Genomic DNA, 57,249 nt, shown 5'->3' on the forward strand with positions numbered 1-57,249 from the left:
CGAGAGACCTAAAACGAACACATAACGAAGGTCAAGGTCATGTTCCTAATTTAGATTTTTCCTATCGTTACTTCTTTTAAGAAATAGTTCATCTACATAATAGTTTTAATGAGTGAAACTAGTTATGGTTTTTTCAAGTAAAAAGGGAAGGTTGACATTGAATGGGAGGTCTTAAAAATGATAAACATTTACTGATTGTTATACGTAGAATGTCTAAATTATTTCAATGTATAGAAGTGATGTTGCTACCTTTTATTTTAATTTTAAGATTTGTTTTTTGTAGGTTTGATTACAACTTCACAGAAATGCCATAACATTGATGATTCTATATCGCTTCATGAATGTTCAAAATATTATCTACAACTTAATGACACATCTTTAGTATTTGATCCACAATTTGATAACTGTTCGACCGTATACCAAGATGTACAAACATCGGTTACAACTTCATGTAACGATATGAACAATTCAGACATTTGCACCTTCGATCTTCCGGAACTAATTATGGAACACAAAAGATGTTTTCAATCAAACTGGCTTTCGGTCGAGTACAGATGTGAAGGTAAATTTTCAGAGACAATAACATTATATTTATAATTATGAAGAGATTAATCAAAGTTATAGGAGTAAAGAATATCTTGTTATACACTATTTTATTGAAATCAATGAACACTTATAAATTTCAAATCTTCTGTACCAAGTCAAATTAAATTAAAGAAGTAATAAGTTACTTTCTATGTTTTTCCCGTATGGCTTGTTTATGTTGTGCTGGTGTTCATTTTTATGGTAAAAGCCTCGGTGGCAAAATAACCTACGTAGTCTAACTACTATATCACTAATCTATCAATACTGACGTTGCGAGTGTCAACCCCGACCTTAACAGTTTGAATCAATATCAAATCACTGGATTCACAAGGATCGTTAGCTATCCTTCTGAACGTGTGTGCCTCTCTCTTGACCCTCTGGCCAACACCGAATATAGCCAATTGTGTTAAATACCCGATCATTTAATTGTTCAGCAATTGTTTAAAACATTGGATGTCTTTATATTTATTATATGTTTTCATTCCGTTATTAGGACATCTGTGTTTGGTATGTAAAATAAAACGTGTTTGCCTGACAAGATTCATTGAACTCTGACTTAGTTTAAAAATAAGGAAACAACGTTAAGTTTCATGGCTAGATCATGACATAGATACTATGTGCAATAGATCAATAATATTTTGTGTATGAAGGAATATGTTTTCGACTGATATGATTCATTTGTTATTGATCTCATTTTTAATGATTCTTTTGTCCACATTAACTGTCGGGGTTAAGAACATCTATTAGAGCCAAATACAAAAAGTCAATTAACTTTCGATGCATAGAATGACTGAAAAATCCAAACTGAAGGTCTCATACGACATTGACTCTTTTGCATTGTTCATTGGTCAACATAAGTGTTCGTGACTTAGTGCGTTTCTCAGAAATTAGTAGTAATAGGATAACAACAGATTACTTGTGAATGTGTATAAAAAGAATATAGATGTCCGTGTAGAGTTCATCTGACCTTATTCTTATTAGCCTGGTTTACTGGTCAATTGCAGTGTTTTGTGACAATAATGTGTTTACTATCAATCAAATGAAAACCAGATGATACTAAGGAGACATTTGACATCTATAAGTGAGTTATTCCTTATATTATAAGTGAAGAGAAATGTTTTACATGTTAAATGTCTCGCAATTTGACAATGCAGTGTCCTCATTTTGATGATTTATCGAACAACGTAATGTTCGTGATTAAACATAATTCTCATTTACTATAACATGTATACCGTCCCGCAGAATTTGTACACCTTGAATTCCGTCAATGGATCGATGATCATCCTTCTGTGTGTTGAATATGTCCAATCTCAGATTATCATTGTAATAAGTAATCTACATTTGTGTAGATTGCTTGGAAGGTAAACACAGCCAACTTACGTTGGCTTTTTTCCATGATACATTAATAATGTAAAGCTTATGTAGTATGTGTAATAAAACACTGATATTAACTTATTTCAATATAAATATTTACCAGTAGAAAATTGAGGCATGTTATTGTGTGCTCTATTTTTTTTTTCTTACAATTGTTGGTAATTACCATGTATTTAAAGATTTACTGTACTGAAATAATCGTAAACTTTCAAAGTTTTTGTTTTACAGCTGAGGTAAATAATAAATTGTCGTCAGTTGATACCTCAAGCAAAGGTAAGACTTAACGGAAAGCACAGTTTTAAGTTCTGTAGTTGTTATAATCTCGTTAATTATTTCCGAAGTACATAGAATATGTTGAACACTTTATACCAACGAATAGAAAGAAGGATAATACAGATATAGTTGTTTAGTCTAGTTAATATCTTGACTCACATAACACATGTCAGCAGTTTTCCAGTAAATTGTGTTGAATACCCTTTGGTTATGTTGGTGGCCTTTTGTTGTAAATGCCATTAGTTGGATTGTTGTTTTTTTTTTACCACATTCCCCATTTACATTCTCAATTGAGATTATAGTTACCAGAATAAAATTGTGTACGCCAAGCGTGCGTTTCTTCTAAAAAAAATACCACATCAGTGATGTTTGAATCACAAAAGGTAAAACAAATATTTAAAGTAAGAAGTTAAACGCTGTACCAAAAACAAAATGAAATCTTTTTTTCAAAATAAAGTTCAGGTCATATATTTTTGGGGTGGAAAATCTTTTTTTTTTCTAATAAACTTACATTATTGTAAACAGTTTGTTTATAATGTTGATCATATCAATGATATTTGATGTCAGCAAAGAAGTACTACTGGCCTGAAGAAACGCGTACCGATGGTATGTCTATGAAAAGCAGTATAACTTTATTCATTTCTTTTTTTTTCGACAATTGTAATGTTCAGTTTTGTAAAGAAAGAAAGTAAAACATAATGCGACTGGAGCATTAATAACATATGAATATTATCCATCAATAGCATCTATTATCAAAATTTAGATAGTACCATATTGTGTAGCATTTTGCATTATCTTACAAACAGCAAACAAATGGAATCAGGAAAGGCTTTTTATTTTAACATTAAGTTAAGATAAAAATGTCGTGTTAACATTTCTTTCTTTGTAATACTATAGCGATACAATTAGTGAGGATATCATTTAACAATGTATAATATTTGTTTTCAGCTGCTGAAACTCCTATTGTTACAGCTGAAACGTTCTCAAGTTTCGCTTCAAGTGCAGGTTAGTCGTAACTTGATCCCCCTTTCATTAAAAGGCTCATATAATTTGAGGTTTTACAGTATTATGGAAACTAACATGGTTTGGGTCCTGATAAACCACAAAATATTTGAGCGTTTGGTTTTTCATTTGACTAATTATAGAAGACATCAATTTTTACCCTGAAAACCAAAATATAAAAAACAATTACTGAACTCCAAGGAGTTTTGTTAGTACAATTATGTACGTTGTTAAGTTATAGTACCAAGATAACAAAATACGACACTGTTGTGTGAAAAGTAAATGTTAAACTGACTATACTTACAGTTTTCATCAGTGTCTGTGTGTATTGATTTTATTAATTTCAATAAAAAAAATGCAGTTCTATAATCGATTGACCAAACATCGATATTTTTTAAGAAGAATTATTAATTAGTAAATAACGTATGTAATGAAATAACTGTTAATGAAGTCACAGTGAATTCAAGGTATTTGGATTATCTCTTTATTAAAATGAGTTTTTAAAAATTGAACGAGATTGTATTAACAATTAAACGTTGCACAATCTACTACTTAATCGGTTTGAGTCTAAAAATGAATTATATGATAATGAATTATTTAATTGTTTTCAAATCGACCCTTTATGTTAGTATTTGCACGTTTTGTACTAATGCACAAGTGACATATAGTTTTAACATGGTAAAATAGGAGCGAAAAATACCAGAAGGAAATGCAAACTTATAAATCGAAAAATACATGTTTTATGCGAAGGTCACTGATGCGTCTTTTATAGACAAACCTCTCACAAGTTTAATTCTTGACAGTTTTTTTTATAAAACTAATACTAAAATTGAGAATGGAAATGGGGAATGTGCCAAAGAGACAACAACCCGACCATAGAAAAAAAACAACAGCAGAAGTCACCAACAGGTCTTCAATGTAGCGAGAAATTCCCGCACCCGGAGGTGTCCTTCAGCTGGCCCGGAAACAAATATATACTAGTTCAGTGATAATGAACGCCATACTAATTTCCAAATTGTACACAAGAAACTAAAATTAAAATAATACAAGACTAACAAAGGCCAGAGGCTCGATTTGGGACAGTCGCAAAAATGCTGTAGGTTAACATCAGCTGTTACTCTGTCAAGTTTTAAAATGATGTACTATCGACTTTGTTCAAAAGAATTATGTCCCTTAGAAACATCAATGTTTATGATAAATGGCCTCGTAAGCCCCCTCAAGGGTACCATTGTTGCCAGATTTTGAAACTCTTATAATTAAAGTTAATATGAGCAATATCTCATTCAAGTTCTTTAATGGTGAGCGTTCGGCTCTTTTTATAGAATTATGGCCTTTGGAAATCTTAGTTAACTGCAGTGGATTTTGAACTAACTCATTTCTTTTATAATATTTGCTTTTAATATACTTGATATTCGATGTGGTACGAGTGCCAACGAGAGAACTATCCAACCAAGTCACAATTTGTACAAAGTCAATTTATTACGGACCCTTGTCTCAAACTGAACAACAATCTAGAAGGACTCCGAAATGTAAAGAAAAGAAAAAGTGTTAAACAATTCCAAAGGAAAACCACTGGCTTCGGACAGGTGTATACAAACGCCGAATGAAAATTAAAATTATTACACAGTATTGACTGCTGCTCCCTTATTTTGACACTTTTACCTTTTATATGTTTGTTTTCTTTACAAATAGTTGTCACTATACTGGAATTGGATGCGACTGTCATGTAGCTAGCTATAAAACCCGGGTTTATCCACCATATTCTACATACGAAAATGTATGTCCCAAGTCAGGAATACGGCAGTTGTTATCCATTCGTTTGATGTGTTTGAGCATTTGATTTATTATTTAGCGACACCTCAAATGAACTGCTTAACATATGTTATATCTATTATAGGCGATGATACTACAGTAACCACAATTTCTTCAGTTATTAACGTAAGAGAAGATAATAGTTCAGGTAGGGCAGAATAAAATCAAAACAAAAGATAGTGAACACTATTTCAGAGTACTACATGATTTCTTTTCTGGCTTGTCGGAGTCAAAGAACTTTTTATATATCAAAATAAGAAGAAAAATTACAAAATGAGGTGATTTAATGCTTAAAATAACTTTACCAGCCAAGATTTAATTTAGCAATCATTACAATTATAGACACGACGTAATGATTTTACTATGAAATCTATTGACCCCTACGGATCCATAGGTATTAACCTGTAACAGAGTTTAAAAATTTTAAAAAATGTATTACACTAGTTTACCCGGAATACGAGTGTGTGGTATATTATTTGAATTATACATTTTGTACTTGCAGAGTGTTTTATACTTTCAAATCTGTTTACTGTAGGTATGATGATTAAATATTTGTTTGTTTTCACAAACACGCTCCAATTATTGTTATATGACGCTATACTTAAAGTGTGCCATATAACATTTAGTTTGACTGTCCCTCTGGTATCTTTCGTCTCTCTTTTAATGAGCAAATATTTCATTTATTTAAATTTCAAAGTCCAAATAAATGAAAAAAGAGCGATATTTGATATAGATTTAGGCATTCAAATATTTAAGAGCAGATAAATGTTTGGTTTCGGGAGAATTTTAGGGTTTTTATTATTTATAAGAATGCATTATCATGTAAAAAGTGAACAATAAATATCACTGTATACGAATTCATTCTAGATTTCCTTCCGATTGTATGACCATCAATTGTTTTGTCTGCTTTATGCTTGTGCGTTATTTTGCAGATGACACAACAGTGTACGCTGTGGTTGTACCTACATTAGTGATCATTATAGCTGTCGCTTTAATATTTACCGTAATTGTTTGCCATTTGAAAAAGAGAACCAAATCTTCAAAACTATGTGATGTTAGTCCGATTACAACGGTTACAGAGACGATCGATTCTTCTGGCTATAACATTATAAACTACAATAACATGACAGGTATTAGTATTCATGAGAAAGAAAAGAATAGACATGAAATGAATGCAAACAATTGTCAACCAGAGGATATTAGAACTGCAATTAAACAGGAAGATACCATTGGCAACAAATACGAATCATTATCAACAAATCGAAACCCTTCTGAACACGCTTATGAATCAGACCCAATCCACACCAATCAATATCAGACATTAACAAAACAACAGGAATCGGATAAACATTTCTATGAATCTACCGAACCTGCACAAGCGCAAGCAAAAGACAATGAAACTTTAACTGGTCGGGAAGATGATATATTCCACAAATACGAATTTGTATCAGCCAATCGAAACTCCGTTGAACACGCTTATGAGTTAGACGTACTCCACACCAATCAATATGAATCATTAACAAAACAACGGGAATATGATAAACACACATATGAATCTACAGAAACTGCACAAAAACAAGACATTAAAACTTTAACTGGTCAGGAAGATGGTAACTGCCACAAATACGAATCATTATCAACCAATCGAAACTCTGCAGAACATATTTATGAATCAGACTCAATCCACAACATTCAATATGAACCATTAACTAATCAACAAGAATCGAATGAACATACCAATCAATCTAACGGATATGAGTTACCGGTATCGATGAAACAGGAGCTATCTCAATAGCAATCGCTTACTGCTCCTCAAAGAGATGATAGACATTTGTATGCATCAACTGGTTCACTACAGTAACGTATCAAAGCAAAAGACAGCATCGGTTATTGAAAAATTATACATTTACACTCTTTATATATGTATTTATAACTTTATGCTGTCATTTAATATTCGTTTTTGCTTTGCATGCTGAAAAATCGATATAAATTATGTATTGACCATCAATTTGAAAACATTTCAGTGTGATATAGATAGATACTTATAGATGCTTATTTATTTAAAGTCTATAAGCAACAGCTTATTATCTAAAACATATCGATAGTCAAGCGTCTACTGTATGACTAAGTTTCACACATAAAATAAATCAAAAGAGACTAACACGGATGAACACTATGGTGTGTTCTGTTGCACTGATTTTTCTCATTTTGTTTTACAATAACAAAAGGATTTGTTGGAGTATATTCTAGTTAAATTCATATAATATATTATATATGTTTGCTAATATTTTTTTAAGTTTTGCATAAAGATTCATTTTAACATGTTTAATAATCTAAGAAAATTGAGTATTTTAAAACATGTAAAAATAAAAAAAAGATTAAAAACCTGGTAAACTTGTATTTTATAATATTCTGCTTGATTTCACTGCTTATAAACCAATACGACATAACATATTTTTGTTGTAACCCTCTTGTTATGTTCCGTTACATATATTTATCCATATTTGTTTTAATCATGTTAATGGTTGTTATCCTACATACGAATAAAACAATTGATGTCAAAACAAGTAAAACCAATCAATTATTTGATAATTCATTCACTTTGCAATGCTGATACAGGAAAGTATATTTTGTCAACCAAAATGTTGGTGTAAGCTTTGATTTTTGGGATGTCCAAAAACTTTTAACTTAAACTATTTTGTAGAAAGTTGAAATTAAGATTTTGTAACATTTATCTTACTGTTTCCATGAATAAAATTTATGTATTATCATATATAATGTTGATGAATTTTATAAATTGTATTGAACCTATATATGCATTCCTAATATGGTGTTCGATATTGTTGCGGTGAATTGCATTTGACATTTACATTTTAGAATACAAATCTTTATACTTATCAATTGTGTCATAAGGAAAAAAATAGTTGCTATGACCTCGGGGTTCAAAATAAGGTTTTGCTTTTTTGGCACATAAAAGACCTTCGTTCATTTATCATGAATACATAAGGTATGACATAACACAGAACATTTATTCTATAAGTAATTTTAATGTCATATTTTTCAATGTTCTTTACAGTGTATAAAGGGGTAGGAGTTTTGTTGTAAACTAGATAAAACAGTATGATAATTACTAGTACATGTTGTAAACTTATAATACGAAGTTCACGTCACTACGATCTTCAATAAGCATAATTATCCTCTGTTTCCCGTGTCAAGAAGACAAAATAATCCAGCAGTGTAATTATGGAAAACAACTTTTCTATAGATCTTGTGAATGTTAAGACTTGATTTTTCTTCAAGTATATTTAGTGTAAAGTGCATTTCTTATTTAAGCGACACTAATGGGTCTTATGTAGATGTAACGCACGTCTGACGCAAATAAAACCATTCAACCCTGGAATCTATAATGAGTTTATTTACAGTACATTGTTTGATTTTTCAAATCATAAAACACATTACATTACATTACTTTAACATTACAGTTTAATGACAAAGATTGAAACATACACATGACCGTCATAAGGGGAAAACATTGCCAGAAGATTTAATTATTTCAATTTAAGAGTTTTATAAAAAAAAAAAAAAGAAGATGTGGTAGGATTACCAATGAGACAACTGTCAACAAGAGACCAACATGACACAGATATTAAACACTATAGGTCACCGTTCGGCCTTCAACAATGAGAAGCCCATGCCGCATATTCAGCTATAAAAGTCCCCGATATGACAATTCAAACGAGAAAACTAACGGCCTTATTTATATAAAAAAAATGATCGAAAAACAAATATGTAACACATAAACAAACGACAACCACTGAATTACAGGCTCCTGATTTAGCTTGGGACAGGCACATGCATAAATAATGTGGCGGGGTTAAACATACAAAAGTACAATTTTTCTTTTCATGTGCAATTGTTTTTATGAGGTAAGTTGTGTTTAAACTTTCAAATTCAATCATTAACTTTTAAAAATTCCGGATAGTTGTATTCCGTCCATTGTTTTCCTGAAATATTTTGGACCTGATATTACTTGATTATGTTGATGTATTATTGTTTCTTAGAATTTTTTGGGTGTCCGTAATTATTTTTCAGGTTGTTTTAACATCATTTTATTAATATAAGAGGTAAAATAAGTTTTTCAGTTGTTTCTTTAAAAATAGGAATCCGACAAAATCCAAAAAGATAACAAAACTAGAAAGTCCATTGAAACTTGGCTTTAACAATTCAAAGAAGCAAACATTCGGCTGTTGTCTACTCTATGGTCGGGTTGTTGTCGCTTTGACACATTCCCCATTTCCTTACCCAATTTTAGTTTAATTCCTTAATTAAATTGTATGATTTTCTTAAAGGTGGAAGTGAAAAAATTGATTTTTTTCCACTTACACTTACAATCTGCGAATCAAAAAACAAAGACAAATACATATGATGGACTTTTATCCACATAACATGCTAGACTAAGTTAAACATAAAAAAAGAATACTCTAAATAATTTCTTCTGAACGATCTGTGAACCTTGATCAATGTGGTAATTATCAATTTTTAAAAAGTCAAAACTTTATCCATTGGGAATCACAACATCTCCTTTTGTACAATATCATTATGGTTGATTTTGCACACTATATGTAAGTTTTATGTATATGTTCAAAATATAATGTAAAATAGAGAAAAATATATTTAAGGTGGTACCCAAGACTTTCACTAAAATAAATTTGGCCGTTTAATTTTCATAAAATTTTGTTAAAGTATTTACTTTGACCTTTAAACAAAAATATAAAAAATAAAAAAAATTGAACCAACCGTTTTGTCAGAAAAATTACACTAGTTATATAGCAGTTTGACTAACACCAATTTTGATCATTGAGAAGCTTAATATTCCTTTAACAACACAACGTAATTAAATCTTTTAGCTGACTTTACTGAGTTATCTCCCTGTAGTGTTAGATACCACCTTAACAATGTTTTACAGTATAGATGTATTCAGCGTATTAAAGACGTTATAATCTTTCATCTATTCTTATATTTCATTAATAAATTACTCTCAATATTCCGAATACAAAATTTTTAAATACATAAGACATAGTTGTCTATCATTGTGACTTAAGAGTTTGAATATGCCTTTTGCAATTTCTGTTTTTCTTTTCTAATAACAAATGAGCTGTCCTTGGTTATGTTCTTCAGTTTAGTTCGTCTTTTGTTTTGCTTGTTTCGTTTGAGAGTCCGATGTTTTCAATAACACCTTTCATTCAAATAGTATTTATATTTCTGTCAATGTAATGTATCACTTCAATATGGATATAAAGATAAAACATAACAGCAATTTAAAAAAAAAATTAAAATCGTAAATCTTTTTAAATTATACCAATAAAGAGGTACTTTTATGAAATCAAAAATGTAATTTAATTATGATTTTTTTTTAAATCGGAACACGTCCGGGTTCAACGAATAGGTAATTATTTCCTTCTTATTATCACGAATCTAAAAAAAGTATTGTCGCGATAAGAATAAGACATAAAGGTAATATTAACATGATTAAGAGTGGAGGCCTATTATGATATCGAATGAACTTATATAAATGAAATAAACGAAAAACCGAACTTAGTGGAAAATTATAAACGGAAAGTTCTTATCAAAAGCTCAAACACACCAAACGAATGGATAACAACTGCAATATTCCTGACTTGGTAGAGGCATTTATATATAGAAAATGGTTGATTAAACCTGGGTTTATAGCTAGCTTAACCTTTCACTTGAATGACAGTCAGTTAAAATTCCATCATAAAGACAACGTTGTGCAAATAAAACTTACATACACAAAAGCTAAAATTGTGCAGCAACTATTTAGTATTATTCCGTCTGTAAGAAATGTGTTTAAGAATAAAAAAGCAATTTACAAGTTGCACAGGATAATATGTTGTCAAAAATTGTCTTCTGACAACGGGAAGTTTTCTAAAACGTGTAATTCCTTGAAATGCTATATTCAATCATTCAGTGATTTTTTTTGTTTTAACAAACAAGAGAACATTGGAATAGTTATTTTATACTGTGTCGAAATAACTCTAAAAATTGTTTTACTCGAATTTGGAGTTGTGAACTAGCATTTCCCATATTGTGTATACGGAGTTATCTCCCCTTGATATCCATTTTTCAATGTCTATACATAAGAGAAGCCATTAAAATGTTTGCCTCTCAAGTGGAACTCAAGAATTCGACTCCATTCGAACACGTTTAATGAATGTTTAGTGTCACTTTCAGTGAAGATTTGTTGATATTAAAAAGAAGATCTGGTATGATTGCCAATAAAACAACTCTCTAAAAGAGACTAATTAAATGACACAGAAATTACCAACTATAGGTCACCGTACGGCCATGTACAACGAGCAAAGACCATACCGCATTGTCAGTTATGTAAAGCCCCAAAATTAGAAATGTAAATCAATTCAAACGAAAACCAAACGACCTAAATAATGCTCAAAGAAAATATAAAAAAAAAACATATATAGGTTACAAAGCAACAAACGACAAGTACTAAGTTACAGGCTACTGACTTAGATCAGGCAGATATAAACAGAATAGGGCAGCAAATGGAACTGTTGTGTACAAACATGTAACAGTACAACATAAGAACAAACTATAACAATCAGTTAAAAGGGGCTGAAATCTTCTGATGAATACAAATAGAAGTACATATAACAAAAGCACAAAAGGGGCGTGGCAGTGTACTTGTATATCCCAACAACAGAAAGACACTGAGTACTGATCTGAGAGTACTCAAAGTTAATGGCAGCTTGTTTAAAGCCAACTACGACTAATTTAAAAAAAAACATACATCTTATATCAATGACTATTATAATCATGTTGTTTGCACATTCATTATTTCAAATGAAAAAGAAATGTCAAAATCGAATATTCACTAAAGAGGGACAGGAGGAAAAAAAAGAAAAACGATGATATAAGAATATTTGGATTATTTCAAAATGACAAGTAAACGATCTCGAAAAGTAGTCGTTAACAAATTGTACTTGTTTGTCTGTCTTTTCATTTTTATGTCCATATCGAAATATATGAGACCGTCTTCAGTTTATGTTTGTCACCTCGATGGACAGTCATATGGCGTCTAGTCTAATATACGAACGAAACGTTGATGTTTTTAGACAGGTACATGCACTGTAAAATGTTTCTTTTATGACTATTTGTGAATTTAATATATAACGTTAATTATAAATTGTTATCGATTAGAATAAGATTGTGAACATGAATTGTTGCACTAAAATGACTACTTTTGCTTAGTAATAATCAAGAATTTAAAAAAAAATTAAAAACGGTACATGATCTGCTTATAATCAAATCGCAAAATTCTGTAGTGGGCTTTTCTGTAATTAAACGATTTGTCAACATGTTTGGCTATTATCTTAAAAGTATGATAGATGGAGAGAAACAGAAAATAAATTGATAAAAGAGACCAGAAATAATGCCAATCAAATGTGATGAAATAAATCATGAATTGACTCTTTTTATAGTGTGTTAACTTAAGATGGGGTCACACATTCACGATTTATACTTCCGTTCTTCATAGGACCATTCCCGATTAAAATTTGTCAACAGTCTGATCAAGATCTTGTGAATCGTGGATGGAAATTCTAACTTTAATAAAAATTTGTAAAACAATTAATTTAATCACGACAACAATCAGATATTGATCAGGAAGCGGCAATATTCAAACGTTTCAAAGCGAATTTATCCCGATAATCCCGTTCTCAATCTGCTTCTAATCCAATTTGTATCTTTCACCTGGTAAAATTCGACCGAGTCTGTCACGACTGCATCCCGATTCTTCCGAATGTAATCCGACAGAGATCAGACAGTGACCAGACAGTGAACCGACGCTCACGGAAGTTATCCGTTCAAACAATGTCGGTATACTCGGGATGATAAGGTACTGTCGGAACGTAATCCTATCATGGTCCGCTCTATCGCATTGCAAACGGCTTTGTCTGGTCTCAGTCGTATTGAATTCTGTAATTGTCGGGACTATGATGTGGGTATCATTGACGAATTTCGTATTAATAACGGGACTGTTCCGGAACGGTTTCGGCAAAAACGCTTCGCCATCGACAAGATCTGGATGCAATCTGGACTCAATCGGCAGAAAAACAGCAATGACAAATTTCTCCATATCATTCCCGTTCCATATGACACCGTCCAGAATACAAAGAACATTGTTAGGATTTTGATCCGATACAGCAGAATCTGTCACGACATAGGCACGATCGTAATCCGACTAGACAAACTTGGGTGAGTTTCCCGAATGTTACGGGACGAACCTAACTGTCGGGGTGCTTTGCCGAACTATTTGGACCCTTCCCGACACGTAGGAATCTGTTACGAACTTAAACGACTGCGTTCAGACAATGATAGGACATTCCAGATAATTGAGGATAGTAATCCGACTGTTTCACTTTTCGTATCGTATCGCTGTCTGATCGCAAACGGGAACAATAATTGGCAATGTGGTCATGTGAACTCCGCTTAACTAACAATACGCATGGTGTCCTCTCAATAAATAATTCAAAGTCAAGTGATTCTGTTGGCACATCTTTCTCGAAATTAACAAAAAATGATATATCATATACAGCTAGTTTATTTCATATAATGACTTACATTTGTTTTATCCTATGGTGTTGAAATCACAATTTTACGACAAAAGAGATGATTTCCATTTAGCCACATTAAAGAAACACCTTGATATAAAGTATGCATATCTCGATCGAAACGCGTAGGCTTCATTTTCATTCGAATAAATATACGGCTGCCTTACGATATATTTGACAGTTATTGAATATATGTTTCACACAACGGATATATTCAGTTTCATCCTTCTTTCCTCCGAATGTGACCTACTCCAGGATATGTATCTGTGTGTTTTGAACTAACATGAGCAATAAATAACGGATTCGACATGTAGAGAACATGAAATTACTACCGGTTGTTGATGGCATTTATATTGATCAGTGCCTAGTAAGGTGTTTTGTCTACTGTTGTTTGTCAAGTGATGTTGTTTGCAATAGCGTTGTCAGTTTTTTTTTACTTATTAGTTTGAATGTCCTTAAAGTTTCTATTATCTCTATTTTACATTTATCTGTGTTTATTTGGATATACTTCTTAAAACTATGATATAGTGAGAGACATCATAAATTGATCACCAAGACAACACCTATAAATAATTCAGAACTTACCTTCTGATTCTTTTTAGAATCATTTCAAAACAGCGTGGACAAGATCATTTCTTGACTGGGTCAGATTAGGTGAAAGTTAGTCTGTAACGCCCGCTTGTCATATCATATGTGTTAAAACATTTACACTGTGTGGGTATCTAGAAATTCTAAATGTCTAAATAAAATAATACGAACATCTAGCAGAGGACTAAACCTTTTGTGTTGAATTAAATGTTGACAACTTTTTTTTTAAAAATCGCTTGCACCTGCATGTACTTTACTCTTTTATTCTATTTGAATCCGTACTTAAAGGCCTCTAACAAACTGATTCACTGTCATTGATAGCCGATGACAAACAAGTTAAAGGTAAATGATTCAGTATTATTGCCAACATAAGTGGTGTGGTTGTCCACGCTGTTATGAAAATGATTCTATCAGCTAATGCACTCTAATAACGATCACTAACAATTTCACACAGAAAACACTTATAACAAATTCGGCAGTTGATTCTTTATAACAATTATTGTCATTAAAAATGAATATTCATTATAATGAAGAAAAATGTTATAAAATTTCATGTTTGAAGAACTACTTAGCCTAACTAGAGTTATACTAGTTGATTGCTAACCAACGTCGACTTACACCAGTGAGGTTAAAAAGTAGCAAATCAATTAGGACAAGAACAAATAATCAGAAACAACCTGAGTGTTTAATATTAGAAAAAAAACATCAATTAAAACAAGCTAGCTGGGTGCATTGACACAGTAAGAGTTCTAAGTTATTAATTCATTATCTACATAACGTAACCATCGGTGTATTTCCCTTGTTCCGTTGATTGATACCGTATGATGATGTCAGTTTTTCTGAACTTCGCCTTCTTGAATTATCTGTGATTCAAAATTTTGCATCGCTAAATTTTACAATAATATTTATATAAATTGCATGCCGATTTAATCAAATCTTAATATAATGCCAGCGTTAGATGATATATTAAAAATTCAGGTAAACTGGTTATACACTAATGTGATGTGTTATTTGACGATATTCTTGTTTGAACCGTTTAATAGTCTATATTTTGAGATGAACGGACGATGGCATTGTTCATTAATTCGTAAGTTAGATTGGCACTCTGACGTCATCGTTAGTTAAACATCAGCAAATGACTATCACATTAAATTGTTTCACGCATCAAACTGGTATTAAGGAAGAGGAGGAGGAGATGGAGGAGAAGGGGAGATGATCTTTTTTTTTATCTGAGAGTTGGAATGAGTTCAAGACATAAAAATCAATGTAACTGATTTTATTGAATTTCATTTTAAATAATGATCATAACTTGATAAAACGTCACATCAACAGCAAATGATTCAAAGAGCATCATCTTATGACAATGCTAAATGTTTATTTACTACTTTATGTATGTGAAGGTTACCTATTTTTTTCCATTATTTAACATATCATCTTCCTTGTTTTTGTCTTGATAAATGTATATTTAAAACATACACGTATTCTTTAATTGAATTTTTGGTACACCTTTGATATTTAGATAAAGCGTATTTGTATGACTGTGAATATTGATTTGAAACACGGAAATATACCTTGAATATTGTCCCATTGACCGTAAAACTTCCTTTAAAAAGATGGATTCAAATTTGAATGTTATATTATCATTTCTACATTTATTTGTGTATGTTTGTTCAATGGAGCAAAATCATACGGGTAAGTTCTTCTAAAACTTTTTAAATGTTTTGTATATGTAAAACTATTTAATTATTCCTTTATACGATATTTGAAGCTGTGTAGCTATATTTTAATATCAAACTCAATTTATACAATTATACATTAATTTTGTAAAATCTGTACGTGTTGTGCTAATTTAGTTTATATACATGTATTATTGTCAAATTATGGAACATCATTTATTATACGTTTTCTTAATTTTTTGTATGAAAATTATATTTCATTATCAATCTTAAAATTTCTGGTAATGGTATATGTTTCCGTTTTTTGTAGTCGATCACACATTTGAGATACCACAAAATTGATTTCAACATTGTTCAATTGCATATTGATAAAATGATGTACTTCTTTTAACTGTATACTCTCTTCATGATTTTATTGAATATTTCTTTTTTTTTTAAGTTTTTTTTTCATTTTTAAATTTTATCATGTGTTATTGGTTTTTTTTTCAAGGAGTTGATGTTTTATAGCTTAATTTTGTCAGATTATCGTTGCTTAATTGTGATTCTAGATGTCAATAAAAAGATATGGAATATTGAAAATATGAGATTGTACATGTCACTGGAATGTGTTTTCCCCTATATTAGAAACTAGAGACAGATGAAGCATTTTATTATAGTTGGCACTGATACCTCAGTTTATACAAATTCCAATTAATAAGCCATATAAACATGCTAAAGGAGTTCAACCGATATAGTCCAAAAGCAAATAGAAGAAAGGCAACACAAACTTTTGTAAAATGTCTTGAAATTTTTTAGAGCGATTATGCTCATTATCATAATGATAATTCAGAAATAATCCATTTGAAATCCTTAAAACCTAATCAATTTTCACCTCTAGCTGTATCATATATATGGTACTAGGTAGATATCCAGTGCACGTTGATACTTAATTAAAGACAGAACCATACAGTCAGGATTCTACTTTGTCTTACGCCAGTTCATTTTCACAATCGTAGAAATGGTAGCCATTGTAGGGATGACGCGCTGCCAATTTTGCTCTCGGAAACCGATAAATTTATCTACATTGCACCATTTCGATCCTTATATGTCAGTTGTATTTTAAAAGACAAATGTATCAACTAGCTAATGAGCATCAGTTAATGATCTTGTCTGCATTGATTCAACTTAAAACTATTGTCTGATCGGTTGTCAGGTGGGATTTTCGAAAATACATAAACATTTAAAAAAATTCTAATTAAATATTTCGTGGAAGGGCAGACTAGATTTTCGTAGTGGTTGAAGACTATAAACCCTGGTTATCACACACACAAAAAATTTAATTTTTCGAAGATATGCATTTTCATCATCCAACTTGAAAGACTGTCGTCAAGAACTTTCAGTAAAAAAAAATAGCTATTCGAACACACCTAATCTGTTTTTGTGATTCGTTAGATAGGAATTCCACTTGACCCATATATTTTACCTTTTAGTACCGTGATTTTTTTTTATGTTATAAAGTCAACCTGTAGCTTTGATATATAAAAATTATAGAATCTGAAGCGAAACGATGTATGAAATATTCTTGCTTTGTACGATACCAAGACAAAATATTCAACTCAAACACGCCCTAACATAAAAAGGTGCACTCGATTCTCTCTTTTCGATACAATTGTTACCCATTTTTTGGAATTTTTTCTTGAGTCACATAATGGAAGGGCAGACACGAAAATTACTAAACTGATAGATTGATATGTTTTCCGTCCGTGGTAAAAAAAAAATTAAATCGGAGGTTATGCATTTTCTACATCCAATTTGAAAGATACCCATGTCGTCGACTTGATATCTAATTGTTTTGCTTAACTATGTACTAGATAAATTGAAAACTAATGCAAATGGTGTTTTTAAAATGAAACACTTCGTAATTGAGAAGAAAATTGTAATTTTGTTTGCTTCTATTAGCTTTTAAATTTTTTGTCACTATGGTAAACATTTCAATAAGCATTTATAGCCTTCTCTAACAAAGAGCTTCGATTCATTTGTTCTATTTCAACCGGGTTTCCGACTGCATAATGCTGGAGATTGTAATCTGTTTTTTATGTTATCTTTTATCGCATATATACTGAATATCTTTTGATAAATAGAGGCGAAATCTACCGTAGAGACGATCAACCCCAAAAGTCAAAAATAATCTAACAGTGGTTGTTAAAGTAAGTGCAGAAGTGTCTTTCAATATGTTATATAAACAAAACAAAAAACACTCAGAAGAAAAAAATCAAGGATTAAAAAACAATCAGAATAAAAACTATTGTTCTCTTAAGGGAGAAGTGAAGGAACTTTTAATCAAATCAAATGCACTTGTTTTTTCATGGAAAAGTGATAGAACTTATTTATAAGGGAAAAGTGTGTATGAAATGTGGTTGATGATTTACCTGCATTTGTCTCATTAGCAAGCTAGTTAAAGCATCAAACAAAACGCAGAGAGACAGGTTAAAATGTACTAAGTCGTTATAACTGAAACAGACTACCCAAATGAATTTATATCTATTACATTACTTTTGTAGGTTTTTCAGAAGAAACCTTTGTAAGCAACTCAAGTAAAATTAGCTGTGCAGGCAATACAAAAATTACAATAGTCGATCTAAATGTGGAACAATATCCGACAACATGCTCAGAATATAAGCACTGTAATCTGACAGAAGAAGAGACAAATGCCATTAAAAAGCGTTGTAATAAAAAACCATCTTGCACTATCTCAAAGATTATTCCAGAGTCATGCCTGTTCAATAATTATGGACACGTGTCTGTTTCTTATTCATGCACAAGTAAATATTGTAATATATTAATTAAGATTCGGCCAATAAAGAAATCAAACAAAATTAGATGCAAAGAAAACCTCAGTGTTCAATTTTGTTTAAATAAGCTTTAAAATTGAGTGATAGATATAATTTAGTCTGGTCAATTGTAAAAAGTACACTCGAATCAAAAATATAAGCATAGGTGTGCACCACATTTAGAGTGTTAATATTATACGTGTATATTTATTTGTCAGCCTTTTAACTGATTTTTCAAATGCATGTTTAATGTAAGTGCGCATTACATTGATCATGAGATCATAATTTGCAAAGTCAAGATACAAGATATGGAAAAAAAGAATGCTTAATATATGTAAATGTAGTTATTTTTTTACATGTTTAACTACATGTTATGGAATTATATTTTAAATCTCTTACAGGAACTGTTAACGGTAGTTGTACTTTCGAAGATGATCTGTGCGGTTGGTCGGTCATTTGTAATGGAACTTACCAGTGGATACGCGGACGCAGAAAATCTCCTGGAAACTCTACAGGACCAGAAAGAAATACAACTGCGTCTGGTAAATAGCAATTTAATAAAATGTACCACTACATGAATTATAATCATATTTTTTTTTTTATTTCATGAGTTTGATCAGTTTTTTAAAACTATGTTAACGTGAAAAATTCGAAGTTTTCAAGACAAATAATAGTAATCTAGGGTTGATTCGAGAATAGATATAATGACAGTGTATGTACAATTTATATTTGTTATCAATATGATACGTTTCATTTAATTTAATCCAATAAGACATTGCATCGTGTTTAAGAATTTACTTGAACAATAAAAACAGAATTACACCACCATCGATAAAGAAGTGTTAGCATTCAAAACTAATAAGTTGATATCAATTGACAACGCGTACGCCGCGGAAGAAAAAAACACTACAGAATAGTAATAACAACATAAGTTCACAATAAACTAAGATAGAAGACTAACGAGAGGCCCTGCCTGATTATTACTTTGTAGAATTGAAAAGATACCAATTTTGAAGTTTAAATCAACTCTTCTGTCCAAGTGTTTTATTCTCAACCGACCGTGATTGTCAATTTCTAGATTAAAGAGAAGATATGAATCAGACTTAACTGTTGCTTTTTTATTACAAAGCGTGAAATGCTTTTTTGTTTTGTCATTGAATTTTATCATTTGATAAGAGACTTTCTGTTGTGAACTTTCCTTGGAGTTCAGTATTTTTGTAATTTTACTTTTTTTATTCAACATAGTCACCTTGAATACATCATATATAAAGCGGAACTTAAAGTTAAGGATGATCCTACATTATTCTCTACATAATATCATGTATAGTTTACACGTACCCAAACAAAATCAATTGATGGTATTAGGTGGAAGGGTTGGTAGATTGAATGATTGGTGTTTGCTCTAAAAATGCATAAAAAGCACAAAAAGGCTATATTGCGGCGATAAGGGTTCACAGATTCTGCCCCTATAGTTGTATCCCTCGTATTACTTATGGTTGGAACAGTAATAAGTCTGATCTAGTCACAATGTAAGAAAAAAAATACGATATTATATTTCCGTAAAGGAAATCTTTGTGCCAACTGTAGCAGAAATATTCATTATAGCCATGTAACTCATGATAACGTCCGTAAAAAAAATCCCTCGACATTCAGTAAAGTATTATTTAAAATATCATATACGTATTTAGACGTTCACTTGCAATTATACACAGTTCAAATGATACAGGGGAAACTTTAAAACCTTCTTGTAGGTTGAATTTCTGTAAATATCGACAATAGAATTTTCCATATGAGCTCCTTTTACTGCTAAAACTGTACCCCTTTTACTATGAAGTTTTGAAAAATATTATATCCTAGGATATAAAGTTCATATGCACTACTTTTTTTTCAAAGATCAAATTATGCCCTGTGCGGCATATTTTCAACGTTTATATGCCCCGAACTTCCAAGAGTTTAAACTAACACTAAATGTATTACTAACCCCTACCTTGACTGAAGGGTTAACACAGATTTCAATATAAACAGTATGCACATGGATATTGACTGGTAAAATTCCCAAGTTAAGGCTCCATGAGATCAAACATAGAGTTCTTCACTGGGAACCAGTACGTAAACAAAATTAATTATCTATGAATTTTCTATATCTACCCAAAGCAGGCGTGGTTTGAGAAACAGCTGTATTTACAAAGTACAACCTGTAGTATGTTTACTTTTGCATCCCTATCATTGTATACTAACAAATATTTAGTAGGTGATGGATACTATGTATACACTATGTCCACAAATGGATCGCAACCAAATGAGGAAACTGATTTGCTGTCTGGTTTGATTATACCGAATCCAAAGCAGTGTTTGACGTTCTGGTATCACATGTATGGGGAACACATCAACACATTGAAAGTATTTATGCTGAATGATAATCGTACTGTTGAACTGTGGAGAGAATCAGCCAATCAAGGAAACAAATGGTATTTCCAGTCACTGTCGTTGAATGATACAGGGCCATATCGAATTATGTTTAAAGCCATTCGTGGAAACGGAAGTAAAAGTGAAATCTCTATTGAAGATATCTTCATCACCAACACCGATTGTAAGAAAGGTATGACACGTAATTATCTTTTAAAACAAACATAAACTTTCATTTATTTTGTCAATACGACATTCCGGCAAACTGATCACTAGTTCTTCATTTCTATTTTCATGTTTCATAGTTCAATTGTAACAAAATATGTTGATTAAATTCCCAAATGTGAAACAAACTTGCAGTGTTTGGTTCCATCTTTATGGAGTAAAGTATTGTGGATTATTTCTTTGAGACGGGTAATACTTTTTCATGTGGAAGAGGGAGGTAAAAGGTTTACATAGTCGATGGATTGGTGAAATTGATTTCAGATAATGAACAAGACTTTAAATTTATCAGAGTTTTTTTAGTTCTAAAGGAATTCACATATGGTTAATGCTATTAGGTGAGTAAACAGAGTCGCAGTTTTTTATATAACCCGTCTATGTAGACAAAATATTGACTTATTTCACGGACAATTCCATAGTAGAATATGAAGATGATCTGGCAAAGTACAGTTGATTGTACAGAATTTCGTAAAGTTAAGTTGATCTCTTGCATCACTGAAGAGACATTTGATTTGGTGTGCTAGTAATACATTTTCGAAATCATTTTAGATTTAGAAATGTTTCACTGTTATGCATACCTCTGATTCCTTTTCCCCAGAATGGCTTTACGTTTTGTTCTGTTCAAAATACCGGCTCTCAAATGTCTGTATACGTTGTTCGATTTTCATATTTGTTTACCTCTAGCTTTACTGACGAAACATAAATCTGCACCTAGAACTGTACAATTGTTACCGTTAATGTTGTAACTTCCCTATGATCATGTTGTTATAGTTTCTGCCATTGATTGCAACTTTGAAAAGGGAACTTGCAATTGGAATGTAGAGCAGAAATCTGACTATATGTGGACTGTTATTTCTGGCGAAACTCATTTCAATGATACAGGACCTGTAGTTGATCATCCATACGGAATTTGTAAGTTGCTTATAAGATTTACTTATATTATATAATAATTAAGATAACAATATGATCCTTCCGGAACTGTCTTCATTTGCCTGAACATGAACGCTAGAATACAAAAATTTAAAACCCTGACATTAATTCATCAATAGCCGACATTCAGATTTACCTGGATGGACATAAATGAATAGGTACGTCAAACTAACGTAAACATTTTAAAGTGAGTTGTGTTGTATATCTGTGGTGTATGTTTACAAGTTTGATTGCTTAGAACCAATTCATGTCATGTCAATTAATTGTGTGTTTTAGGTTACTCATCCATTTGTGTTATAAAAAGGGGCGACAGATACCAAAGAGACATTCAAATTCATTTATCGAAAATCATTTCAGTACTATAGCGCTGACATCAGAGGTACTGTACCCTCGTAGACTAAACGCTAGAAAATGGTGTAAATCATGCAGATTTAATATGTTTGAAATACTTTTCTCAGTAATTTTTAATAGATAATAAAACCAAAACCATTGTAGTCAGTTTATAAACATTACACTGTACAGTGGTGGTTACCCTTAGGATAAAGCCTCTCAGGGAACTCCTTCCTTTGTCACGCCACTGTTGTTAATAAACATACACTGAAATATCAGGTTTTTAATTGTTTCTTTTTAAATTGCTAAATCAAGTTGTTTTATCCAACAGATGATGGAAATTACATCTACCTCAACGCTTCAAACATCGAACCATGGCGGAAATCAAATTTTACAAGTGTGACTGTGTTTTCGGAAGGTGATGCCTGTTTTACTTTCTGGTTTCGTATGTATGGAAGCGAAAATGGAACGTTAAATGTTTACCTTGTATCGGAGAATTTGACAGAAAAGCTGTGGTCAAGATCAGGAAATGAACCAGACTTATGGCAGTTAGCATTCGTTGATATTTCAATGTTAGATCCTCACAACATAACGTTAGAAGGGGTTCGAGGTTCAACGAAAAGAAGTGATATAGCAGTAGATGACATTTCACTGCTGCCCGGATCGTGTAATAGAAGAGGTATTTTTACTTTATATATTTTTAAGTTTGGTTACGGTCACACTCGTGAAATTGGTTAGATTATAACTGTTAATTTCGACGTTTTTACATAATGTTGTGAATCCAGTTTTGAAACAAATTTCAAGAAAAAAGAAAAAAACAAAGTATTTAAAAAGAAAGATTTTCTCCATGTCTATATTTTGACATTAAACGGTTTTTACCGAGTGTCAAAACATTTCACAACCCAGACAAAATGGTGCTACCGTATGCGCAAAACAATGATATTTATCAAAAGATGTTTGTATATCATCTTTTTGGGGTATTGTTTGTTTAAAGTTGACCATGTGATGTGTATAAAAGTGTGAATTCCGATAAAAAGCTTGATTATTATCATCTATTTTGGTACTAAGATACATATTTTTATGGAATCGATTGTTTGCTTTTTTTTATTTTTTGTATTGTACATAATGAAATTTACAATTGAAAGAAATCTTTTACATGTTTTACTTTGTTATAACTTAGTAACTACAAATGTATATAGCTATATTTGACGCTGTTTGAGGTTTTGCATTGCCCAACTCTTCACTTTACTATCAATGCTCTATTAAACTATCGAGAACATTTAACATTTAGCTTTCTTCTTGGACTGTAACTTTGAAGTCGAATGTAGTTGGTTGGCAAGTTCTAACAATAGGACATACATTTGGAAAACAAATACAAAAGGAGACAGTACAATTGGACCGATAACTGATCACACCTTTGGAACTGGTAAGGGTTTACATTATAATTTTCAAACTACATATCATAAGTTTTCATGTTTTTGTTGTTTGCTAATTTAAATCTCTTAAAGTTTTAAGTGAAGTGAAGACTTCCAATAATCTTTAGCGTTGGCTTTAATCAACTGTATTTGAAACAAAGTTATGACGTAAATTGGTATTGATCCAATGAAACTCGTCCTGATTGGTATTTTGAATAATACATAAACCTATAAATATTTTAACAACCCTTATAAAGTCTGATTTCAAGAATATTCATAAATGATATGTATTCACAATGTATTCTCTCTAACGTCAACGTCAATGATCTGATGATGATGATAGTTTACTGTATAGTTTTTGATATATCAAATTCTAAAATTACTCTTCATACAGAGAGGAAAGAGGTCAATCCCCTTATATTTATTGTCGACAGAGCATAAATGTAAAAGTTGGGAAATTCGATAGGACTGCTATCAATACATTGAGATCACCATATGGCTTTTTCATTATCAACTCGAGACATCTTTTTGATGAATTATATTTGGGGGTAAATACGGTCTTTATCATTGAAAAACCTATATAAATTTACTTTCTCAAATACCTAAAGTAGACGTTTTCATTTAACATGATACAGTGAACATGTTTAGGGATATAATAAAGCATTTGCAACCGTAATTTACTGCGATGACTGGATATCATACTGTTAAGGGTCATATTGTTCACTTGGTCGTTAATTCATGCGAGTCATTAAATTTTATTTATCACTGCGTTAGATTTATTCAGTCCATTATCATGTTGTTCATCTTGTCAGAAGATTTAATTAGTCGTTTAAAATTGTCATGGTATCGTTATATTTAATCGACCTCGTTGAGATTGATTCAATTTTAATCAGTTGAATAACCTAATTATAAGGTGGCTGTCAATGATTTGTTTCAACCACCTGTGGTTAGAAGAGAAAAATATTTTCGCTTTGTTTTACCTCCTTCAACAACCATTGGCTACGGACGTTTATTCGTATACAAAAGTTAATCCTGTATCTATGCTGAGTTTATTTACATTTAAAATGAGATTGTTTTTACATACATCAATAGTTGTATCCGCCCCTTATATCAACTAGGGACACAGGTTCAAGCACTACTAGAACTTTATAATACATCACTTTAAAATTGCACGACTCATCAGATTGGCATTACGCACGAAAAAATTACTTACATAAAAACAATCAATATCCCTGTAAAAGAACAACTCACAATTACTGAAAACTAGTAGCCAGTAAGAATTATTAAATAAATCATGTTAGCATAGACTTGATACACCAAGCTTATAAAGTTGCAGATGCCCTCGATTCCAAAATTAATTTTCTAGGATTGGTATTTCAACTATCAAGGGTCAGTGGATCTACCTTGTGCACTCCGGCTTCTTCACCAGTAAAAACTGACCACCAAGAAATAGCAGTCTTGAATGTACCGTTAAACAGCAATCAACAAATTTATATAATATTCATATGTTTGTCCAGTGTCGAAGACATCATTTTGCCTATCTAATGCCTGCTTATATTTCCTGTCATATTGTTAATATGTCATGAAAATCTGTTCCATATTTCCACGTGATTATATATAGATATACGTTTTAGGAAGATGTGGTATTATACATCTTATCGAAACTTACAATTACGCTTATTATTGTCGCTTTGTTCTTCATTACATATATAGGTACGGAGTGAGTAAACAAAGTCAGATGATGTCAGTGAATTATTATTTTAATCTCAATTTTCATTCTATTTATTTCTTCTTTTTTATTTTTTGTTCCAAAAGTTGATGGTCATTACATTTACCTTCAAGTTAAAGGTCCAGTAAATTCGGATATGAAGTCTAAATTTACAAGTATCATTATCAAACCTGATGGTGATATTTGTTTAACTTTCTGGTATCATATGTATAAAATAGACCCAGATACATTAAGAGTTTACACTGAATCAGGAAACACAACTCAGCTGCGTTGGTCACAGAACGAAACTACATCAAACCACTGGAAATTTGCTAATTTAACCATTTCTGAATCAGAACCATACAGAATTATATTTGAAGGGGTACGAGCGAATGGTTTTTGGAGTGTTATAGCATTAGATGATATTTCACTACTTGAGCGTTCGTGTTCAGGTAAGAAAACCAATCTTAAGGATATTGTAGGATCTGCATGTGTTTTGATTGTCACAAGGAAGCCCGAAAGGTCTTGCTGAAGTTTCACGAATTGCATAACAACTTGTAGACCAATATTGCGATGTTGTTAAACATTATACACTGCACTAGGTTCGTTCCTAGGATCGGTATAGCATAACCACAATAAACATGATATTTGACTTGCCATCATGACAACACGTTACCGCTTTTGACAATATATGATAGCATATCATAAATTCAACACTGCAACATTGATCTTCCACGTCATTAAGTAGTTTCTGAAATAATGTCATCAAAAATTAATATTGGGGTACTTTCCTCAATTATAAAAATATTCATTATCTAATCACATTTACATAAAATACATGTAAATGATATCTGTCATGTGTTTTACACTGTAGCATATCTGTGTTATGTGTAATTGCAAACAAGTTCACCTTGTCCTGGCAAAATTATCTCTTCCTGTTTTGTTTCATCACACACTGCGACTATAACTAATCTATTTAACTACATATTTAATGGCCTCAACTTGTTTTACTTGAGATCGAGTAATTTTAGCGGCTATCTGTGTTAATCCTTGATTTTCATAGGACTGCAGCTTTGCAATGAATTTTTTAAATATCTTCTCGAAAAAGAAAAAAAATGTTCATGTAAGCTGAATGATGATCATGATGATATAACTTAAACTATAAGAGAGAAAGATCTAAGAAACAAGGAAAGAAGGTCAGGATCATGATCTTACGTATTACTTTTCCTTATCGCTACTTGTTTAAAGCCGTATAGGTCATCTACAAAACACAATGATGAGTGAAACGATTTATGGCTTAATAAGTAAAATGGACACAACGGCAATTCATTGGAGATTTCTCCCCTTTAATGTTTAAAAATGCAATAAAATAACTGATTGTTTATATAATGTCTTTATCATATGCAATGAACAGAAATGATTTAGTTACCTGTTATTTGAGTTCCGTTGAAATTGAAGTTCAAAGAATAATTTTAGATTAGAATCACCTCAGCTCTATCAGCATCTTTGCAATAATTACAAGTGTGGGGTTTTTTAGTGCATTTAATTGCCCAAAATTTGACCTGTATGAAGTCAACCGGAAGTGATTTTTTTTTTTTTTTGTTAAGTAAAGCACGAATTTAAAGTTAAAGTTCCTAGAAAGGAATATATTTGTAATCAATGCCGTGTAGGAGAGAAGTCCAATCAGCAATTCTACCGAGATGGGTAAATCCCGAGCTAAATCCGAATGGATGAATATTTTTTTCAGTCGTGCATTAATCTACAATAGCAGCGTTGCTAGGGTAGCACAAAAAGAGTGAAGTTACGGATCGTTTGAAAACTGAAGTACAATTTGGTAAATCGGAAGTAGCAACGTTAAAAACTTATTTGTTCAAAAGTATACAAAAAACAGACATAATTGGAACATAAGGATGTACGCAATATTTCCCGCCTTGCGTTTACCTTTGGCAACTGATGAAATCCTTTGTTTCTTCAAAAAGCACAATAAAATAGATATTTTATTAAAATTATTGTTAAAATGCAAGGTCAATTATTTAATTGTAAGGTTTGGTATTTGTAGGTTTGATTAGAACTTCCCAGGAATGTCTCAACATTGATGAATCTATATCGCTTCATGAATGTTCAAAACATTATCTACAATTTAATGACACATCTTTAGTATTTGATCCAGAAGTTGACGACTGTTCGACCATATACCAAGCTGTCCAAACATCAGTTACAACTGTATGTAATGATGTGAACAATTCAGACATTTGCACCTTTGATCTTTCAGAACAAATTATGGAAGACGAAAGATGTTTTCAATCAAACTATCTTTCGGTCGAGTACACATGTGAAGGTATTTTTTCAAAGCCAATAGAATTATAATTGTTTTGATATGTATAAGGAGAATATATCAAAGTTAAAATAAATGAACGATATCTCGTTGTTCGACTCCAACATTAGTTTACTGGAATTTTTACATTTCTATCTGAAAGTGTATGGTTCTCCCCAGAAACTCAGCCTCCCACCACCAATATAAACTGGCTAACACAAAAAAAAAACAAGTTGTAGGAAGGTAGCGTCAAATACCAACTTATCAATCGTTCACCGATTTCTTAAAAAAACATATAGTTATTATCAGTTATAGGACAACTGTTTTCAGGTATATATACAATAATACGTGTTCGTCAGACCAGATTTGTTGAACCTTGACCTGGTTCAAGAACAAAGAAACAACGTTACATTGCATGGTTTACCCCTGGTGCAGATATTGTGAGCAATAGTTCAATTATATTTTGTTAAATTATGAGGGAGTTGTTCGTCTTTTTTATGGTGAAACGTTTATCTTGCGTGATAAAGAACGTTTACGAGAACCATTTGCAAAAGGTCAATTATATTTGATGTATCAAATGAGTGAAAGTTAAATTTGGATTATGGAATGATTGGAAGGCATGCATTGTACATGATCGTGTTACGTTGTCCTAATTTCCATAGGGAATTGCATGTATTGATAATGTAAAGTTTATGTAGTGTGTGTAATAAAACTCTATTATCAACGATTTTGAACGTATATTACAAAAGGGACGCGAGGCATCTGCATGATGTGTGCGTATGCACATCTAGTTTTCATATATTTGTTATTAGTTTTGTAGGGATTTGCTTTACTTTTAGTTTTGCTCAATCTTTGGTTTTCTGTATTGTTGTTTGTCTGTTTTATTTTTTTTAACAATGGCGGTGTTTGGTTCTTTTAACTTATAAGTTTGAATGTCCTTCTTCTACCTTTCGCATTTCTTTTAATTAAATAATCATACACTTTTAGTGTTTTTGCTTTCTGTTTTCCAGCTGAGGTACCTTCTACCAGTGAAAGTTCAAGTGAAGGTAAAGAAAGTTACAAAAAAGGGCGTGATCTCTTGAATAACAAAATTCAGGGTCGGCTTGAGATAACCTTTAAGACAAAACAGATGTCATCAGTTTTCCAGTTGGGAACTTCCCATCTCTAAACTGCAAAATCAAAGCATCCCTTGCACTTTAATTTTTAAATATATATATATAGATTCTGCCACTGCAGTGTGATACGATATGTATCCAATCGGGAAAGTCAAGTGTCGAGAGTGGATAAATATCGTATTGCACGAGATTTGGTGGTGGAATCTGTTTCTCTAATGATTTGTAGAAGAGATGAACGACCTGAAAAAAGATGGGTTCTTTCTCGATCTACGTGACAACACCAGGCGTGGTCACCTTTTTTCATGATGTCACAATAGGAAAGTCAGAGGAAAGCAAGAACATTCGACGTCACAATCAGATGTTAACCAATGAAGGACTGGGATCGAATGAACCACACATTGATTAAATTTCTTTATACAATGGGTGCAGAAAGGGATAAATTAACGAAGAATTAGAGAAACATTTTTATAGACCATGAGGGTTACAATTGTGTACGCCATGCACGTTTTCGATCTACAAACGACGCGTTTAAATCAAAAAAGGAAACAAAGAACAAATGAAGAACAAAATTCCGAAAGGTTTTTCCAAAAAAAGTTCGTGTGGTCTTATCTTGCGAATGAGTTATTACTATGACCATGTCAAAATGATCAACGATATTTCATGTCACCACATACGTGCTGATTATTTGGGTGATCAAACGCGTAACGATAGTGTATCTTGAAAACAAAACCAATAGAATTTGATATAAGATGATAGTTATTCCTTCCATCTTCATTTATATTGCATGTACTACAACAATTGTTACGTTCAGTCTTCTAACGAAATTAAAACCCGATGAACCTTAAAACTGCTTTACATATGGTTAGTATCAATCAACAAGTACAATAATCAGAATTAAGATGTTTTCATATTTTATCGCAGTTTGTATTATTATACCTAACGTTAAAATGTCATATTTTGATTGACTAATGCGAGGGTGTTAATTTACTTTCCATTTCTAAGTAGCAACATTCCAGCATACGGGGTATATATATCCAATTGATCCGATATATGCTTGCATTTCCTATCATGATTTTCTTGATGGAGGATTGTTGCTCACAAGGAATCTATTAAACCAAGTGTTCTAAAAGGTGAAGTTGAAATCATCCCTTCGTAAATTTTACGGACGCCATCATGAGTTGGTTGACCGTTATGGAATAACCGTTTCACAAATGATATCGGATATGTTCCTAACGTCGTAAATACACTCTCCTTTCCTTTCATGAATGTGACCTACCGAATTAGACTATTTACCGGATTCGTTATAACATAAGCAACACGACGGGTGCCACATTTGGAGCGGATTCTGCTTACCCTTCCGGAGCACCTGAGACCCCCCCCCCCCCCTAGATTTTGGTGGGTTTCGTTTTGCTCATTCTTTAGTTTTCTATGTAATGTCATGTGTTCTATTGTTTGTCTGTTTGTCTTTTTCATTTTCAGCCAGGCGTTGTCAGTTTATTTTCGATTTATGAGTTTGAATGTCCCTCTGGTATCTATTGATTGTCACCCTCTCTTCCAGACCAATCAAAAATATTTAATTGAAAGGACAATGCATTCTACTGCAACAATGCTTAAATTTTTGGTTTGGCTCAGATTCTAGATCAAAACAATAAAATAAAAACATCTTAATTCGCTTCTGTGGATTTTTCTAATACCCGACACGTTAACGTTGCTATGTACGTGACGTCATAGAAAATACTTAGAATTATTCTGTAAGAGACAATAATGATAGGACATGCAGGATAATAGATTAAATAACACATAACATAGCTAAGACGGTGATAGAGCAGATCGGTACCCCTCGAAAAAGCATTGTCAACCTTGGCGTCGCTGCGGTTGACAATATTTTATCGGGGTAACTTTCTGCTCTATCACCCTTTCAGATATGTGTTATTTATATAATGTCCTACACACAACAAAAAAAAACCGTAACATGTACATGATGTAAGACTTCCGATTTTAATGTATTACAAATATATAGATATTCATCATTTTTTTATTCTCAGTTGTGGAAACTACTACAGTTGCATTAGATGCTACTTCAAGAGACGATTCAAGTGCAGGTAGGACTTACACGTAATACAAAAAGACTAAAATGATCCTCTTTTCATTAAAAGGTCACAAAAAGCAATCATCTATTAATAAAAAAACGTAAACATAAAGTGAAATACCTGCTAGTAAGATATGGTGTAATCAATACAAGAGAACACACAATTGAAAAGTAAAATTACAAATATACTGAACTCCCAGGAAAGGAGTAGATCCGGTAAGACCCCTTTTTTGCTCCAATATATAGCAGTTTTACAAAATGGTTAAAATGTTAACTTTTAGTTATTTATTGGAAAGTAGAGTGCTTCTGTTATATAAATATGGACTGGTTTTTTTACAATAAATTGCACATATATCGGGTACAAACATCATTCAGTCATGGTAAATTACTGAAATCTTCACAACTTTAGCATTTTAGTTAAATTTAAGACGTTTTCCGTCTTAAATGAAAGTGGCCGCATTTGTGTTCATTCTTAATATTGAAATGTAAGTTGTTTTTGATGATAATACATAACATATATAAAGGTTAAGGATGAACACGGATAGGACCACTTTCATTTTTGACAAAAAACATCTGAAAAGTGACATTGTTTGGCATATTTGATAGATTTGTCATATTTCAGCTTGAATCTGAGCGTTTTTAGTTGGTAACTCAGTTAAAATCTTTCACATAAACTAATTGAATCAACTGAAATAGACACTATAAAGTTTAAAAAGTGTCAAAAATATTTCGTCAAATGAACCTGAAATTTGAGACCGAAATCGGCCCTTACCGGACCTACTCCTTTCAAATCAGAAATTCTCTTATGAACGTATCTGACCCAGGCTATTACTTAAAAATGCGGAGTATACATACAACTTTGGATTTCACTCTTATTATTTTAACTTCTTTTTAAAATTTACCAATAAAATAGATCATACCGCTAATAATGGATATTATCAAACCTGTAATTCAAGATAATTTATCCGTTTAAAAATAAATTCAAGAAAACGATAAACATATGAAAAATTGAACGATATTCACAAACATTCAACTTAACTTGAATGCTCTCCAATCGAAGAATAGCAATGTAATGATGAATAGCATTTCAAATATAATATGTTTAACATTAAACTGTTCATTTAAATTCGCAGGTACAACCATTCCTTTGCTGTATACTTCAGAAGCTATATCGCAAGGTATGCATTTCAAAATATAATTAATTTTCAAATTGTAAAAAGCTAAAATGTATATATTCATATATTTAATTAAACATTTCATTTAAAGCACATCGGACTTTTACGTCATGCAATCATTGTCATCACTTAGTGTTCGTCGTTCACTATCTGAAATTGTTAAATCAAATTCTACCAGACTTTTGTTAAATGATTCTTTAAAGAGTTTCCGGTATCTAAGACGTGGAGTAACAATATCCAATTAAAATTCACTCCTTACACCTACTTGCATGAAATATCGTTTGATAGCCATTAGTATTTACTTTCTGCTTTTATTTTCTGTCACTATGAACAAATGTCAAGGATACACAAAGTCCTCCTATAAAAAATGTCAGAATTGTTGCATATTTTTCATATTTATTACACACTTGAAAAATAAGGCAAATCTTAAACAAAGGTATATTGATAAAGGTCCTATCTTTTGTAACGACACTTATATATATTGAACGTAGTGAGTGGTTAAACTGAATGAAAACATCCAAGCTCCCACTCTTTTAAATCTCAATCCATTGTCTTCGTATATCTAAACTTACCTTGCTGTCATATCAAAACGTATAATTCATCAGAAGAATTTAATTTTTTTTCTAAAATAAAGATATTACATATCGTTTGATGGTTACAAAAGCTTTATTAATTCAGTATAAACAAAAGTTGCTGAAAGCAAACGGAAAAATGACAGTTCCTACTAAAAGACTGCATCCCTTTATAAGCGGTGATATCGTTTGTTGCAGTTGATCGAAGATTTCACACATACATTTCAAAAACAATGCGAGAAAACAAACATTTTGCATTTTCTGCACGAGGTCCTATCCTAAAACCGTGAAGAAAAATAGTATTATTAATCAAAACTTCGATTTATATTTCCAAAAACTATATATATATATATCTGAAATTTAGTAAGAACTGTATAATTGTAACCTCTATCTAAGAAATAATTGACGCAAGCTATACTTTATGTCAGTTTTAACATAGGTACGCATTATATTTGTGATTATTTTTACCGCAGCAATAGTGAGGGCTATAAAACACGAATGTAATGCCAACCAATGTTAAAACTACAATAAAGTATAGCTTGAATAATTATTTCGATTATGATTAGGACAATTAAGATAATTTCTATTTCCAATGTGTAAAGTTGAAGGGCGTTTGTGTAGGCTCTTCCATGAACCTCCCTTTTTGTTTGTAAACGAGCAAACGACTGACAACGGTATTTTTCAGAGGGAGGAGTTTTGAACAGCCGGCATGAAAGGTTTTCGTATCTAGGTCAAATATGTCAATTTCGAATTCCAACACATTATTGTCATAATACATGAATAAGTAACGACATGGACATCATTTAAGACTTTGGAAGTGTTTTAGGTTCAAGACATAAATTAAATTACCTTTCCGGAGCACCTGAAATCACCCCTGGGGTTCTTGTTGCTTATTCTTTAGTTTTCTGTGTTGTGTCATGTGTACTATTGTTGGTCTGTTTGTCTTTTTCATTTTTAGCCATGGCGTTGTCAGTTTATTTTCGATTTATGAGTTTGATTGGTTCTCTGGTATCTTTCGGCCCTCTGTTCTTTAATAAAATTCCTTATTCTACAGTAGTCAGTATACGCATGTGCTAACGAATTTTATTGGATTTAAATTCGGGTTTATTCACAAAGCGAAAGAAGCACGTCATATTAGAATCGTCAGTAAAATATGAAAATAATAAAATTACAAAAATACAGAACTCCGAGGTAAATTCGAAACGGAAAGTCCCTAATCAAATGGAAACATCAAATTATAAATCATTTCAAACGAACGGACAACAACTGTCATATTCCTGACTAGGCACAGGAATTTTTGAATGTTGAAAACGGTGGATTCAACCTGGTTTTATAGCGCTAAATCTATCACTTTTATGACAGTCGCACCAAAATCCATTATATTTACAACGATGCATAAACAAAACAGACATTATAGGTAATATTGTTAAAAAGGGGTACAGCAGTCATCACTGTTTCACAATCTCAATTAGAACAAAAACAAATAAATATTAAACAAAGAAGCACAAGAAGCATCTATCAAATTTAGCAACCACATTCATTATATATGTATTTGAAATCAACTCATAAAGGATTGAACTATTTCAAGTCCTGTGACTGCATTCCAATCAACTCTAGTGTAGAGTCACGTGTGTGTCGTCATAATGCAAACGTCACACAGGAAGAAATATAAAATAATTTGTCGTTCAAAGTATTTAAATTATAATTTCACGTGGGGAATGGTGGTATACAGGGTCGAAGAATCAAAAGTTTTGTTCAGAAAAAGTCCAATATTCATCATTAACTAGAAGTTTTTTTAGAATTTGTAAGAATCCACATATAAATAATACCACTACGCGAGTAAAATAATTTTGAAAATTAACATCTCGAAAAGGCTTTTTCTGAGTCATGTGACATGCTCATTCGGCTTGGTGTCTTACTCGTTCCACTAGCAAATCATAAACATCTATAAAAAAATAAGAGAAAAAATGTATTATTTCAAAAAATTTATCATTTACAAATAAATCTTCCAAAGTAAGTACCTACAGAGGAGTGTCTCCAAATTGATAATTTGCATAATCAAAGACGTTAAAAACTTTATTCAACTGCTCTGCATTAACTTGTTATTTTTTTCCAGTTGTAGATACAACAGTGCATTTACCATCGACATCAGATGTCGTATCGCAAGGTATGATGCACAAAATATACACAATTTACAAAATTAATAAAGCAAAACATAAATTTTCAAAAACACCCTATTCATTTTTTGGGTTTACAGATTTCAAAATTATGATTAAATATATCTTGTTAATATTATTCAAGTTTGGATATGAAAGTAAACTTTAAACACAGCATTCCAATGAGATGTAGGCAGTATTGGTTCACGTGACATCAATTATAAAACGTAGTGATGAATTTGGTCGAACTTAACTTTCAATTTAGAAATAGGAGAGTCGTTAAATGTGAAGCTATTTCATTCAATATAATTGTACATTACGTTTATCACAAAATAATAATTTATATATACATATAACAATTATATCTCGAGATATAATAGTGTTACCATTTTGTTTTTAAATATATACAATTTCAAATGTCTTAAAAGCAGAATCGTTTGGACAAGTTACACAAACAAAAAACAAAACTAATGTTGATTAATAATGTTATTAGAGCTTACAATTTTATTGTCTAATTCTTTTTTTACCAATATATTATACCCTGTTATCAATTTACTTCCCTAGTTCAGCATTCTAATGAAGGGTCCCTTTATTCTTTACCAAAAATCCAGAGATACTCTCTGGTATTAATTCTTGTATTAAATAACATCTATACTCTCAGTTTGCGGTCATACGCTATGTGTTGCTTCCATACGGCATGAGTTGTTTATATGTCATACGTTGCCTTTATAGGGCATGGGTTATTCTTTTTAAATGAGAGTATACTAAAAAGTCCAATAATAAGTCGTTCAGTCAATAAAATATCAGAATTTTGTTAGTATAAAACACCTCCTGTAAACATATACTAGTATCGATCAAATTGTTAACGGTATACAGTTCAACTGTCAACTGTTTACAGGTCTTATTGTTGGGTTAGTTATTGGTTCATTTGTACTGGTGTTCATTGTAGCAGTGATTTGTTTAATCAGAAGGTAAGGTCAATAATTCAAAAAATAATTCTCATTGTACTTGGAAAAAAGGGACGAAAGATACCTGAGGGACAGTCAAACTCATATATCGAAAATAAACTGAAAACACCATGGCTAAAAAAGAAAACGACAAAAGACTAATATTAGTACACAAGGCACAACATAGAACACTAAATCCTTAGCAACACGCACCCCACCAAACACTGGGAGTGATATCAGGTGTCAAACGCTCAACCTGCTGTTTAGGCACACTAGTCAAATCATTGCAATCATCCTCACCGCGAAATCAAAAATCCAGAAGACAATTAAAATTGAGAATAGGAATGGTAATTACAATGTTACTCTGCAAGACAACTCATTAAAAGCTATACTAAAGCCCAACAAAGTAATGGGGTAACTAATTTACTTCTTAAAGTTAAGTCTTATTCCATTAGATAACTTGTCATAAGAACTCAGACATTACATTTACCATACATTTAGTTGTTTATATTCTTCATATTCAAATTGTAAAATAATATGCAGTATTCAATCCGTATTCAACTTGCATTTTCTGATAGGCATAATTGCCTTTATGTCTTTTAAATGTTATATTTCATATGCTAGTACGCGCGTCTGGGTTATTAAATTATAACCCTGGTACCTTTGATAACTATTTACACCACCGGAACGATGCCACTGCTGGTTGAAGTTTCAACCCTGAGTGTATCACCAATCCAGTAGTCAGTACTTCGATATTGACATGAATATCAATTACATGGTCATTTTTTTGAATGTCCTGTCTACAAAAGTATATTTTTTTCGAAATACTAAGCATTTTTAATCGCAGAGAACGATTACCTTAGCCATATTTGGCACATTTTTGGGGAATTTTGGGTCCTCATTACTCTTTAACTTTGTACTTGCTTGACATTAAAACTATTTTGAACTGAGCATTACTGACGAGTCTTATAGAGACGATACGCGCGACTGGGGTATTAGATTATAAGCTTGGTACCTTTGATAGCTATAAATGGTTGTCGACTTTAGACATAAGACCAAAACATTTTTGTGGTTCAGCTACTGCTACAAAAATAATGTACTATTCATACATATAGATCACGGTAGATAACACTTTAATTGATATATTTAAGATCTGAATCGGCTAGGAAGTCAAGATGCTTCTTTCGCAATATGTATAGATTAAAACATAAGTGATAGACGTAATTGAGACATTAACATAACAACAAAGAAACTAAATAAAGATATCCACAGTTCAACTGTGTAAGCAACAACATTCACAAAGATTGATGGTCAAAGTCGATCGAATACACAGCCAATCAATTTCGATTTAAATATGTCTAGTCCCTTGCTCTAAATATTTGAACAATGAACTTAAAGGCTCCTTTAATTCATGTTTAAACAAAAATATCAGTCTCCAGAATCATTTGTCAAAAATTGAGTGATATCAAAAATATCTTAATCGTTGTCAAGAATGTTTTAATAATCCCACTATGAGTCTTCAAAAGTCAATAGAAGCATTTTTTTTTTCGAAACTGTGTCCTCTTTGTTACATATATTTTCACAGGAATTTTAAAAAATCGGTCGGGCCAAGGCCTCGTATCAGAACCAGAATATAAGTTTTAATAAATGCTTGTTGTGACAAAAGATTTGTACTCAGATTTTTTCTTCATAAAGGTGTATTATAAAATTGATCATATGTTGTCTATTTACTTATCGCATTGTTCACTCTACTTGAGGTATGTGCCACTCAACTTATCTTGTTTCAACAGCACCTATTGATAATTTTTAAACATGTTTAAATAACATGAAACAAATAGTATCAAAACTATATATACATACAAAAAAGCACCCTGTGAAATAATTACATAATAGATATATTTTTTTAAAATAAAGGTTTTTATTGGAGAAGACCAATTTAGAAAAAGTTGACAATATCCAAGGAAATTACTATACAGGGCATCAATCAATAGCTCTACAGCAGTCCCCGAGTCCACCAAATTATGAAATTGTCCAAAATACAAATAGAAAATATGAGTACACGAACATAGCTATGACTAACTCTAGTGAATGTATTAACAATGTAGAAAGCGACGACGAACGCAAACATATTGCACCTCTGGAAGATGAAACCGGAAGTAAATATGGAACGAAAATGAATCGATATGAGGTTATTGATCCCACAGTCATCACAAGCTTTTGTCATTCAACAGAAGATAAACCCAGGGAAACAGAAAATAATCTAGTTTCAGATCAGAAGGAAACCAAATTAGACCGATCAAAAATGTCCGACAAAACCCAACCTTATGATGTTACTGGAACTATTAATGCAGTAGGACCACACGCCTGTGCTGGTTTTCATTCAAGAAACGATGAAACCGTGGTAACAAAACCCGAAAATGAAAGCAAACATATTGCTCCTCTTGAAGATGAATCCAAGGAAACATTTGATACCAAAGGCAATCAATATGAGGAAATTGATCCAAAAGCTATCACAAGCGTTTTTCATTCAACAGAAGATAAACGAAGGGTAATACAAAATTATACAGTTTTAGATTCCAAGGAAACCGGATTTGACCAGTCAAAAATTACCAACAATAAACAATCTGATGAACTTGCTATTCCAATTCGTGCAGATAATGATCAATATGTTATTTCTAAAGCAGAACCACCCGCTTGTGCTGCTGGTTTTCTTTTAAAAGATGATGTTGCCCTTGTAACAGAAAACGAAGATGCAAACAAACATATTGCACCTCTTGAAGATGAAACCAAGGGAACATTTAAAACAAAAGGCAATCAATATGAGGAAATTGATCATATAGCCAACATAAGCGTTTGGCATTCAACAGAAGATAAACCCAGTTTATCAAACAATTATACCGTTTTAGATCCCAAGGAAACCGGATTTGACCGGTCAAAAATGACCGACAATAAACAATCTTATGAGCTTGCCAAACCAGTCCGTGCCGAAAATGATCAGTATGGTATGTCAAAAGAAGGAACATACGACTGTGCTGGTAGAAGCAATCACAAGGAATTGGAAAACATTTATAACCATGCAATTGATAATGTTTATGATTCTGGAAGTCATGAACGAAAAGATTTTGGGAATGAAAACGCATACGATCATTTTGTAAGACAGAAGGACGGAATATGAATACTATTTATCAATAACAACCTAATGTAGATTGTAGTTTTTTGTTCTCAATTTAATCCCGACTATCCAGAGTATTTTGAAAAAAGAACAAATATAATTGTGTAATGAATTGAATGCTGATAAATTGAAGCCAATAGAACTATAATTTAAAAAAACGTTTATATTGAATTTTTAGTCGTTCAGTACGAGTACGGCTTGACTAACATTTATTGAAAATCGCAGTCTTTCGTAGAAACAACATATTATACTTAAACCTGTTGTGTCATTATTATTTGCTTTGATAAATATGTTTTCTTATGGGGTTCAAAATGTGAACCCTTTCTTATTATATGTGTTTTTGTTTCCTTTATTGTTTTCTGTGTCACGTTAAAAGATAATTATTCAATAACATTACTTAATGAATAAAGTTTTAAATTACCAAATGTTTGCCTGAATTTGACTTTGCATACGCTTTTTCATGCCGATTACTTTTTTTTTTTTCTAGAGCGACAGTAATCATCAAGCAATTGTGGTAACCTCATCTCGCTACATGCAGTATTAAACCCATTTTATTCTGTTTTGATTTTTTTTGTTTTTTAGATGCGAATTATTTGTCATCCTTGTATTGGCTAGAATGTGCAGCTTCTTCTTATTGTTCATTTTTCTTAGCCAACATGGGAGTAGGTGGGCTTACGTAAAACCAGCTTAAGTAAACCACGGTATTTGTCGGTAACACGTCATGATTTCTTACTGAAATAGCAATTTGGTGATCTTTATTGTTGGTATTTTTTCATTCGTCGATGAAAAATAAAAAATAAAAAAACATTTATATAATTAAGACAAATGTAATACATCTTATTCTTCAATATTTAATACTTTAAGGATTCCCAGTTTCAAAACAGATACGTCTCCTAAGAGAGAGAATGTTGCAATTTAGTGCAAACAAAAATGAAAATAAACTCCGCACATCATTTTGGACTAAAGGGGTATCAGATCGACTACATAATTTAATCCCTGTCCTCAATTTTTATATTAATCTCCCCTACTAATAAGTTAATTTGGCTGAACCAGGACCAAGTGTAATGTGAATAAAACTTAAATGAAAATACAATGTAGATCTTAAAAATGATAAAACATAATGATTTCTTTAGGAGGATAAGAACACTCTCAATTTTACAAAATCCCACTCCAAGGTTACAAAATAGAAAATAATTGAGGTCACTCCTATAATGTAATGTTGAACATATCCGATCACTGTAGGACAAATATCAACTACGACAAAGCTATTTAATGGTAACAAGAGATGTATGGTACACGACAGTTTAGGACAAGTTCATACGCTTATATTTTCGAGAACTAAGGCTTTTCTTCCTCATTAATAAATTAGCTTTGCTGTATTTAGCAATACATTTAGGAATGTTTGCTCCTAATAGCTACACAACTTTGTATTTTTTACTTTTTTTATTCGAGCGTCAGTGATGAGTCTTTGTAGACGAAATGTGCGTCTGACGCAAATACAAAATGTTGATATTGATAACTGTAATGAGTTTATAATTATACCTATATACATTAATATTGATGACTTGTACTAGTTATTCTGAACACGTTATCCGTAGGAATACGAAAACACATGGGTCATCAAATTGCATCTTGAAAGATTGTCAGTTGTTGTTCTTACTTTTTCTGCATTCTTTATTTTTAAACATTAATTTTATTTCTAATGTTCGTAACTCATACCTTTAAACTTTTTGAAACTTCCTGTCAATTACCATATATCCGTCATATTCAAAATAGATACGTTGTGGATAAGTGCATTCTTATTTTTATGTACTATTCAATATGTTGATATATCAATGATGCAGGTAGCAGGTAAGATGTGTTTCTTTTAAATCTATGTACAAAATTAGGCATCAATGGAATACTTATTCCATTCTTAAATACACCAAATTTTATCTTTGTTTAGTTTTAGGGATTAAATTCTTTTAATAAACATAATTTTCCAATTATAGGTATGACCGACTGAATCCAACCCAGGTATTTTTTATGGATAATTAACCATTGCGTGTTAATATAAATGAATTTGACAGACAGACCTGGTGTCTTTATAACTTACTTGTCTCAATTGAAATTCTAAATATAAGGATAAAGATAAGGATATGTGGTATCATTGGGTCACTATAGGTTATGGTTCCAGTTTAATTGTTCTATATTCTTACATGTTTGTACTCTTTATTAGCAAAATTCTTGATCAAAGAGTAACACATATTCTGCATAGTATATTTTAACTAAGTTTAGTATATGATCACTTGATGGATCAATCAATGGAAAGAAAACATCCTGCGACAAATATTACATTGGGAACATAGTGTTATTATATGAATATGAATATTTCTATGCAATTGTTATGACACATAATATGAATCTTGATTTATACAATGTCATAGTCCTCCCCAAGTAACTAAAGAATGACTGTAATATTTTTTCTGTCTATGATAACAAAATAACGTCAGCCAACCAGAAGACGCGTTTATCCAAAATTAAATTATTAGAAAATGACAATTGCTTGTTGTTGATATAACATATATCCCTGGAAATATTGTTCATACAATATGCCGACCTTTTTAACGTGCCGCGTGAATAGAAAAAAAATGCACTTAAGAAGTATTTATTTGCAGGTTATAAAACTAATAACAGGTTTCATAACGAGTGATAACTTTATATCGCCTGAGACTATCTCCAGTTATTTAATTATAATATAGTAATAAACGAGCTATTCAAATCAAATAACGATAGTTGATATTAAGCGATATACAATTCTCATAAGTTGTCAAACCTATTTCTCTTATGTTCAACACTTTCATTGTGTAGAATCAAAATACCACGAAACGTTGATTTAGTCGTTTGCACATACCAGTATAACGTTATATGTCCTGTTAAGATGTCAAACTTAACATTTGACATTTTAAAACTGTTTGTACTCTTCAGACTGTAATACAATTTAACAAAAGGAAGATTTCATTACATAAGTGGGACTGTTTTGTAAATTATTGAAGAGATCTTATATGTCCTTTTTCCCGGACTAAATGTACATTGTCTTTACTTTTGAAAGTAATAAATGACCTAAAGAATAGCCAATGGAAATGTCTTAGTACCTTCTCATGATGCTGAATAAGCCAATAAAACAACGCATATTTTCATATCAAATAAGCAGTCATAAAATCATTTCGGTGATAATGTACAAATAACATTACTTCTCTTGTCATATTCATGATATAGGGCAACAATCAATGTATTTAAGTTTTATTTGCAATCCTTCATATGAAATATGTGCCGAGACTCCTAGCCTGCAATGAATGGAAATTAATTTGTTAGAGTACATCAGTGCAGTCATGTAACCTATGAAACACACAATTAAAATCGTTTTGAGATAACTTCACAATGGTTTCCTGCAGTTTTATCAATCAATATTTTGTCAGAAGAAGGCTGGCTATCAGATCTTTTTTTTTGTAAGCTGCTTTTGACTGTGACATATAAAAGAAATAATATTATGTCTAACTAGTTGTCGTTTATGATTGTTAGATGTCTTACTTTCATTTTAATACTGCTGTCTTTTTATTGGTGCATTTTACTAGTTTTCGTTAGCCAGTGGTGCTGATGTGTGATATAGATATAGGAAGATGTGGTGTGAGTGCCAATGAGACAACTCTCCATACAAATAACAATTTAAAAAGTAAACCATTATAGGTTAAAGTACGGCCTTCAACACGGAGCCTTGGCTCACACCGAACAACAAGCTATAAAGGGCCCCAAAATTACTAGTGTAAAACCATTCAAACGGGAAAACCAACGGTCTAATCTATATAAACAAAACGAGAAACGAGAAACACGTATATATTACATAAACAAACGACAACTACTGTACATCAGATTCCTGACTTAGGACAGGTGCAAACATTTGCAGCGGGATTAAACGTTTTAATGGATCCAAACCTTCTCCCTTTTTCTGAAACAATAGCATAACATCACAACAAAGAAAAACATACGATAAAATATCAATTGGCAGACTTAACTCAATCAAAAAACGTATGATTAAACAATGAACGAATAAATTTGATCTGCGATATCTGAATACAAATGCACAGTTAATTAAATATTAGAGACAAACATTCATGACCAAAAAGCTAACAAACAAATTCAAACACAGGACATGACTGAGAAATATTTAACCAATCAATGTTCACTTTAGAAAAAAAAAAACGATAATCTTGATATGTATGGTAATTTCATTTGTATAATCTATGCAATGCATGAACGTAGTTTCGATTATAAATGTAGTACTTTAGGTCATTCAGGTCTGAGACAGAGTATAAAATTGTTTATATTTATTATTTTTCCTTTATTGTAAACGGTAGGATTGATTACAACGATACGATTTCCAGAAGAAAATACAGTTAACATTTCATGTTCGAGTACTTATCAAATACAAATACAGAACATCAGTGTATTGGTAGAGGAAACACCTTGTCGTCCAAAAACCGTGTATTTTAAATTCTAATGATATACAGACTATAAATGACAACTGTAATGGTGTACATTCCTGTCTAGTGGATTACAACTTTACCTGAACCTGTTTACGAGGATTTAGATATACGAATCTCTCGTACACTTGTAAACACGGTAATTGTATTTGAAATCTCTTTTCTATTCATTATTTCTGCATATACTTCTTTGAATAAACATATAAAGCCACTTCCACATGTTATATACTCATGAGAGATAATAACAAATGCTTAATATACATGTCACTTATTTAGGTTTTTTTTCAATTCAAAATTTAAAGGTGACAATATTTTTTTCAATTTCATTAGACTCAAGAAGCTATCGTCCCTACAGCAATTATTGAAACAGAATTCAAATATACAGATACTATTATCTGACAAACTAGCTAAGTGTCTTCATTTTGTTTTTAGATTGATAACACTTTTCTATGTTCGAATTCGAGGGGTAGAAATAGCTTTGTATTCTTTATATCGTATCTTTACAATTACAATTCATTTTTCAAATCTCTTGATATCTTTTTTTTATTTTTAGAAACAGATACGAGGCCTTCATTCTTTTTGAAATATTCTGTTTTCAAACTTGAATGCATTTTTAAATGTATCCCGATAATTATAACAAATAATAATGGGAAAACTAGTATTTCTCAATACTTCCATTGTATATAGAAATATAAATTTAGAAAGAATACATTTAACAAAAATCTACCAACAGCACCAAATAATCATAGGATATAGAAACATCTGTGTGTTACGGTGGTAAACTTCATTTTAAAGTTGTAGATTACATTCTGTGGATTCAGTTATCTTCTTTGGTATCAATTTTCTCGGATTGATGAACATTTTTATTTTCATGGATACTTGATTTAGTGGCTTTGTAAATATCTCAATACATCAAGCAATTGGTTCTCCGTTGAACACAGAAATAAGTGGTTCAGATATCCCAAGTATTTGAAAACAAATCGAAAAAATATATCACAAAAGTATGTTAAACAAACAAAGGCAAAATAATTAACACGTCAATCGATAATATTAAAACTAATGCAATAAAAGTTATTAAAACTAATGCAATGAAAGTTATTAAAACATGTCTTAGGGACGACATCAAAAGTTCAATGTAGGATAAAAAAAACTTAATTCACATAGTTTTTTTCACTGACCCCCCCCCCCCCCTCTTAACTTAATTTGGGAACAATTGATTTACCTATATGGATATATGTAAAATCGATTTTGGATTAAAAAAAACTTGCATCCATGTTGACCCCCTACCCCAAACTATTTGATTTAAGTTTTTTATCCTACATCGATCGTCCCTTAGTAATAGTCCAATCAAACTAAGTCTAAACCTCGAACTAATTGCAACAGAAAATGTTTTAGTTCCAATCCATAGCATACAGTCTAAAATATAAACAGAAAATGGTCCATTAAAATCTAACTTAAGGAAAACTCATATTTTGTATTTTTCAATTCCTTATGGAAATGAACATTGAAAAGGGAGATAACTCTGCAAAAATGAATTGTTTTTCTTAAATTCATGTAAAATATGATACTTTGATGGGAATATGTTCGTATTTGACTATATTATATAATATTTTGCTCATGAAATGTACAGAAACGAAGTGTTATGGGTATTTTATTTTTTTTTTGGCACACCTTTTCGTTAAAGAAATTGGAAACTTATGGCTTTGTGACCATTTTGAAAAAATAGTGTGAATATTTGGTATTGGTTATACTTGTAATTTATATTTGTTCAGCATCTACCTTGTTTAAAGAAATTTTAAACCACAAAAAAGAAGAATATATTCTTAGTTAGTTTAATTTAATTTAAGATTCTTTACCTGGAAATGCTGAAAAATCTAATAAATGGTCAACTAACGAATTATGAAATGTAGGTTGTAGCTAGATAAATGATATGAAAACACCTTTACAAGTGTTTGTTATACTCTTAAAACGGCTAAAATATCAAAAATCAATACATTCTGTTGAATAAAAGCGGTAAAGTTATAATTTTGTATTAATTTCTATTGATATTTCTGCCTTTTTTTGCACCGTTATCTCCCTTACCAATGCAAATCTCCTTAGGAATTTTAAAATCATGATTTGTTATTTCCTCAAGTGAGATTTTATGGGCCTTTTTCTGTGTATATTACTAGGGAAAAAATGCTAAGTAACAAATCTTAAAAATCTTCTGTTCAAATTTATGCTAGATTGACTGGACTTTAACATCCTGAATAAATATAATGACTTCCATAGTGACAACATATGTACCCTCAAGGAAATGTTTTATCATACACAAGAATGAAGGACATTTTTTTTACATTAGTCAGAACACATGATATATCATTGATTTAAACAGGAAACACTTATACCCTCTTATAATTTGTAATATATCTTTTTTACCTTAAATTTGATAAAAAAAAAAAAAAGCTATACATTTGTAGCAAGTGGACTTTTAGAAGGATTGCCAAATATGATTCTTCAAAAAAAAAAAATAAGTTAGCATCTACTGTTGTCAATGGCCATATTTTTTTCTTTCCCCCCCTACGTTTATATTGTAGTTCTTGTACCTTTCCGCAGTTCATTTTTCCATAGCAGATAAGATTGAAAAATGATGAAACAAATTAATTACCAAGAAAAGTTTTAAATCAAAGTTTTCTGTTGTCAACTGCATTTTGAAATGCTTACTCCAAACCTCCGTTCTAATGATGTTGTATGTAAAGTATACAAATGGATCGACATAATAGAAAGGTTGACTATATAAAAGTTTCTTTTTTTCCCACTTTAATTATTTAGAAATACAACGTTGTAATTTTTATTAAAAAATCGATAGAATTTAAAGAGATTTGATATAGAAAAAATGTATCAAAAATTTAAATGAAGTATTTTGTTTATTAATTTGATATACTTTGCATGGCCATGATATATTTCGATAAAAAAAATGAACAATATAAATACACAGAAACATTCAAAACCGAGGTTATATTAATTTAGCAAAATTAGGAAGACTTAATTAAAATACACATACGCGATATCATATGTCATATATATAAATTATATATCGGTAAGCAATTGGAAACTATAAGAGTTTTTATAAAAAAAAAACTTAAAAAACTTGGGTTATCTCGCTTGGAAATGTCCAATATTCAACATGTCAAATAAACTCAATATATCGAGCATCTATATCTTGTGTAAAAACATCCTGATCAGTGTGACAATCATTTTCATTTTCTAAATACATGTAAATCATTTTAAAAAATACTATAAAAAAAATCTGACAAACACCGACGAAGACAACGCTAATTATTGTATAACATCAGAGGAATGAAATAAGCTAGTTTAATTCACATGTGAAATTATCGGTTTTTATTTCACTGGAAAATCAATTTAATTCATTGCAAATAAAGTAGTTATTAAATTGATTATAAAACTATCACAACACAAAAGCATATACACAGTTATGACACCTTAATTGCAAAATATATATATATATATATAATGTCTAAAAATAGCAACAATCAACATTCAATCTATTTAGCATGGATCAGTTTGTGAAAATAAACTGATACAATTACTGAATTAAAATTATATAAATGTCGATTTTATATAAAAATACGCAATATTTCGCTAAACAAATTAGCTTCATCGGGCGTGTGTGCATCTCTCAAGGTGAAATCAGATGCATGACAAAACTTATTTGTATAGGTTGAACTACACAAGATTAGAGAAAATTTTTAACATATTTATTGATGTTCTATATAAAAATAATATGTTTGTAGCTATAGTTTAACACATTCATTGATGTTCGATTAATTGTATGAATTTCTATAAATTAATTTGCATAATTTCAAGATTATGGTTTTGATTTGTTTTTAAATCTTTGTTTTGTCCCTCTTATTGAGTCTATTAGGTTCGTTATATATATATAGAGGAGACGATTAGCATGTATTAAGACAATGTTTCAAATAATAATTTTTAGTTAAATGATATTGAGTGAAGATAAATTTTCAGCTCTAGTGAAAAAACCACTAGTTATTACATAAAGTATCACTGATTATCACAAAAAAAAAACTCATTTCAGAGAACAGATCAAGCTTTAGTACTTTTGACTTAGGACTTTTAGTACATATAAATCCTAATTTATCAACAATTGTGGAATGGTTGACAAAAACCATGATGAATCAAAAGAAAGTATCATTCCTTAATAAATTCAATTGAAATTTTCAAAAAACGTTGCAATAACAAATTCTAAACATTTTGTCATGTTTGCACCAAATTTCTGACCACTGGGTTAGTTTCAACATTTTTATTTATTTAATTCACTTTCCAATTTGCGGATGCGAGTGATACTTTGTAGCGACATCAGCCTGCCCTTTTTCGAAATTTACAAGTGTGTCTTTTTCGTGCAAGAGAAATTGCATGAGTCAGCCGTTTATTGTATTGACTACAGGGTTGGTGATACATACTCGCAATAGCTGATAGTGCAACAAATAATGATGTCGACCGAGCTTTTTTCAGTTTTATTATTTACCTATATGTTTCATTTGACACATTTTATCGACCATTAACAACTTCTCAAGTGTTTATATAACAGCACAAGTTTAAGGGTAGTAGGATCCAGATTCTTGGCGGATCATAGTGATCCATTTTATTCCTTAGTAATACAATCAAATATGTCGGACTCAAATACGAAAAGAGGCAGGAGCAGTATCATATGGATATATTTCATAGCAGAGCAGAGTTCTCAATTTTAACTAAAAATCAAAATATCATAAATTAAAGTTAAGGTTTAAACAAAAGTTAAATGATTATGTATTTCAGAACAATTTATAGAATTATACGTACCTAAATATAGTTTAACAGGTTTGGCATTTTTCAACTAAAATGACATTTTTAATCGAAACCTAGGTTTCATAGCAATTTTATAAATACTCCCTGTCATACATAACATGTTTAAAAATTGATTAACGTATTTTAAAAAAAATCGATTGTTACATTTTACAAAAAATTTAAACATAAAAATAATAACACTTTTTTACGAAATTTTCCTTTGATATGCTGATTGAAATTGACAATGTCGTCATAGGTAAAATAGCGATAAACAGATAAACATTGGTCATCTCAACTCGATTTCTTATCTCACTTTCTCTACCTGCTAAATCGAGAAAATAAATCTCGTTGTGATGATCATTGTAAATCTATAATTATTTCGCAATTAATATTCCGACGATAATATTGTTAATTAACCAACAATCTATGTCCATTAAGGCCTATTCATTCTGTAGAGTCAATAATGTTAGTGTATCAAAATACCATGATATATATAAATGCATGCTATAAAGAAAACAACTAGTGGAATGAACCATATGTGGATTCTTAAAACTTCTAAAGAACCTCTGGATGATTTTAAATCTCGGTCTTTTCTTGAAATTAGTTTCTTCAAAACTTTTCATTTTTTAACCCGGTATGCCGACATTCCCCATGTGAAATTGATAAATCGCCTCAAAGAAATAATCCACAATCAATGCCTGGCAATATAAAATGAACCTGTAATTAAGTGGTTGTCGTTTGTTTATGTGTTACATATTTGTTGTTCGTTCATTTTTGTTATATAAATAAGGCCGTAAGTTTTCTCGTTTAAAGTGTTTTACATTGAGATTTCGGGGCCTTTTATCGCTGATATTGGCAATCATACCACATCTTCTTTTTTATAGCATACGCTATAAATTTATTACTTTGGGATACCATAAGTCATAGTTTGTTAATAGTGAACAAAAGGGGGAAACATGATAAATGTACATAGAGGAACAGGTGATCAGTATGCTGGAAATTCTTAATGACAAAATATTTGTTGAATTTAGAGGTGGACTTTTTCAACAAATGGTCGGCATTCCTATGGAAACGAACTGTGCGCTCTCCTTGCCGCCCTCTTTTTATTTTCGAATGAATCAGAGTTCCTTCCAACACTTGTCAAAAGCAAGAACACCAAAGAAGCCATAAGCCATAAACAATCCCAACTTTTCTGATTGGGTTCCTGTAATATATATATATTCAACAGAACTAAAAATTAAACAAACAACAGACATGGCTTCATCTGCCTCATTTTTTAGACTTATACCTCAAATTTAACATACACAGTTATCTCAGTGCCAGAATCTATGACAGACGACACAATTTTAATTTAGAAATTATCCCTCACATTAGTAGCAATATACTAACTTCACCTGCATATATGAAATACATCTCACAACTTATTCTGTTTTTAAGAGCTTGCAGCTCCTACTCAGACTTTGTAAAACGTCACCAGTGTCTGAGAAGAAAGTTGATGAACCAGGGTTATGTCAAATAACGTCTCGTCATTTTTCTTAAAATTTCATCGGAAGGTACCAATACCTTATTTATAAATATTCAGTATCAACTTCACAAATAGTACATGCTTGTCTTGGTGTATAGATTCTGCGTACTGACGTTGTTCGCCATCTTAATAACGTGTTATATTGTTCTTTTATTTGTCTTTATTAATATTACTTATTTATTTGTTTGGTTATTATCTTTCATTTTTGGTAGTGTGCTTTGTACGTGCGATTTTTTATATTTCTTTGATACATGTTCATATGACGTGGCTCTGAACTTTTAATGTTCAATGTAAAAATATCGGAAATTGATGAGACTGTCATTACAAAAGTGAGAGGGTTAGCGCTATAGAACCAGGTTTAATCCACCATTTTCTACATTTGAAAATGCCTGTACCAAGTCAGGAATATGACAGTTCTTGTCCATTCGTTTTTGATGCGTTTTGTTATTTGATTTTGCCATGTGATTATGGACTTTCCCAATTGATCTTCCTCTAAGTTCAGTATTTTTGTGATTTTACTTTTTAAACATTCCGCCATTATGTTATTGTTCTATTTTAATTTTTGCATACTTTGAACAACACAATTATGTTATATCTCTTCCTGTGTGACGTGTACATTCTGACGTCAAACGTGTGATTATAAACCAACGTTGATGTTAATTGTGACATTTTGTCACAGGACTAAACATATTTCAATCTTTATGGATAGATTTAACATACATAAATAAAATACAAATATAGGTACATTGTAAACAATGAACTTGGTTGTTTTTGATATATGCTTTTTTTTTTTGCCTCTTCGTTAAATATTTTTTTGTTTTTGTTCTAATTGAGATTGTGACACTGTGATGACTGCTGTATCTCTATTGTGACAATTTTACCAAGTATGTTCGTTTTGTTCACGCATTGTTGTCAATATTATGGAATGTGATGCGACTGTCATACAAGTGAAAGGTTTAGCGCTTCAAAACAAGGTTTAACCAACCAGTTTCTACATAAGAAAAGTTCATGCTGTCCATTCGTTTATTTCATATGTTTTATCTTTTGGAGTTTGCCATATATTTAGGGACTTTCCGTTTTGAATTTTGCTCAGTGTTCTATTTTTTTATGTTTTTTATTACTGTTCACAAGGAAGTTAATAAACAACGAGTATAAGTGTTGAAGTTGACGTCATCCCGTCGCACATTTAACGGACGTTATAACGAGTTGTTTGCCGTTAAATAATATCTGTTTCAGCCAGTAACGACAACAGATGTTTTTTCAATTAACGTACATGTTACTATAATCTCATTTTCCGTTTCCTCGAAAGTAACATTTCGAATTAGACTTATCACCGGGTTTGAAATGACATTAGCTTATTTCAAAGGGAATAACACATTCCTTACTATGATGGTGTTATCCGATCCAAGATATTAGATACGATCCCGGTAAATTTATCAATACTTTCAATAATTCTTCTCTAAACGGTTCCCAATTCAACATTGTAATATCGTTTTATGGCAACCATAACACATCTACTAACTTTTATATCAGAATATGAATTGACAATTCTAGCACATGTTCTATTAGGTTTAAACAAATGTTTCAATTGGTGCATAAGTTACATGGATAAATTAGAAAACAATGCTTGTAATACGTCAGGAATATGACACATGATATCCATTTGTTTGATGTGTTTGAGCTTCTGATTTTGCCTTTTGTTCAGAGACTTTCCGTTTCGAATTTTCCTCATAGTTAGGTATTTTTATGATTTTACTTTTTTGGTATCTTTCATTAAGGCACAAAATACAGATACAACTTGCCTTGATATTGAAAAGCCTATCAAAATACAATGTGAAACACAGTTACTTGTTGGTGACATTCGTATATCACAGGAACCAGAAAACGTGATTAGTCAGCCAAAATAATTTACAGAAAAAGCGTTTGAAAGTGATCTGAACACATTCTGTAAAATCTTTAAAAAATCGGATCAATGTGAATTCAATGTGTTGGATCTTATAAACGGATATGAAGACTGTTGCGTTACCAGCAACAATATAACGGTTTCGTATCGATGCAGCGGTAAGTGTTTGTTATGAGTGTTAACAAATATTATTTATATATAGATATATAGATAATATGAGGAAGGCGCTACCTTAAATGCCAGCTTGATACTAAGACAAATTGAATGTCCTATATATTGATTGGTTGTTGGTTGTTTAACGTCCAGTGGCAAATATTTCATGCATGTTCTGACGAATGTCCTACACAGGCAAATTTCACTCACATCAATTTCACGTGAATTTAAATTCATGTGAATCTCACGTAAAATTCTCATGAATTTCACCTCAAACGAGCTTGTACGTGAAACTCACGTGAAATCAGTTTTTGTGAGTTTCATGTGAATCTCATGTGAAACTCACATGAATTTTTGAAATAGAGTATTTCAAATAACATCTAAATTTTCAAATTTAATCAAAATCATAAAAATTTCAAACTTTTTTGTTGTTAATTTCACTTGATTCATGTGAAAAATTTCAGATCAGATTCATGTGAATCTTGATTCACGTGAAATTCACATAAAATTTTTCACGTGAGCTTCATGTATAAGCTCGATTGATGTGAATCTTACGTGAATTTCATGTGAGATTAATGTGAAATTCATGTGAGCAAATTTTGCCTGTGTAGGCTACATTAACATATTGTTTATGTCTAAAATAAAATTATAAGTTCAGAAAGAAAATGATTAGGGAACAATCATTGAACTTGAAAAGGCAGGAAGGGTTATGGTATTTTGCGGAAAAAAATCTTCTGATAACCAAATTGATGAATAAAAAATCTGTTCAAGCATAGGACAGAAAAAAAAATTTGAATCCAGATCTTCACCAAAAATGATTTTATCTTTCAGATATGCAAAATAAATTTAACTTTTATATATCTAAAAAAAATTAAAACTTCCCAAACCGCACAGGTAAGTCTGTACACAGTAGTTTTTTTAGGTGATAATAAGGCCATTTTTGAAGATAAAACTTAATACTAGTGTTAAATTTTGACTAAATAATTTTAATTGATAGCACTGAAGGGCTTCGGTGAAAAAAATCTGACTCGCATAAAAAAACATTTGTATTTCATCATCATCTTCAGTTTGTGAGTTCTACATCAATTTCATGTACTAATTCAGAGTCAGTTTTATGTAATTTCTTGCATATTTTTTTGTTACATGTACATGATGTAGCTTACTATTCAAGTTTTTATATGATGTAGTAATATAAAATTTAGAATGGAAATGGGAAATACAAGCATGTCAAAATTATGTTTTCGAGTAATGCTTACTCACGTCATAGTTGTTTTCAAGAAGGAACATTTGGTTTCCAGACAATAACTTGAGTTTAAATGAATAAATCTCTATGACATTTTACTAGAAGGTTCAATACACAAAAGAAAGATTAGAATTGATTTTGGGGTTATGGTACAACATTTTTTGGGGTATTTTCTTTCAAGATTTTGGGTTTTTCTTCCAAAATTTACCATATTTACATTGATTATACTCATCTAGTATATATACAGATGCAACAAATACTGATTTGGCAGGAGATGTACACAAAATAGGGTGTTTTAAATATTTTATCTGTAATTTGTGCATTTTTCCTATGATGTGTATTTCTTGATAATTAAATGTCAACGTGAGTATCATGATAAAGAAAATATATTTGGTAAGTATATTTATATTCACAATTGACATGCACCAGTGCGCTGCAAAAGGATCTTCTTTCCGTTTAATTCCCCAAATTGCACATGATTTTTTTCTCTCTCACAGAAACACATAAGTTATTTAGTAAATAAAGCACTTGTCATTGTTTGAAACTTTCAGCCTGTTCGAATGTTTCACTGATTGTGTAAAAATTTACAGAAAATGTACAAAAAACTTGATAAAATTGCATTATCTGCAGAATTAATTTCCTCACTATATATTCACAAGGAAATATAACTAACATATTGTCCATGCTATTCTGATCTGAGTTTTTATTCATACATATATACTGGCATGGCTGGTGCTGTTTCAAGTTGTCTTCTTTTTCTGTTTCTTGAGAAGTATTTGTTTAATCTGTTCAGTCACTATAAAGTGTTACAATTCTTATTAGGACGCAACACATAAATAGTGACCAAAAAGGTACTGCTTTCACATGAGAGAAGCTAGAAAAAATTAAATATACACATTTTCAATATTTTTGTAGGACTTATTATCATATGAAATTAAGGAGATATGTAGTAAGAGACTTCTGCTGAATAGAAATGTTTGGGTTCACCTGATACCTGTTTTCAAATTAGTCCATATTGAAGTTTGAAGGGTTCAAAATTAAAATATGTTTTTTTATATGCTGGTCGTATCAGGCTGTGCGTGGCAAAGCATTTTATTGCCTTTAGGTTTGTACTTTTTGTTTGTTTTGGTCATGAAAATAAATTTGTAGTTCTTTTGTGAAGTTGCTAACATGAGATTACCCAAATTGCACCTATATTGTCAGTTTTTTTCACAAATGTACCAGACAAAAGTTTATTCTGTGCTGATTTTATAGACTATCCTTGTTTACAATATAGTTACACCAATTTAATTTTGAGTCCATGTAGAGTCATTGAAAAATGGGTTCGAAATTACCTCCAAACAATCCATGCTACTGTAATGAGGTCAGTACCCAAATTCCATACATCATTACATGAACATGTTTAATTTCAAATCCTTAAAACTGGAATATAAACAGATGTTTTGTTTTATTTCTTCAAATATTTCAAACAATTTGACATTATTCCATGTCATTTATTTTTTGATGAAAAGGATGCTGGTAACAAATTTAATTTGCTCATTTTAAAAAGATGATAATAAGATAACTTCACATGGTGAAAGAAAACTTGTAAGATTTTTGCAGGGTTTTTTTTGCTGAATAGGTGCAATTTGGTTACTGAGTACAATTTTGGTACTGTGATGTTATATATTAACTATAAGTGACTGTGTGTATTGCTAAATAGGTTGAAATGTGAATCTGATTGTGATTTAGTGATAATTATAAGTACTTGGTAGAGTGAAAATGTTTTGATCAGATTTAAACTGACACATAAAATATGCAGGCGACTGCTGCAGGTTGAATTTTAAAGGATGTAGCCCACATACTTCCAAGTAGCATGCCCTGTATATACCTATCAAAGTCGTGGTATTCTCATGGGTTCTCATAACTCCATCTTCCCATAAAATCTAATTTTGGACAATATGGGAGCTTACAATATATACAGTATTAAATGTACTACTTAGACTCAAGTCTCCTTTTATGATTAACCTTAGAGAGAGAAAACAAAACAGTTTCCATCTCCTGGGACTGTATAAGATAGATATCTGATATGTGACATATCCAATGAAAAGATTTGTTGTGAGTTTGCCATTTTTTAGAAAGTACAGAATTAGAAGATTGTGAATTATTTTTTATTTTTATTTTGTTTTTTTTAACTTTTGTTAAGTTTTGAATTAGTCTGTGGGCTACCATAGGCGGATCCAGGGGGAGGGGCCTTTTCGTGGGCGGAAAATGTTGATAATATAGGGAATCACTGAAGCATGACTCAGCAGGCCCCCTGATGAAAAGTTCTTGATTCGCCATTGGCTGTATGAATAACCGTGATCACATTCAACAGTATAACCAACATTATCACTGTCCCTTGATGTGGGGAATGTTGCAGATGAACACAAGTAGTCATGGCATGGTCAACCAGTGCACCGGAGTTTACCCCGCATGCCGCATGGCCATTAAAAAAAAATCCGAAATGTAATGCTTGCAGAGGTTTTTTCTGTGTTCCAATGGCTGGACGGAACTTTTACGCTAAATATGTTATCGTTAATTATGATTTTGTGACTTTTAAATGAAGTACCTGTGATTATTTAGGTAATTTGTTTTGATCTCACCGAAAATGGAAAGTTGAAGAAGACGAAACATGGTGTCAATTTCTGAATTCTTGTTTTTGTTAACAAATAAAAATTCATGTCGTATTTAACATCGAAATTATTCCGATCTGTCCTGTTTTTTCAAGTTCGCGTTGAAACGTTTAATTCGGCCGCCATTAAAAAATATAATCGTACGAGATTTAACGAAGGTGACGAAACTTTTCAGATGGGTCGTGAAAAGAGAGTTATCGTTCTTTATTCCAAAACGATGCTTCTACCATAAGTGCCAGCTAAAGCTGGCATATTAAGAGAAGTTCGTGCCAATTTACACATCCATCCACGTTAACATATTTGATTGTTATTCCATTTATGAGTTCACGAGCATTACTTTTCTTTTATTATTTTGAATAATTGATTTATTTTTGTTTGCTTACCGTATGTAGCTAATATGCCATTTATGTCCAGGACAGAAACAAATTAACAATAATTAATATACGTCTTGCACGATATATACTGAAAGTAAGTTTCAATGAAAAATACGCGTGTTTTGCCAAATATTAATTGTGCATTCATTTTGTACCAATTTTGTTAAATATTTGTTTGTTTTTGTAGTGATTAAGATGAAAACACAATGTTGTACTTATATTTTTGACACATTACCTTTTATATCACTTTTTTCTGTTAATACATTGTTGTCAATATAATGGAATTTGATGCGACTATCATACAAGTTAGAGGTTAAGCTAGCTTTAAAACAAGGTTTAAATCAACGTTTTTCTACATACGTAAATGCCTGTACCAAGTTTGGAATATGACAGTTGATATCCATTCGTTGGTTGGGTTTGATTTTTCAATTTGATTAGGGACTTTTCTTCTTGAATTTCCCTTAGAGTTCAATACTTTATTTTACATTTTTTAATATATACTTATTATTTTCGCAGGTTAAATAAAAAAAAGGATATCGTAGTTTGTTCATAGATAAAAGGGTCTTATGAAATTTAATGTATAAGGGGATATACACGAAAACATAATGTAATATCCCTAGTCGGGATTTTTTTCTATACTATATTTGCTTCCGACTAAGTTAAACGATAATCTGCTACTAATCGAACCGCAAAAATTCAATATCAAGGAAATT

The 57,249-nt window shown here is 31.3% G+C and overlaps 2 protein-coding genes and 1 long non-coding RNA gene across 3 annotated transcripts; all 3 read left to right on the plus strand.

Annotated features, from left to right (window-relative positions):
• The first annotated feature begins 1,435 nt into the window (after positions 1-1,435).
• LOC143046766 (uncharacterized) lies at positions 1,436-7,366 on the plus strand. The gene is made up of 4 exons (XM_076219845.1): positions 1,436-2,232; positions 3,181-3,237; positions 5,132-5,194; positions 5,979-7,366. The coding sequence occupies exons 1-4, from the start codon at positions 2,127-2,129 to the stop codon at positions 6,839-6,841; spliced, it is 1,089 nt and encodes a 362-aa protein (XP_076075960.1). The 5' UTR covers positions 1,436-2,126; the 3' UTR covers positions 6,842-7,366.
• Positions 7,367-15,895: 8,529 nt separating this feature from the next.
• Positions 15,896-35,356, plus strand: LOC143046537 (MAM and LDL-receptor class A domain-containing protein 1-like). Its single transcript, XM_076219693.1, has 14 exons — positions 15,896-15,974; positions 18,499-18,759; positions 19,170-19,310; positions 21,017-21,367; positions 22,168-22,308; positions 22,988-23,335; positions 23,948-24,082; positions 25,887-26,231; positions 27,839-28,117; positions 29,104-29,139; positions 31,254-31,310; positions 32,431-32,475; positions 35,161-35,211; positions 35,346-35,356. The coding sequence occupies exons 1-14, from the start codon at positions 15,896-15,898 to the stop codon at positions 35,354-35,356; spliced, it is 2,280 nt and encodes a 759-aa protein (XP_076075808.1).
• A 745-nt stretch (positions 35,357-36,101) lies between these two features.
• LOC143046767 (uncharacterized) lies at positions 36,102-39,878 on the plus strand. The gene is made up of 2 exons (XR_012969270.1): positions 36,102-36,171; positions 38,062-39,878. It is a non-coding gene; the product is annotated as an uncharacterized LOC143046767 (long non-coding RNA).
• The last annotated feature ends 17,371 nt before the right edge of the window (positions 39,879-57,249 follow it).

This window comes from Mytilus galloprovincialis, chromosome 9 (assembly GCF_965363235.1).
Source record: "Mytilus galloprovincialis chromosome 9, xbMytGall1.hap1.1, whole genome shotgun sequence".
In the NCBI taxonomy this organism is placed as follows: domain Eukaryota; kingdom Metazoa; phylum Mollusca; class Bivalvia; order Mytilida; family Mytilidae; genus Mytilus; species Mytilus galloprovincialis.

Coding starts and splice junctions, on each gene's coding strand:
- LOC143046766 (XM_076219845.1), top strand. CDS start 2,127: ATGTATTTAAAGATTTACTGTACTGAAATAATCGTAAACTTTCAAAGT. Junction 2,233..3,180: donor AGTTGATACCTCAAGCAAAG/GTAAGACTTAAC, acceptor ATTTGTTTTCAG/CTGCTGAAACTCCTATTGTT. Junction 5,195..5,978: donor AAGAGAAGATAATAGTTCAG/GTAGGGCAGAAT, acceptor GTTATTTTGCAG/ATGACACAACAGTGTACGCT.
- LOC143046537 (XM_076219693.1), top strand. CDS start 15,896: ATGGATTCAAATTTGAATGTTATATTATCATTTCTACATTTATTTGTG. Junction 23,336..23,947: donor CGGATCGTGTAATAGAAGAG/GTATTTTTACTT, acceptor TTTAACATTTAG/CTTTCTTCTTGGACTGTAAC. Junction 24,083..25,886: donor TGATCACACCTTTGGAACTG/GTAAGGGTTTAC, acceptor TTGTTCCAAAAG/TTGATGGTCATTACATTTAC.